Source organism: Glycine max, chromosome 13 (genome assembly GCF_000004515.6).
Source record: "Glycine max cultivar Williams 82 chromosome 13, Glycine_max_v4.0, whole genome shotgun sequence".
Lineage (NCBI taxonomy): Eukaryota > Viridiplantae > Streptophyta > Magnoliopsida > Fabales > Fabaceae > Glycine > Glycine max.
In genome coordinates, this window is record NC_038249.2 from 29846609 (window position 1) to 29903146 (window position 56538).

The 56538-nt window shown below is 29.1% G+C and overlaps 6 protein-coding genes, 1 long non-coding RNA gene and 1 pseudogene across 10 annotated transcripts; 4 read left to right on the forward strand and 4 right to left on the reverse strand.

Moving 5' to 3' along the window:
• Positions 1 to 5672: 5672 nt before the first annotated feature.
• Positions 5673 to 8732, reverse strand: LOC100526949 (uncharacterized). Of its 3 annotated transcripts, none has more exons than XM_041007774.1 (5): positions 8584 to 8732; positions 6969 to 7097; positions 6624 to 6896; positions 6264 to 6374; positions 5673 to 6168 (listed from the first exon to the last, which is right to left on the reverse strand). In XM_041007774.1, the coding sequence occupies exons 2-5, from the start codon at positions 7080 to 7082 to the stop codon at positions 6127 to 6129; spliced, it is 540 nt and encodes a 179-aa protein (XP_040863708.1). In that variant the 5' UTR covers positions 7083 to 7097; positions 8584 to 8732; the 3' UTR covers positions 5673 to 6126.
• A 6427-nt stretch (positions 8733 to 15159) lies between these two features.
• On the forward strand, positions 15160 to 16227 carry LOC100819502 (protein ASYMMETRIC LEAVES 2). The gene has a single exon (XM_003541527.5). The coding sequence runs from the start codon at positions 15365 to 15367 to the stop codon at positions 16007 to 16009; it is 645 nt and encodes a 214-aa protein (XP_003541575.1). The 5' UTR covers positions 15160 to 15364; the 3' UTR covers positions 16010 to 16227.
• A 7571-nt stretch (positions 16228 to 23798) lies between these two features.
• SEOL (uncharacterized LOC100807591) lies at positions 23799 to 28692 on the forward strand. The gene is made up of 7 exons (NM_001255625.1): positions 23799 to 23999; positions 24489 to 24578; positions 24986 to 25413; positions 26487 to 26581; positions 26722 to 26876; positions 27062 to 27541; positions 28081 to 28692. Exons 1-7 carry the CDS (start codon positions 23799 to 23801, stop codon positions 28690 to 28692), a joined length of 2061 nt encoding a protein of 686 aa, NP_001242554.1.
• Positions 28693 to 30533: 1841 nt separating this feature from the next.
• Positions 30534 to 32193, reverse strand: ANN14 (annexin A7-like). 2 transcript variants are annotated; one of them, NM_001254318.1, is made up of 5 exons: positions 31645 to 32135; positions 31476 to 31609; positions 31219 to 31437; positions 31012 to 31101; positions 30595 to 30822 (listed from the first exon to the last, which is right to left on the reverse strand). In NM_001254318.1, the coding sequence occupies exons 1-5, from the start codon at positions 32102 to 32104 to the stop codon at positions 30613 to 30615; spliced, it is 1113 nt and encodes a 370-aa protein (NP_001241247.1). In that variant the 5' UTR covers positions 32105 to 32135; the 3' UTR covers positions 30595 to 30612. The 2 variants fall into 2 exon arrangements, with proteins under 2 accessions (XP_006593457.1, NP_001241247.1); XM_006593394.4 differs by having other exon boundaries at positions 30534 to 30822; positions 31535 to 32193.
• A 1002-nt stretch (positions 32194 to 33195) lies between these two features.
• LOC106795497 (uncharacterized) lies at positions 33196 to 34143 on the forward strand. Its single transcript, XR_001384165.3, has 2 exons — positions 33196 to 33608; positions 33710 to 34143. It is a non-coding gene; the product is annotated as an uncharacterized lncRNA (long non-coding RNA).
• Positions 34144 to 39689: 5546 nt separating this feature from the next.
• Positions 39690 to 41243, reverse strand: LOC100809003 (cytosolic sulfotransferase 15). Its single transcript, XM_003542750.5, has one exon. The coding sequence runs from the start codon at positions 41129 to 41131 to the stop codon at positions 40097 to 40099; it is 1035 nt and encodes a 344-aa protein (XP_003542798.1). The 5' UTR covers positions 41132 to 41243; the 3' UTR covers positions 39690 to 40096.
• An 8465-nt stretch (positions 41244 to 49708) lies between these two features.
• LOC100809551 (cytosolic sulfotransferase 15) lies at positions 49709 to 51009 on the forward strand. The gene has a single exon (XM_003542751.4). The coding sequence runs from the start codon at positions 49720 to 49722 to the stop codon at positions 50770 to 50772; it is 1053 nt and encodes a 350-aa protein (XP_003542799.2). The 5' UTR covers positions 49709 to 49719; the 3' UTR covers positions 50773 to 51009.
• A 3502-nt stretch (positions 51010 to 54511) lies between these two features.
• On the reverse strand, positions 54512 to 56041 carry LOC100820027 (cytosolic sulfotransferase 15-like; annotated as a pseudogene).
• Between the last annotated feature and the right edge of the window lie 497 nt (positions 56042 to 56538).

A 56538-nucleotide genomic window follows, 5' to 3' on the forward strand; every position in this document is an offset into this window, starting at 1 on the left:
GATGAATTTAAAAGGAGATTGGATGTTCGGAGTGTAAGAATTTAGGACTCTTGGATTTTATGGTTTGGATGATAAAAGTATTTTTAGTCTTTACTATTAACTTCTTAGCAAAAGGTCAAGGGTAACACTCACTAGTATCTATGGTATAATATTACTATATGATGCTTAATTTTTTTTTCTAAATTTCTAAAATAAATGCTATTTATCTACTTCAAAATGAACTTTTAAGATAAAAAATAAGAATTCCAGATTTTAGAAACAACAACAAAATCTTATATCATGAGATGAAGTCGGTTACATGAATCACATAACCTTATTTGACACAATTGAAAATTGAAATTTCAGAAATTAATACATTATTAAATCTTATGACTCCCTTGATGAGTTGCTCTAATGTTTTTTTCAATTTCTCTTTTTCTTAAGCTAAAAATCGTAACATCTACTATTCTAACTGATGCCTCTTGTCATCTTTTTTGTAAATGCCCAAAGATTTTGAAAATGTTAGAAGAAAAATATTTGAGAGACGTTTTTTTTTACTCATTTTAAAGGAATGGTAAATAATTAATTTTAAATTTTAGAGGGATGATAAATAATGAAAAAGAGCAAACTATGTTTTTTGTACTTTAACTTTTTAAAAAAATTTGTTTTTGTCCCTGAACTTTTTGAAGACTAATCATAGTCCTCCAACTTGTATTCCATTTATGATTTTCGTCTTTTTGGATGTTAACTAATTAATGAGTGACACTTGATTTATTATTATTGTTGTTGTTTTATTTTATTACATTTCCTGACAACTAAAAATCATCAGAAATTATTATTTTTTTCTTTATTTTCCAAATTTGTCTCTTGTCTTTCTTCTCCCTCATGTACAATTCTTCTCCAGCACACTCCCACTGTCACTACTACCCCTTCCACCTCCACCCACCATCATTGCTACTTCCCTGAAAATGCTTTATCAATCCAACAAGTTTCTTGAGTAGGAATGTTTATGGATCCAGGTCTACCCTTGACCCAACCCGATCCAATTGTGTTGGGTTGGTTTTTTTAAGTGTTTATGTTAAATTCGACCCAACTCAATTAAGTCTTGATTATATACAAATTGGATAACAAGATCTATTTTTTAACTTAATTCAACTATACATAACTCATATCATATAATTAAATTTATTATTATATATAAATTACTTATTAAATACAAAACACATTAATTTTTAGTTCACATAATTTATTAAATTAAATCACCCATGAATTTTTTCTTTAAGTAAATATTTTTATAATTGTCTTGATTTTGTTTATGTTTGTCATGCTAATACAATATTTTATTTATATCTAAAATAAAAATATCGTATTAGAGTTGAAATACTTAACTCTATTAGTCAAATATTGTCTCTTTTAAATGCATTTAGTCATTATATACTTACAAAGTTTTAGGAAAAACAAATTATTATTCTAAAAAAATTTAGTTTTTGCTTTTGTATTTTTTTGTGGTTTTGTTCTTTTGGTCAATTGTCGAAGTGGGTGTTGGCAACAACGGGGTTTTAGATAATGAGTTTTATTTATTTATTTTGTGTGTGTGTGCAAAGGGGTTTTAGATAATGAGTTTTATTTATTTATTTTGTGCGTGTGTGGAAAAGAGCCGTCATGTTATTGTTGTAGTTTGAGGTGGTTGAGGGAGCAAACAAGGTGCAATAGAGGAATTGCAAGATCTATTTGATGGTAACAATGAAGGTTGATGGTGGTTTGAAAATTTGTAAACAGGGTGGTTTGAAGACTTGCGAGATCTGCGTAGGGTTTGAAGATTTAGTGTCCATGGCCATGGATTTGACTTTACCCATTAAAAATTGAATCTTGGCTAAATTTGAAGAATGAAGCTTACCCGTTTCCATGAAATTTGAAGAATGAAGCTTACCTTTGAGTTTGTTGATCTGATTTGTGTTTCAATCTTAATTTGAAATTGTGCATAAGATGAATTTTGATTTAGGCTAATCATTTTTGTGCTTGAATTAAAAATTGAGATATAGCAATTTGTGAAGGCTTTTAGCTGCTAGAATATGTTCAAGACTTTTCAAATAAGTTATTCATGTAACTTTTGGCAATTTTTAGCCACCAAGAAATAAAATAAAATAATAATAAACGAATATTATGACACCATTTAATGTCTAAAATAAATAGAAATGATGAAAACTGTGAATGTAATAAAAGTTGAAAGATTAAGAACAGTTTTCAAAAAGTTTCAGGATGAAAGACAAAAATTTGAAAAAGTTAAAGGATGAAAAGCATAGTTTGCTCTAGAAAAAAAATTATAAGAACCAAAATCAAAACATGCTTATTTTATAGAAACTAAAAATATAGTTAAGCCTAAGAGTATATATAAAAGAGTAATAGGTGAATGTGTCAACCATCAAACCACCATTTCATATATCAACAATGTGATGGACCTTTATAGAAGACCCTTCTTCAAAAGGACAAATGTTTTCAATAGGATTACACAAATTCTTCCATCTAACGGAAATTCTATGTTCCATTTCTAATCTGAGTAGATTTTTGTGATCATCTACTACTTTTCATTGATTTCATGCATAAAAGATAAACTGCTCTGTCAAAAAAAAGAAGATAAACTGCCCTTATAAGCAAAATGCACCTGTGTAGGGAGTAAACTACAGATAGGTAGGGTTTTGCCGTAAAAAATTAAACACGTAAAGCCAAGTTGCAAAAGATTGTAGCTTCCATGACAGAATGCTTTGCTTCATATCATTTATTCCAGAAAGGTCCAAATTTTTTAAGTGGCATTATCTACATGCAAAAATCAAAAGGTCAGGGGAAGTTGACAGAAGAAAAAAGGAGCGAAAAGGAAGCAGAGGCTTGGGTGGTGGTGAGTCATCATATCATATATACACAAACTTACGCTCCAGAACATCTTGCCATCAATAAGGTCAAAAGGAACAGGACCAAATTTTCTAAATAATTGTTTTCTAAATTTATTTTTGCTTTCCGCTGAGTTATTTATTATTGGACAAAATAATTGTTTAATATAGTTTAAACGCCGCGCTGAGTTATTTATTATTGGACAAAATAATTGTTTAATATAGTTTAAAGTGATTTTAGTCCCTGGATATTGTGTAATACGGAATTCTGTTTATTGAATTATGTCATTTACATAACTCTCAAAGGATTCACTGCTGGGTTTCTCCTTTTAATTTGCCAAAGCCTGAAATTTGTCTGGTCTTAGCCACATTGGTGCATGCTGCTGTGAATTAAGAGCAGCTAATGATTTGTAGGCATCCTGTTCAGCGTTTCACCCGTTTTGTAGACTTATATTATCATTGGTTGATGCTGTTCATGCTTTCTAGTATTTGTTACTTTTTTCATTAGTTATATTGTTTGTTATCGTCGTGAGTTCAAAGGATCAATCACAAATGGGATGAAATTTTAATTGGATTTATGAAATCTAATTTATGTAGTTACTACTTTTTTTTCTCCTTTTTATGATTCAGTGATTTATTTTTTATTTGATACCAACATAAATAACACCTTAAGCTCCCCGGTAATATCTCAAATATTTTTATAAGCTTCAATGGATCGACTATTGAGCTAATTCTTGGTCGGAGTAACACTATCTAATATTTTGAATTAGGTCTTTATCTCTATATTATTATGAAGTATTGGTATGTTTAAGGCCAATGTCACAAATAATTTGTTAGCATGAGAAAATGTTTTCTATATGAAGATGAGATAGTTATAAAATCAACGCGTTACTCCTCTAGACAATAAAGTCCAAGTAATATTTCTCTTAATGTAATTAAACATTATTTAGGGAAAAAATGAATTTATTTGGTCACACTAAATGAAATGTTTAAGTAATACAGGTTTGTAAAATTTGATGACTGTAAGTACAAATCTATGAGGTATGTAATTCTCTTTAGTGGTTTCAAATTACTATACGCTAAATACAAGGCTTAAGCTGCTAGATTTTGAAGTCTTTTTTTTTTCCTGATTGAAACAAGTTGATACTCAATAACTTGCCTGAACAATTTTTCTTTGTTGAATTTTGCAGTGTGTAGAACTTTATAGTCTATTATTATGCATTATAAATGTTATTTGATTTTAATGGTCAACTGGTCATTGGTTTATTTATTTTAGAGGATGAACGGGTTGCCTTTTTAGTCTATTATCATTGTTTTCCCTTTAAACATCTCTTTTCATATATCATGCTGTTATATCGTTTTGTTTGACATTTCTTTCAGGCTATGACTCAGTTAGTTGCTAAATCATGTGAAGATGCCCGGCAAAAGGTTTGTTGTGGCTTTGGCTTTCCTTAAATTTTTTTGTAAGGTTTCAGTTAGCAATTTAAGGAAATAATAATAGTGTAGTTGTGGAAAGAATGAAATTCTCCCTCTCTCGGTGAATATTATCCGCTTTTTTAACTTGAATTATTTTTATAGTATCCTAAAAGAATTGAAATTTATAGAGATACTGTAGAGTTTCATGTGAAAGTCAAAAGTCGATCATAAAAATAAATAAAAAATATAACATAAAGGAACAATAAAAACTATAGAAAAATATATTAGTGAACACTTTTATCATCAATTTGATATATTTTAACTTATTAATATATACCGAAGTCATTTAGAAATATAGGTGAAAATTAACATGATCAATGCAACTGCGTTAATATTAACAAAGATAAATAAAATCAATTATGATTAGTGTAAGTGATAGTGACTTGTGTCTCTTAATTAAATGATTAATGATTTGAATTCTATTTGACATTTAGGTATGAAATAAATTGTATTGCGAGAAAAATATAACTTTTATATCTACAAATATTGTTGTTATAATATTAACATAATGACTTCATTAATTCATTAATTTAAAACCTCCATGATGTTGGTGACAATGAGGTTTTGAATAATGGTTTTTTTTTTTGCAAAGAAATCATCATGTTGCTATCATAATTCAATTGTGATGAATCCCATGAATCATATGACTATGATAAGGAACTTGTGAAAGGTGATTGAGGGATCAAATGGATTGGAAAAGAGGAATTGTGAGATCTATTTTGTGGTATTGATGAAGGTTAACAATGATTTAAGAATCTACTTAAGATTTAAAGACTCCCTGTCCATGATGGATTTGACTTTAACCACTAAAAATTAAATCTTCGTTAAATTTGAAGAATGAAGCTTAACTCCAAGTTTGTTGACCTAATTTGTGTTTCCATCTTAATTTGAAATTGTGCATGTGATGAATTTGGATTTATGCTAATATTTTTTGTGCTTGAATTTAAAATTGGAATATAGCAATCTTTGACGGTTTTTAATACAAGAATATGTCTAAGACTTTTTAAATAAATTATTCATGTAATTTATGGCAATTTTTAGTGACTAGAAAACATACTAAAATAAAATAATAATCAAAGAAAATGGTCATGTCACCCATTAGCATTAAAAAATAGACAAAAATGAAGAAAACCATAAACAAAATAAAAGTTGAAGGACTAAGATCAATCTCAAAAGAGTCAGGAATGAAAACTAGAAATTTGAAGAAGATAAAGGACGAAAACATAGTTTGCTCTAAAAAAAATTACATGAACCAAAATCAAAACATGATAATCTTAGAGGAACTAAAAGCATATTTATCCCTACCAGTATATATAAGAAAAGAGCAATGGGTGAAAGTGTCCAACCATCAAACCAGCATTTCATATATCAGCAATGCAATGGGCCTTTATAGTCCAAGACCCTACTTCAAAAGGCCATAGGTTTTCAATAGGATTACATAAATTCTTCCATCAAAGCCAATTGAACAACCATACTAGATATATTAAGGATGTGCTCAAACAACAGAAAATTCTATGTTCCATTTCTAATATCTGAGTAGATTCTTATGATCATCTACTACTTGTCATTTACTTCATGCATAAAAGATAAACTGCTTCGTCAAAAAAAAAAAAAAAAAACAAAACTGCCCTTATAACAAAATGTGGCAATTTGAATCTTTGGTGAGCAAAGTGCACCAGTCTAGGGAATTAACTACAGATAGGTAGGGTTTTGCCTTTCAAAATTAAACATACAAAGCCATGCTGCAAAAGATTGTAGCTTCCATGACAGAATGCTTTGCTTCAGATCATTTATTCCAGAAAGGTCCAAATTTTTTAAGTGGCGTTATCTACATCCAAAAATTAAAAGATCAGGGGAAGTTCACAGAAGAAAAAAGGAAGCAGAGGCTTGTGTGGTGAGTCATCATATCATACACAAACTTACCCTCCAGAACATCTTGCCATCAATAAGGTCATAAGGAACAGGACCAAATTTTCTTGAATCATTGCTGTTATACTTGTTATCTCCCTCAACCCAAACGGCACCCTTTGGCACCTATAGAGGGAAGGCATACTTAGACAATGAAATCTCCAAAACACATTCAGCGATGGAAAAAATTAATTATTGTCAGAATTTTCTAGACCAAAGGCCATCGAATATCATGCCAATTCTTAATGTGAAGAAGCAAGGATGCTAGATACCAGTCATCCCAAAAATAACAATTAAAATACTGGCAAAGCAAAACCCATAATCAAAATGATCACAAAAAATGGGAATTTAATTTTCATAAGAATTTGACCATACCACAATCGTCTTAGACTTATCACCGTTATCAGGAGAGGAAATGTGTGTAAAACTATCACCCTCATATTCATTGGTCTCAGGATTGGAAATGTATGTAACGCTATCACCCTCCAATCCAACCACACGTTTGGTCATAAAGTGCCTAGGGTGTTGAGGATTGCGCAAGACTACAATATCTCCACAAGTAACTTTACCAAACCGGGGTGAGATCTTTTCCATTAAGAACACACCTGTTTTCAAATCGATAGTAGGAAGCATGCTAGGACCATAGGTCTGCAGCAGCACTAGAAGTGTTTACTTGATAAAATAGAATTTAAGACAGGTTGACATAGAAATCATGCTTACCACAGCAGGGGCGATCAAATAGGTTTGGGTAACGTGTATAAAACAGTAGATCTTAGAAAACCTCCATCCTGCTTTAATAATAGGCACAAATGCCTCCAGGTTTCTCAATATCATCACTTCCGTTTTCCTCAGCAGGTACAAATCCCAAATACTGTTATCCTAAGTGGAAAAGAAAACAAGTGCTCTGCTCACCATTAGCAAACCTAAAACATGTCAGATGTGAGTGTTAGTATGAAGAAGGACGAATAGCAAGGGTTTTGCAGCAGATGAAGTTTGGGTCAGAGATAATGGTGGTGTAGGTGGATCAAAAGGTGTCAGATAAATAAGATGATGGGAGAAAAGAAAATTGAGAAAAAGAATAAATAAAAAAAAAGTATGTATGTTTATTGTTAGCTCATTATATAACACAGAAGTAGCACTATCACATTATTTTCTACTTGACAAACCAAATTCAACTTTTTCTCAATTTTTATGACAATGTATCAATCAAACAGCATCAAGAAAGAAGTTGTATATCTCTTGGTGACGCAAAAGTTTATTCGCGGGTCAAGTATATAATATCAATGTACCTTTCCATAAAATCAACTCTCACGACTAATTTAATAACAACTACTATAGGCAAAAGTGAGATAAAAAGAAAATACAAACTGAAGTAGATTACAACAAAAGGAAGAAAAACTGCCTTCTACAAAACAACCCTGCAGCAAGTAATAACCCAATTGCCATTATAAGCATTTGATGCTAACAAATTTAGATGCCAGAGTTAAACAAATAGTAGTAAATCAAACACTGCAAAATTCATTCATCAAGTGTCTGTTTGGAAATTAGAATTCTTTAATTTTAGTCAAACAATCGAGAATTTTCAAATTCTCTCCTTTTAGTCAGAAATTAGACTTCCTTAATTTTAGTTAACTGAAATTTATGTTTAAAATTTCTTGAATTTTAAAATCTTCCAAATAAAATATTCAAACACCAAATTTTATCTTAAAGAATTTTAAATTCCTATTTAAATTATTTTCCCTGTTATAAATAGTTCATCCAAACAGTGTGCAATGGCTTTTTTTAAAAATTCTGCCTCAACAATGAACACCTCGTCCTTTTTCAAACTAAAAAAGTTATGAAACCTAGTAGAGATTAGAAGAATCATAAACAAACAGTAGATATTATCATTCTAATTATAAAATCTAGGGTTTTAAATATCAATAGCGGTCTCATTTCGGTTTTATTGTGTTCACTGATATCGCGGCAATTAAAATGCAACAGTTCATGATTGAGGTCATGAGCAATTAAATTTTTTTAACCTTTTTCTAAAACCTAACAGAGAAACAATGTAGAAAACCAATGCTTCGGCGTGGATATTTGCTTGCCATTGTCCCATTCCATGTAACCAATTTCAGTAAAAAAAAAAAAAAAACTGTTGAGAACACAAACAAGTAAGCAACCACACACCACCATTTCGAGGATTTGCAATACAAATTTCTTTCTCCGCGACAGAAACGCAAACGCGAAGAACCGAAACAAACACGTTCACGCTAATAAAAATAAATATAAAGGGGAACAAAGAGTCCTCCAAAATAGAAGGCGAAGAAAGAGAGAGAGAGAGAGAGAGAGTTACCGGTTATTGCTATTCTCTCTCTGATTTTGCCACCCAAACACCAAAGAGTTGCAGAAGAAGGCTTCTTTTTGCAATGAAATGTGCACAAATAATGATAGTGACGAAGCTCAGAGGCCCAAGAAGCCACTAGCAACATGGACTCCTACACCAAGCCCAACAGACAAATCATAACACCAGCCAAGTTCAAGGATTATATATAAAATATTAATAAATGTAGAACCTTCTCTAACGTAATAATCACCCACGTGGAGAAGAATTAATGAAGTCATTATGTTAATATTATAACAACAATATTTGTAGATATAAAAGTTATATTTTGAAATTATAATAAATAATTTGAATTAGGCTACAAAGTTCCTTTTAAATTGAAATGATATAATTAGTTATTTTTAAACAAATTTTGACACCAATATATTTTTTGACACCAATTTTTAAATTATAACAAACACGCACGAGTAACTTTTAGTTAATCATTAAGTTTTGTTTAGTGTACATAGTACACTACAGTTATATTAGACTTTAATTGGATAATTGCTAAAATATAATAATAATAATAATAATTTTTATGTATAAATAATTTAAAATTTAAACTTTATTCTTTTTTAATTTATTATATTTTTATAATCTTATTTATTATTTTTTAAAATATAATATATAAAATTAAATTCTATTTTCCCATAAATTAGAATATGTATAAATATGTAAGCTTTATTTTTATTTTATATATTATACACTATATTTTTATAAATTTATGTATTTTTATTTTATATATTATGCATTACTTAAATTCTATATATATGATTTAATAACATTGTTTTCTATTTTTTATAATATTTATGTATGTGATTTATGGACAATAATCTTTATCTATATTACAATAAATAAAATGAATATCTTAATATAGATAAAAAAATATTATCACTAAACCATAAACATTATTTAAAAAAATATATATAATATATAAAATAAAAATAAACATTATATAAATATACATATTCTAATGTATGTAAAAATATAATTTAATCTTATATATTATATTTAAAAGATAATACATAAGATTATAAAAATATAATAAATTAAAAAAGAAAAAAATTGAACTATTTTCACATAAAATTTATATTAATATTATATTTTATACCAAATATTCAAGCGAGCACTTACATGTAATGTAGTGTTGAATGAGTGTGTATCTCACTTCAAAGACCCTGGTTCTAATCCTTCATTGAACTTTTTTAAATTTTGAAATATAGGGAAACTAAGATAGTGAATTAAAAAATAAGAAAACCAATTTGATGAACATTGGGAACCTTATTGAATTTAATATAAAGCCCAAATTGGGTCGGGTTTTTATGTTATAGTCAAATTAGGTCTTTATCAATGTATAAATTCCACTTAAATCATATTGAACCTTAATGAATCATTTGTTACAATTATACTTTATATTTTAAAATACTTAATTTTACAAATTTTGATTATAACATATTTTCATAATATAAAAGGTATTTATTTATTATCATTTTTATATAATTATATAAAATAAAAAATGAGTTTGTACAAAACAGAAATTAAAACACTAATGATAAGCATGATTTATTTATCTTAATCAAATAATTTAAAAATAGGTTTTTAATTTTATTAAAATTATCATAGTATAATTATAAATGATATATATTTATAAACAAATATTGTAAATATTGGTTTGTCAATTTAAGAATATTAATAATATATTCAGTTCAATATTTAATATTAGATTCTAAATTATTTTTATAAAAATTTGAATTCGGTGGCTAATTCAGTTGCCAATCTCAAAATAGTATTGACTTATAGCCACCGAATTACTTTTGGTCGCTATCTTCATAATATAGTTACTGAACCGTTTTTGGTCGCTATCTTCAAGTCTGTCTCGGTCGCGAATTCGGTAGCTATAACACTTTTGTATGCACAGACTTGTGCGTCATGTGCACGTGTCCACAATTGAGAACATACATCAAACACGGTTTGCAATCTAAATAAAACAACTAATTTACACAGCAAACAAAGTGATTATTACCAATAAAATCAAGAATAAACATCCAAATTGCCCCCAAAGAACATCAGACATAAGCAATGTGAGTTCTTCTTAGTTAGGGCTTGCATATATAGCTAATTAATATATTGTTATGAAGAAATTAATATATGCAAATGAATATTGCAGAGATAATCTCAAATTGAAAATTCGATTGCGAAGGGACTTACTAAATAATAGTTGGTGCCCAATCGAACGCAGTCGCAGGGTTGTGGTTCAATGTGTCAACATCAGAAATATGTGATGTAGACGTGATCCTATGTATATGTTTTTACCATTATGCTATTTCTTCACTCAATTAAGTCAACACACCACACAAAAGTTTTGATTTAGGGTTTAGCCGCTAATAAAGGAGGAATTTCACTCAAGCAATTGAATCTGACGGGGGAAATGAATAATTAATTCATCAAGCTTGTTCAAATCAGAAGTTAATATCAAAGAAATTAAATTAACAGTTAAAGAATCAAGTCTAGGAAAAATAAGGAACGAATTAGCTACAAAAAATAAAATTATCGAGAGGTAGATCCTAAAGAAACGTGACTATGCGTCGAAAGCAGCTACCGTATAAATCGAATTCACAGAATCAATCGACAATGTACTAATAATAGAGAATCGAGGGTTCAAAAATACAAAGATACGATAAAAGATTAAAAGGAGTGTGAAGTTACCCTAATCGAAGGCTTTGTAGTAACGAGTGCCCACCTCTTATCTCCGCTCAGATTTCGCATTTTGGTCAAAGTCTCATTACGCCGTTCAGCAAGATCCGAAACTTTAACCTAATTAGGTTGGGCTAAGTAATGTTTTCAAGGTGTTGCTAAGTGCACCAAGCATATTGCTTGTGCACATAGAATAGAAAACAAAATTCCCAAAATGCCCTTCATATACCACAATGTTCTAACCAACTGAGCTAATAAATCAATTATATTATAAAATAAATAATGTTGTTGTATATAATAGTAAAATTTCTAATTTATATTTAATGCACATGTAAATTTAAATAATAAGTTTTGTAACAATTAAGTTGATATAACTTATATGATTAACATTAAATATACATTAGAAATTTTACTGTTATATATAGTAATATTATTTATTTTATAACATAATTGGCCTATTAGCTCAATTGGTTAGAACATCGTGTTAATAACGCAAAATTCACAAGTTTGACTCTTTCTTGGGCTATTAATTTTAAATTAATTTGTAAAACATATTTTTAAAATTAAAAAAGGTGTAATTTGTATGACTCATACGAATCACGTGATCCGTATGAAGGTTATTTTTGGGAAATCCGCTTTCTATGACGGGTGCACAAGAAATATGCGTGATGCACCTAGCAACACCCATGTTTTCGGTGGCTTTTACTTCCTTCATATTCCATTTTGCTTCTTCACCTTCTAGTTTTAAAATATCCCTAGATTAAAACCTTCCAAGTCTTGGGCTTTCCTTCGTACACCAACATAATTGCTAGTACACCCCATAATTTATTTGAAGTGACAAAAATGTATTTCATTTAAATTTTTAAAACGCTTCCTTTCTCGTTGTTTTCTCTCTTCGTACACTCCGTGCCTCCTCTTCTTTGTTCTTTGTCTAGTGTTCTCTATGTTTGTCATCGTTCGTGCCACCAGTCTCCGCTAGCGCAATCGTCGTCATGTTCTTCTTCGCCACCTTAAGTGTCTATTCCCTCTCTGTCGATTTTTTGTGCTATTCTAGTTAGTGGAGACTAGAAATTCATATAAGACTATAGATTGTCAATTTGTATAGGCCATATGAATTACCAATCGTTATTGTTTATAAGGATTATTAATTTGCATAATTATTTTTTAATTAAAATTAATTAATTAATAATTTAGTCGTTAAAAAATTATTTAATAAATAAAAAATAAATACTATAGCATGTTTTTAATATGTATTTAATTAATTAATTAATTTTTTAAAGTTAGTTTGTAATAAATATTTAATTCAATAAATTATTATATTTTTGTTATTTTTTTATGCAAATTAATTATATTTGAAAGTTGAAATAGTTATTTGTAATATTTTTATCATAAATTTATCTTTACTAGAATATGGGAAGTGTAGTCTACAAATATTTTTTTAAAAATGTATATTGATTTATGAATATATAAAAGTTTTCAAAAAAATAAATAATATATTGGTGAATATATTTTTATGAAAGTGAAATATTATTTGAAGAATGACATTAATTTTTATGTCTATTTTAATGTGCACCATAGTGGATTGGATAGAGAATATTTGTTCAATTAACGTATAAATAACATGAAACACATTTATTCCACACAACATACTTTCACAAACCAAATTTAATCTCAATATTATGGTATTTTTGGAATAGACAAACAGTCAAATCATGACTAACTTGAGATTAGTTTTTATTTTTTCAAATGAATCAATCATTCACAATCAAATTGGTGTTTACTTTCAAAGTTCTATTACAATACCAATGGGAGTTCCTAATGATTATTCTTTTGAGACATTCAATGTTGCTCTATTTTTTCTACAAAGTAGTTATTTAGAATAAAATTTATAATTTTTTAACTACATCATTCAAAGAATTAAAATAAACTAAAATTTTTGTTGTCGTTGAATGTTACAAAATGTGTATAATATAATATAATAAAATAAAATAAAGAAGTTCATTTTATCTTATCTTGAACTTTACAAAATCAAAATTGTCTAAATTGATATAGATCATTGTACTTGAAGTTGAGCTGATTGAATACTCATTTGAAAAATAATTATTAAAATATAATTGTTTGTAAATTAAAATTATTATAATAAATAAAATATAAAAAATTGATTGTAAGCAAAATGTATGTAAGACTTTGAATTAAAATAATTTATTTATTAAATAAGTTGAATTAAAAATAATTGTCAAAAGGGATTTGTCATTCCCACTATTATGAGTTATTATTAACAATGGTGTTAATTACTCGAGGTATTATAGTCTTATGAGTTTATCTCATAACTAGTTTTTAATTATGTGAATCACTTTGAAAAAGTTTATCTCATTTACAATTGGCCTCAATCTTTAGATATTTTATCTCTTTGGCGGTCAATTAGTATAATTAAATCACTAATTATAACTTAAGAATTATATCCAAATATCACTACTACAAAATACACACTTTCTACATATTGATTTAAAGGCCTTTTTATATCAGTTATTGAACTGGTGTATAGATTCAACCATGCTACAATTTTCGGAAGGCATCTTCCCCAATCCTCCCCACTTACCTACATTTTTTTTTTGTTATTTTTAAATTATTTGTTTTCTTTTCATATCTATTGACGAATTTTTTCTTCCTTTTTGGCTCTTTTAGATAATATGCTAGACTCAATTGTTTTAATATATCCTTTTTTTTTTTTACTTATTGTTTTGTAAAGGTGCAGTTACTTGGAGTTTCTTTATTGTTGTACGGTTAATTATTGGAGTTTGATAGTGAGAATCAAGAATTGAAAAATTATTATACATTGTTTTCTTTCATTATTATTATTTCTAACAATACGTTTTTCTTTGAATTTCATCAGTAAATTACCAAGTTATCTTCTGCTTTCTATCTCATCATCAATATTCGCCTCCAAAGTGACTGCAAAACTGCAAAAGCCAAAAGAAACTAAGAAGAGGAAAATGGACTCTCCAATTATCCTGGCACAATGATTTTCCTATGGTCATGTCAAAGCATGTCATGAAGATTTTATATGCTTTCAATTACTCGAGTGGAGACAATTGAAATTTTATGTATCTAGCTAAAGAAAATTAGCATATATTGCAGAATCATAAGAATTATATTAATTAAGTTCTCTTCTCCCTATATTTAGACCCCTCCATATCGTACAAAGTTGAACAATATCAAGTCTCGTTCGTTCTTACACAAGGGAGTGTCTTCTGCCTTCAAACATTCAACAATATTTTTTCCCCAGGCAGCACCTCCTCCTGCCAGCAGCACAAGGTTCAAGGATTTTGTCTGAGGATATAAAATTGGAATGGTAACTCAATCTTTGAATTTAGTGTAATATATGCAGATTTATTCCTTGTTTTTGTCACTTTTGTATTTTTCCTCAATCCCATTGCTCTTTTCATCTTTTCCCCTCTCTTGGATCTCCCAAATTAGTTATATTTATTTTAACCAAACCCAGTTGACAACCCTGGCTAACTTATAGTACTATTTTTAAGTGTAGATATTTGATTCCCTTTTCGGTTCAAGGTATACAAATTAAAAACTACCAATTTTTGAAGAAAAATGAGAATAAAAAAATCCCGGTTTTCATATTAAACTAGCTATATAAAATCCAGGGCAAAGTGTGGAGACAATTATAAAAAAGGAAGCAAATTTTATTAGGGTAGCTAGTTCGATTTTATCAACAATTAGGGTGATGATTTGATTTTAAATTGCAAAAATAGGTAATAAATTAGGGAAGGGGAGTGTATAGCGTATAATGGATTGTATAGTACCATAAAGAAAGCGTAAAATAATGGATATTTGGCCATCTAACACACACATTAATTGATCACTTCTCTTTTGATAAAATTTATTACTATTATCATCATTATTTTACAATATAGTGATAACAAACATGGTGAATGCGTCACAGAAATTAATGGTGGTGTGAGAGAGAAAAAGAAAAAAGGAGGTAGCTATAGCTAGGAGGAAGATCAGGAGCAAAAAAGAAGTACTACTGCAAGTGACTACTACTATGGCATCTTCAAATTCACCATGTGCAGCATGCAAGTTCTTGCGTCGCAAATGCCAACCTGAGTGTGCATTTGCACCATATTTTCCCCCTGACCAGCCTCAAAAGTTTGCAAATGTTCATAGAATTTTTGGGGCAAGCAATGTCACAAAGCTTCTCAACGACTTGCACCCTCACCAACGTGAAGATGCTGTCAATTCCCTTGCTTATGAAGCTGAGATGAGGCTCCGTGACCCTGTCTATGGTTGTGTAGGAGTCATATCACTCTTACAACACCAACTTCGCCAGCTTCAAATGGACCTCTATTGTGCGAAATCCGAGCTCTCGAGGTACCAAAACTTGAGCATCACCACCAATTTGAGCTCTCTAGCTTCCGAGTCCGCGACCACGGCCTATCATCACCATCACCAGAACATGTCTGGTGCTGGTGCTGGTGCCGGCCGTGACCATCATTATCACTATCATCGCCATCATCAGTTCTTTCCAAGGGACCAACACCAACAACAACAAGTGGTGAGAAGCTTTGATGCCGGCAACAACTATGATGCAAGTCTTTTGGCCATGAACATATCCGCCAACTTAGGGCAACTCAACCAGCTTCAGCATCATAGTGCAGCTGGCGGGGGCGACGACCGCAACTGCTCCTAGGGTTTCATGGGGGTGACATATTTAATGCAATAGGTAATTAATTTAGTTAAACTTTTTTTTTCTTCTCTCTTACTCTTATTTCAGCTATAATGGTTCATTTAATTTGTGGTTTGTTAATTATCATCATTACTGATATCCACATAAATGCATATTTTGTCACTCACAATGATGTATAAACATGGACTCATAACGTTGCCAGATTCTTCAATTCTATACACATATATATAAAGTAAGCAGTTACTCAAGTGCTTGCCTTAGTTAATTTGGAAATATTACTCTACAATGTGCTGTCTAGGTTTCGAAATGTTAATCTCACTATCAATTGTCATTAATCTGATGCATGAGTTTTAGCACACAATTGTTTTAATAATATATACTTACACACATAAATAGCATATTGGTGAGACATAATGCATGTGTTAAAAAAATCGTCATAAATGTATAATCAAGATGTATGATTAAAGATTAAATGAACAACGACTAATTTTATGTATGGTTGAATGATTAAAATTAGTTTTTTTTTTTTTTTTGTTAATGCTAAAGAGTTTGACAGTACAATGGAGAAAAAAATAGTACCCCCCAATCTTCATTTTTGACGGGTACTTCTCAAGACTAAGATACCGTGGAAGTTCGAGTTGCATTTTAATAATTTTTTTATTCATTGCAAAGCATCTAGGCAGAAATATGACGTCAATAAAAAATAAGAAGAGGATTCCTCCACGGAAAGATTTGATTATTAATTAGCGAACAGTTTGTTCTCGTCTTTTAATCAGTAATGATAGTACAGTTTTGGTCAAGTTTACGAAATTTATGGTCCAATAGCTTGGCATGGTGTTAGTACTGTTTCGTAAGAATATTTGTTTATTGTTCTCCGTAACCATACGTTTAATTAGAGTAAGCTACTATTTTATCTGCTACGAAAGTATATAGGGCCTGTTTGAAGAATTTTTTAGAGTTTCTCTGCTAAAAATTAGAGCTTTTTTTTTAAATAGACAAATTTTCAAAACCTTTGAAAAGTTCTTCTAGTTTTATATCCAAAAATTTTCATGTGCTATAATTATGAAAATTTTCAATTGTTTTATTTAAGTTTTTTTACAACAATTATTTCATTCAAGTCTTTAAACTTAATCACTACTTAAACATACATTTTTTGTTTTTTTTATGAGTTTTCGAAACATATATTAGTATTATTACTTAAATCACATATATACTTTTTTTATATAAAATTTAGACAAAAATGTTTGGCCAATTACATTTTCATAAACTTATTTAAAACTTTCTTAATGTTAAGAACTGATGTGATAATACTGTATGTACACTATCAAGAACTAGTACACTAGGAAGTACTGTGTATATATATTAGTCTTATAATTAATTGTATCGATTTTTTTGGTCATGCGATACTTTGCTTTGCCAATACACATTAAACAGTTGAAGTACTTAGATACGAGAAAAAAAAATTAGAGATGATTAGACTATGCTGTAAAAGAGAAGTGCATTTATAGCAGTTGCTTCTGAGTAAAACTACTCAATCAACCCTACGTTTAATTCTGAATGTCATTGGCATTTATTAGACAGTGCCAACACTATGGACCTGTTCTTCTCTATCAGAACGCCTTTGTTAATTCCATTGGGTATGAAATGAATTCAATGACTGTGACTTGACCCATTCTTTTACCTTTTTTCCTTCTGCCTTATCACACTGCTATGCTATCCCCTCTTGACTATTCCTTGTTTCTATCAATACACCTTTTTCTTGAAGTTTGGCATTGCACGCTTTTCTATATTTGTAACTACATACATATTCATCTTTCTTCCAAGTTCAAACTGTTAAATAAAAGAATATATACACATCACAAAAACTATGCCCAATAAACCACCTACTGCATTTCTTTCATATCTTTATTACTTCCTTAATTACATGCTGTTTGTCCCCTCCCATTTCTCCTTTTCCTTCTCCTTCTCTTTCTCTATATATTGTCTCATCCCGGAGAAAAGAAAAAGGAAACAAATTAATTAATAACACACTTTGATTGTCCATGAGATGTGACAAATCGACAACGTAATGAATTGCATTTTGCAAATGCATGGACACTACTCAATCTCAAGTCTAACAGTAATTGGAGTAGTTGATAGTATTTGGGTTTTATATTTCATACAAAGATTTTATTTATTTATTTAACAGTTGTATACCCAATTTCTCATTTGATGACACTTCTGGTTTACTATTGACATTTTCAGATAATTTTAAATATATAACAATATTAACTCACCATTGTAACAAATTAAAGAACATTTTGTAACAGTTCTATATTTGCTATTTGAATTTAAATTATGATAATTTTTTAAAAGGAACATAAGGCAAAACTAGCCAATTCAATTAATTTGTATAAAGGAATATGACCTAACGTAACGATCGATTCTTTCATCACGATATACGTAATAATTAACTTTGTAATCAGGGATTTGTTTTTATAAAGACATTGACATACTTTGTTCTACATTTTCCCCATTATTAATATAATTTTATATATGTATGTTTTATGTTTTTTTAGTAAATTAAGGTATAGATATCCATAATTTTTCACTTAATAATTTCTTTCTTGTAGTATATGGCAATTTCGTAACAATTATGTTAAGCAGGTTTGGTTTGCAGGATAACAAGCTAACCCGTAGACCGTTTAATGTTAGCCTAAATATTAAAATACTAAAACAATACCAAATGTTTAATGTGAGGTAGGATTTATAAGTAGTACTCCTTTTAAAATATATCTACCCCTTAATATTTTTTAGTTAATATTTTTAGTATTAATTAAATATATTAAAATGATACTTTAAAATAGTGAGATCATACTATTTACTTAATGTTTAGTATTAAATAAATTAAATATTAAGTATTTTCTATTAGTCTTTTAGTATTTTAAAATATTTTAATCTTTTAAATATTATATTAAAATGATTATAAAAAATATTTTGAAGAATGTAAATTACTTTTATTTTTATTAGTATACCTTAACATTGTATCCCCAATAATGTATAAGCTAGCAGCATATAGAATTATAAAAAAAAATTGTGAGAAAACTGTGCTCGCACCTGATAATATAATGTGATTTATTGATTTTAATAAATAAAGAAATGATAAATAATAGAATATACTATAAGTCATCAGTCATTATGGACAGTAGATTGGCCCGTTAGCCCGAGCTATCTGAGGGCTAATGTGAGGCTAAAACAATAAGGTAGTTGCTATTTGCACTCTGATTTTTACTTGTACAGTTCCTTTTGCCCCATTTTTCCCGAAATATCCTCTTAAACACACTCTCCCTCTTCCCCCTCCGTGCTACTAAAAGCAATGCACTCACCCACTGCTTGAGCATGTTGGGCTGCTCAAAATAATTAATTTTTTAAAAATAATAATAACTGGCTAGTTATAAAATTATAACCCATTTTTATAGTTATGGTCAATTCAAATAACATATTTTTATTTAAAAAATAATTATAATTATTTACATAAAAATGATTATTTCAAATAATTTGTTTTTATTCTTCATAACCAATTATCTAATTATTTATAGCTGTAACTTATTATATAACTAGTTTATTTATAACTGATTATATATAATCGTATTTTAAAACAATAACTGCTATATCAAATTATAACTAATTATATAAAAAATAGTTATGATTATAATTATAATTATGTAAATACTCACGTCAAGAATACTCCTTATAAACAAGAACCTTGGAATCAGGTGTGATGGCAGGTCTCCAATTGTTGGAATTCGTAACTATTGTTGAAAGGGCTATCACTGTGCCAAAAGAGATGCAAAGTGTTGAATGTTTATAATATTATTCGCCTCCTTATGGGTTAAATCTAGACGAAACATTCTAAAAGGAATTATTTTTTAAATTAAAAAATCAGAGTAAATTTTAAATAAATAATTAAAATTTATAAATAAATACTTAGAAAGGAATAAATCATAAGATATGTAACGACTTTTGAGTTCATAATTGTATTTTTTTTTCTTTTCTTATAAAAAAATTATGATTTTTTAATTTTTTTAAATGTGACTTTGAAGTCACAAATTATTTACGGCTTTTAAATCATAAATAATTTTATTTAAATTTATAATTTATTTTAAATTTTATTTAATATTTTTATATATTATTTTACTTAATATTCATTATTTTTTATATTTTTTATATTTAATATTTTTATATTATTTTATTTAATAAATTTGGTTTTTTTATATTTTATTTAATATTTTCTATATTAAATAAATCCATAACATTATTCACAACTTTAAATCGTAAATAATTTTATTTAAATTAATATTTTTATATTTTTGTATATTATTTTTATTTAATATTTTTCTATATTTTTTATTTAATATTTTTTATGATTTTAAAGTTATAAATAATTTTATATAAATTAATATTTTTATTTTATAATTTTAAATAATATTTTTATATTATTTTATTTAATATTTTATATTTTATTAAATATTTTAATATTAAATAAATTCTTTACATGAGAAAAAAATAAAAAAATATATTAAATAGAAAAATAAAAAAAATATTAAATAAAACTAAAAATATTAATTTAAATAAAATTATGACTTTAAAGTCTTAAATAACTTACAACTTTAAAGTCAAATTTAAAAAAATTAAGAAATTATAAAATTTTGTATGGCTACATTAGAAAAAATAGTCATAAAATGATTTACAATTTTGAATTTAGAAGTTGTGAGATATTTTACGAATTATTTTTGTTGATATTTATTTAAAATTTATCGGGATTTTATAATTTAGAAAAAAATTAAGAAATGTTTGGCCTTAAATCTAATCATATCTGGGGTTTTCTTTATCCGCTTGTCAAAGAGATACAAAGTGTTGAATTATTGTTTATAATATTATTATTCGTTTTATATAAGCTCAGTGTTGAGAAATTCACGGTTGTCATGTTCAAATCTTATTATTATCAGATATACTATACAGTATACAACGTGAAATTCTATTTTATATTTATTGAAAGAAATATTAGCTGAACTTCAAGAATTAATATGAATATATAGGATCAAATCTATGTGTACCATGCCTAAGGAAATACCGCTACAGGATTGGAGTGAATATATATTCCAAAAATCTAAGTCTATGTTTTATAGAAAATGGTCAAATATATTCAGCCGATGTCAGACTCACTTTAATTAATCAAGTGGGAGGATATGATAATTAATGTATTGAAGTTATTAAAAGGTGGGAGTATTATTCAAATTTAAAATAAAAGTAATTTTTGATAGTTTCTTTCAAACAAATTTCAAATTCATCAGAATTTTTTTTTATGTGAATCGTAGGATTAAAAAAAAACAATACACTCACTTTAATTTAATATACTTTAAAATGCCAGGTTTCCTCGTCACACATGAATGACCCTGGTACGAATAAAAATGAAAGAATCAATTAAAATAAAAAAGAAATAGCAGACAGAAGAATGAATAATATACCAAAAAATAGGAAATGGAAGAAATGCTAAGTGGGACTGGAGGGGGAAAAAGGATGCATGCCAAGCTGTGTGTTAATTAATAGTTGGTCCAATTCTTATTTTATAAAGCTACTTTATTTAAAGTTAAAATAAGAAATTTGGTGCCTAGTGCTAGTTCTCTGTTGTTTATTCTAAGACAAGGCAATAAAGCTGCCCACTCTTTAATTAGCTTTTTCATATTTTCATAAATGCTTGATTGAGTAGATCCTTCATCAGGTGGATTAAATCTTCTTCAATGATTTGGAGATGTAATTTCAGCTTCTTCTTTCAGTCAATAATATTCAGCATTTTACCCTAAAAAAATTAAAATAAAAAACAAAAAATATTTGACGAAGAGATGTCCAGATTCCTTATTCTTTTAACAATCAACATCATTTTTTCTTACAAATTTTTCAATTTTGATTGTATTACAAATTTCTCAATTTTGATTGTATTGACCATTTTCTATCTTAATCTAATTTTTGAAGATGTAACACAAATAAACAATAAACAAAATGGTAGGCTTCTAATGAGGTAAACCTACCATGAAATAAATGCATAACTTATTTTAAATAGAAACTCTAAATATTAATTTGTGGGTTTAAGATTGAGAAGAACAAAACAGCTAGAGAAATAGATGATGAAAGGAAAACAGAGATATAACACAAACTACAGAAACTAGAGTTATTGCATTAAACATAATTAAAAATACAAAGAAGTTTCGATAAAAAGCTCTCTCTAAGTCTAAAATCTATTAGAATAAATATTGACAAATATCTAATACAACTTAATATTTAATTTACCTTTTCAAAGTTTAATTGATATTTAGTTTCCTAAATTCAAAATTAGACTTATAAAAAACCAAAATTAAATTGGAAGTAACAATTGCAATTGACAAGACGAACAAAGATAAGATAAACAAAACAAAAAGAATATATAAATAATAATAATAAAAAAAGAGAATAGTTATTAATATGTCTCAAAATTAAAGTTATTAATTTATTATGTAGTTATAAATAACATTTAATTAATTCCTGAAATAAATTATAATCAAACCAATATTACAGAAACGAAAACAAATTCATTTGATTACAAATATAAATACTTATAACCTTTAAAATAACAATAGTATATTATAAAATGAAAAGATATTAAAAAATAAAATAAATAACATCTAATATTTTGTGAATGTAATTATTTCAATGAAAACTATAAAAAAAGAGTATTTATGAAAAAGGAGTAGTATATTTGTTTAAAAAGAGGAAAAAATGTTATTATTTTTGTAATGAATACTATAAAATGGGAATAAATATTTTATCAAAAATAGAATAAAATAGATAATTAATACTTAAATACTATAATTTTTATAATCAACATCTTTAAATAAAAAAATTAGTTTAATAATAAAATATTACATTAAATATCAAGGGACCTTGGCCCCCCTCCAATATGAGTAGGTCCCTCCCTGCCTATGTTGTGTCCATCCACCTTTATCGTCCAACAACTTTATTACATATCATGTAAACATTATTTAGGATTATAGATCAAATTATTTACACCATCCAATAATTTCTCTTATACAAGGAACGCCTCAATGGAAGCAAATTCTCCGTTTATGATTCTTTTTACTTGTATTGTAGTCGTGTACTTCTAAGCTATTAAGAAGAGTAGAGAAGAACCTCACATGGATCATGCATGCGTCTAATATAACTTAAAAATTCACAAATTAACCAGATTCTTGTTTATTTAATTATTTTTAAACTTGAATCTTCTTAATCTTATAGATTACAAATTATATCAAAGGGCATCACTCATGATAGCAGAAGCACTCAGAGTATATTATTTTCTTTGTTCGCAATTTTACTTTATCCTTTTGGAAACATAACACTCTTTATAGTACCGTTTGCCACCCATATTCTTTCCTTGAAGGTTTGAATCGAAGTAGGTTTATGAGTAGCAATAGTTTAGGGAATCCTAACGAATATATTGTCGGTTATATCCTTAATTATTAGATAGCTATCTATCATACATCATGAACCCATTAAGGGCATATTATGAAATCTATACGAGAGAGCAAACTTAGGGGCCACAAAAGCTACATAAATTTTATATTATGTAATTCACTCTCTTTCTTGATCCATACTGAAGCTCGTTATTTTGGCTTTGCATTTTAAACTAGTGTACTTTTCTTGGCTCTATAAATAGGCATTTTTGGGTTTCAATTATTTGCCTAAGTACTTTGGAAGATTGGTAGGGTGAATCACCAACATGTCTAAGCAAGTTTCCAGTAGCACTATGCCACAGGAGAAGCTCCTGCTGAACCCATTTGAAGTCAGTGACGATCAGATCTTGGAGAGAATATACATAACCCATTTCCATTGTGTTGAGAAGTATGACGTTGGAGTTCTTTATAGTGTTGCTTCAAATGTTATCAAACACTCAATTGAAATTGCTGACATGATTATCAAGGTAACCTTGCCAATAAACTTTACACTCTTGTATGTACTGTTGTTGTACATTGAACACATTAACATTTTATTTGAATGCAAATAAATGTCGGATAATGATGCTAGCTTGTCCAAATCACTTAGTGATACCAATCTTAACTTATCTAGTCAATTGGAATGGTCCAATGTGTTATCTATGAGTTACATGTACAATTTTGGAAGAAGAAAAAAAAATAGGCTAAAAAGTCAATGCATCTGGATCTTCTGCCATTGTTGAGTAAGAGAAAGACACATTATATCATACAAAAATTCACCATAATTGATTGTAGTGTATCCTGTATGGAAGAGAATCTATATCCTGGGTTCACTGGAAATACATTTTTTAATGATTTAGGTCACACATGTATCTATATACTCAATTAATCAATGATCATTATATGTGACTTGTACATGATTGCAAGCTCTTTTTAGTTACCAATTACCATGTATGTGTTTATAATTTTCTTTACAGGATGGCCAACAAATTGAACAAGTCAGAGAAGAAACGGATCCATTAACCTCTTTCCAACGACTCCCTGCCATGAAGCGAATTGCTTGCCAGGTAAAGTTAGAATTAAATTTAAAAAAATCTTTTAAAATTTTAAGAAGTTATTTAACTATGAGTTAACTCTGATTTCTATATTTGTGTTAAAAAAACTCACATAAATATAAGAAATTGTTTGATGGTCTGGAATCATTTGATATCTTGATATGACACGTTATTAACTCTTTGGTAAATTGAAAAATGTGATTGCTTATCCCATGAAGATTGGGTGGACCATTTTAATCGAGACCATATAAGAATTTCCCTAAACACGCAGTCCTATGATAAATAATAAATGTTTTGCATCAATATATGGTAACAATTCTCAATAATGGCACTACAGTTTAGAGAAGAAGAAATAATTATATATTTAAGACTCAAACTTGAGAACATTGGTTAAACTGTAAAAACTGAATTGGTTGCAGATGATGTGCACTGCTCGCGGCGAGCAATATGCGCATCAAACAACAATGTTGATACTTGAACAGCTGAGAGATTATTCCTGGGATGCAAAAGCAGTGATAGTACTAGCAGCATTTGCTCTGGAGTTTGGAAAGTTTTGGCAACTTGCGCATATCCCACGTGACAAACTTGGACAATCATTGGCAGAGTTGAATGGACTTCAAAGCATCATGGAAAACATACAGCACCTGGCTAACTTTAACAATTTGGTGAAGAAGATTGTGCAAGTGGTTAAATGCATCACTGATTGGAAGAAGATGATTACTGCGGAGTATAACGTAAAGGATGTGCCTTCTTTGACGGACACTTTGCACGAGATTCCTGTTCTTGCATACTGGACAATCAGCACATTGGTCACTTGTACCAGCCACATTGATTTCTTGGGTGATAAGTAAGCTTAATTGATTCATACCCTTTCTTGCATAAAATTTGAATCTCGTGGTTACCTATGAAGCATGGACACTTCACTTATTTGTCGTGTCGGACACGTTTTCAACACCAACACACTTAGACACTTTTTAGTACTTCTTATGAGGTGTCTAATTTAAAAATTATTTTTGTTAAATTAAAACACTTAAGTTATCACCTTACATAACTCATACAGTTAAAAGACATAGAATGTTTGTTTAAAAAGATGAATATACAAATAATTTAAATATTTTTCTTGTACCTTACTCATATTTTATTTCATTAGAGTCTTTATGTTTGTGTGTGTATACGGTGTTCCTGTATTTTAAATTTTAGACATTAATCATATCAAAGTATCCGTGTTGTTCTAGTGTTAATGTTAAAGTTCGTGCTGCTGCAGTCAGTAAGTAGTATAATTATGTGATGCTATAAGAGAGACAACAACAACAAAAGTCTTATTCAACTAGATAAATCATACAACGTTATTTGGCTCGATTAAATACACATTTTTAGAGTTATCATGAAATTGCTTTAATAACTTCTTTTAATTTCCTTTTGGTCACTCTCCTTTTCATAAGATTAATATCCATGTAATTTAATTTGCTTTCCTCGTTGGTGCTTTCAATAGTCTTCTTTGTATGTGCCCAAACCTTCTTAACTAATTTTCTCAATCAATGTCATATCAATATCTTCTTGTATGCAACCATCAATGATATAAGAGAGAAAGACACACAAAATAATGATGTTAACTACTTCATATTATTTTTGTGTCTCTCTTGTAATATGTCATTATCATGTCACTTATTAACATGAGAGGATCCAAGTATGCTATCTATATAATAAAATTTGTATAATCTATAACTATTATAAAGAGAATAATCCCATTCGGTGTCATCTTTTTTTTAAAATTTTTTATCCTTAAGTATTATAAAGTACTATAACATTTTATTTTAACTTTCAAAACAAGTTACAACCCAACTACAGGTAACTTCAAAGTCCAGGTACAGAGTGTCATTTTTGCACTAGTAATTCATAGTTGCAATTGCTTGGATTCAGGGGTTACAGATACGATTTATCCAAATTTGACTATAAGCTTGACTTCATTCTCAAAAATTTCAAGGACCACCAGGACAAGTGCAGCACACAGATAGGTTAGTTGCATGTTTTATGCTTTGCAGATCTATTGTATGAATATTAGAAGTGTGCTTCCCGTAAATTCTCTGAACTAGTGAAGGTGCAGAATTGAACTAAAATGGTGATAGGAGGTTAAGGTTCTCTGTGTTAATTGCAGGGCAAATAGAAGATTACTCGAGGCGCAAGGATATTATCACTTCCATTCAAACTGATACACAAATTGATATTGTAAAATTTTTGGAAGCTCTTATTATCCCCAGTTATTCCCAGGATTCCAGACCAATAGTGTATAATGGTCTTACTGGACCACAGGTATCAACTATAGTAATAGTACTATCTTAATAAGTGTCCTATCTCTACTACAACTATTTCCTTATGCTAAGAATTAATCCAATGCACATTGACCATAAAACAAAGGGTTTAATCTTTTAAATGTCCTAGTCTTAAGAAAAATAACATATTCATTGTTCATTATTATCTCCTTAACTCTGTTGCAGGTTGCATTAGGAGAGTTTAAGAATAAGCATGTCTTATTGTTCATTTCTGGCCTTGACCACATTGACAATGAGATTCAGCTTTTAAAATCGATCAATGCGAAATTGAAGGAAGAACCAAACGAGCTGGAGGGTTATAGGAAAGAGGATTTCAAGATTTTGTGGATCCCCATAGTGAGTGTTTGGGATGAAGAGCAAAAGAAAAAGTTAGATGTTACTAAGGTTGAGTGGTATGTGGTGAAGGAATTCAATTTCCAAACAGGTATTGATCTGATAAAAGAGGTATTCAATTACAAAGGTAACCCCATTATCATGCTCATAAGCCCTGAGGGTAAAGTGGAAAACTCTGATGCAAAGCAGATTATTTCCAAATGGGGGATTGATGGCTTCCCTTTCAGAACCTCAGATCACACTCGACTCACTCAGCAATGGAACTGGTTTTGGAATGAAATGATCACCCTCAGTCCTATAATAAGAGAATTGGTAAGTACCAAGCACTACGAAGTACAAACTAATGATTGTCCTGTTTGTTATTTACATAATTCTTGGGTGATTGTTTTTTCATTGTTGGATTTCTCCAAAGAGAGTGCCACAGTAGTACTTGAACCAGTGAAAAACATCAAAATAAGTAGTAATTTGTGTTAATCTGTTACAAAATGAAATCATGTTATCATGCTTATTATCTTTATGTTTAATTAAAAGTTAAATTTCTATGCACTATTGTGGTAAAAAAATTAGCATCAACAAATAAAAAATCATGTTAGATATACTTTTAAAATAATTATTATAAAAATCAACAAATTTATCTTATAATTTTTAATTGGATTATAATATAAAAATCTTTTATGCTGTCAGAACATTTAAATTAATTTTTTTAATTAAATACAACTTGCACGCATATATTGATGAAATTATCTTTAAAAGGTGTTGCAACCCAAAGCTTTCTTGGCATTATCTTTATTTTATAAATTGACATAGAACTTAAAAGAAATTGATCTATAGTTTTCATGTCCACAAATCAGATCAAAAGGGACTCTTACATCTTCATCTATGGAGGCACCAACACTAAGTGGATCCAAGATTTCACCACAGCTGTGGAGAAATTGAAAAAGAATGAAACTCTTACCCTAGAGGAAGAAACCACAATTGAGTCCTATCCATTGGGAAGGGACAGCCCAAAGATTGTTCCGCGCTTCTGGATCACCATAGACAACTTGCTTGCTAGCAGGAAACTAACAAAAAAGGGTAGTGAACAAGTGCAAGATTCTACAACAAGAGAGATTCAGAAATTGATGTTCCTCAAACAAGATCCACTTGGATGGGCCATTCTTACAAAAGGGTCTCATGTGAAGCTTCTAGGTCATGGTGATGCCATGCTTAGAACTGTCACAGACTTTGAGAGTTGGAAAGGGACAATGCACAATGAAGTGAGCTTTGATGTAGCTTTCAAGAACTACTATGATAAATGCAAGGTAAAGAGTGTTCCTCCCAAATGTGAACATAGGGAATTTGCCAATTACCCCACTGACATTCTAGCTCACATACCATGTCCAAATAAGTGTGGACATGAAATGGAAGTTTCTTCTGTTAAATACATGTGTTGTCATGGTCGTGAAGCCAGTGACATTGCCTAAGACAAATGCATGAAATAACTGCTACATGCTCAGTGGTTTCTTCATTTCATGAATGAGACTTCTTCTTCAAGTTTGGTTTAAATTTTTGTGTGTAGATGGGGCAATATATTTTTAGTATATATTGATTCTTATGCAGTTTGCCTTAGATGAGTATTATATTGAGTGAATTGTTTTGAAAGAATAACTAGTTCTGTGCTCTGCTTGATTGGCGCAGAATCATATTCAATCCCTTCCTGCTCCCCAAGCTTTTGGTTCTGTTAAATATACAGTCAACTATTTGGCTCATGCACTCATCATTGTAACGAAATTTAAGTATTGTTGAAACAAAAAGTTCAAATTGACCAATAAAGTCATGTTTAATAGAAGTTTAGGCTGTGATTTTATTATTATTATTTTAAATAGATAAATTATATATTTTAACTTTTAAGGCCTTAGGCAAAATTTATATTTATATTTAAAAATCAACAAAATAATAATTACATGCATTATTAATTATTAATAATATTTTAAAAATAATGCATGTATTTAAGAAAAAAAAATTAAATAATTAATATTTTTAGCAAATTATCAATTTCTTTGTCCATACTTCTTGAAATATCTTTACTTTTAAAAGTAAACTAAAATTTTGTATAAAATCTTTTCAAGATTAATATAATATTTTTTTAATCCATCTTCATCCAAAACAATTGTTTATTTAATAGAATTTGAAGTCTTTCTAAAACCAACTCGATTAATCAAATTTGATCATAAACCAAGCATCGCAAACAAGCAAACACAACACGAAACCAATGAAGATGCAAGCATAGGCAAGAATAACACAGTTCATTAGTTCCACACAGCAAATCAGCCATCACTAATCAACCCTAGGAAGAAACCAAAGGGAGAGAGAGAATTCGAGGTTGTGAGAGACGAACCAGAGGGTTCAAGGATGCGAGTCCAAGAATTTCATTATTTTAGTGGTTTAAAATTCTAAATTTTAGATTTCTACTTAATAATAATAACACATCCAAACAGAAGTTTATTAACGCTTTATTTTTTTGGGGTGTTAAAGAAAATTTTGAAAGTAGTTTATAATTTTAATTTTTTAAATTATTTTTTTCTAAATAATAAAGAAGTTACTGTCATGGAAAAGGAAAAAGATTCTAGAAGATATGTTTACATTCAAGAATAAGAAGTTCGTTCCAGGCTTGATTTTATTCATCTTTTAAGGAGCATTGATAAGAAGTATAAAAGAAGCATGCCACAAAGATCGAAAGGTACGAGAAAGAGATATTTATAGTAAAAGTAAAATACTGATATATTTGAACTAAAACAAGCGTTTGTTTAATCTTTTTTTCTAAAGAAAAGTGATTTTATAGTAAAATAATTTTTTTTTGCTTTTTTTAAGTGAGTATCTTTTTTCCTTATAAAAACACTTTTTTTAATTGCTTCTTTTTAAAGTTTAAACAAAATGAACATTAATATCAAATTAATGTTTATTAAAATTTTAAAGATTAAAAAATATTTCTTTTAACTGTCTTTTAAAATTCTCAATTATTATGATTTGAGAGCTTGGAGGGACGCAAGACAATGATCTCATTGGACTTGTCATGCCAAAAACTCTACTCAATTCACAATACACACTCAGTTTATAAAAAGATGTGACTTTGATTCTCACGTAATAATCTTTTGGAAATAGTGATAAGATTTAAATATTATTAAACAAAATTAATATGATCTAAAAAATCTAAGTTATAAGAATACCATCAGAGAGCTTAACACATTAATTATGATGATACTAAATCAAATAAAATAGTATTAAGCTAAACAAGCTTCTTTCAATTCATGTTACCCACAAAAGAAACTCAAAAAGTTGATATGAATTATACTATTCTCAACAAATTTTGTTGCAATACAAGTTAAGATCAGATGCAACAGGGTCTACTTAGATCTTGTAGCCAAGGCAACAAGAAAGTCTCTGTAGTAGTCACCAGATGGAAAGCCTTCACATATAGCATCAGCAAGTTCCTTCCCATACTTTTCTTTGAAAACCCTTCTAATTTCATCTATGTCTATCTCAGCCCTGCTTACCAATGTTCGTGCCAAAACTCTTCTGTCCCTTGTTTCCCCTTTGATGCTTGAGTACAGTATCTTCCATTATTAATCAAATTGTAACTTTTAAAACAATGATTTCATTCCAAATCACCTAAAAAATAAAATCTCTTCCTAAACTATATTTACTGTTTTAAGATTTGTAACAAGAAGTTAGGAACAAACAACTGCACCCTACCCTATGCCAGTTGGTTCTGTGAAGGAAAAAAAAGAAGCTAAAATGATTACCTTTGCATAATAGTGTGCTGGATTACAAATGCATTTCACAACCACCTTTAAAGCTTTACCAAATTGACCGTATTTCCCCCTCTTGATAGACTGAAACACAGTCCATAGAATGACACACAATAAAATTCAAAATCCTTCAAATAATGACAACGCAAAAAAGGGTAAGATGGGGAAAAGACTAGTAGCATATTCTTTTTATTGATATACCTTTGTGTAGTCATGTCCATAAATGTGTTTATAACTAAAAAATGTTAGCTTCAGTTGGGGAATGCTCCTCTTGCTTAAAATTTCTAACACAACAGCTTCAATTACAGTTCCTAAGCTTCCCTCCCCAGTCTCATAGAGCCTCCTAGCATCACACTTGGATATATGATGGTTGACATCTGCTTGATGAGCTTTGTGTGATGCAGCCAATGCCACAATAATCTGCAAAATATAAAATCCTCTTCTTTAAATAAATTTACCAAAATAATTGACAATTCCCATAAACCAATTGAGTGATTCCTAATAATATATCTCTCACCTTTTGAAAGGGGTGTGGAGGGTCCAAATTGATAATATCTTGGTCCAAGTGTCTTTTGAACATTTTCTGGTAGGCCTGTGAGATGAGAAGAACATGACTTGATTTTCTACCCACAAAAATCTCCACAAGAGCCTTGAAATTGGTCTCATCTTGTTGGAGAGCTTCTCTAGCCACAACAGCATCCCTGTCATGTGTGTCAAGCATCCACAAGGAAATAGCAGAACAGTTCATAGAAGAAGAAGAAGAAGAAGAAGAAGAAGAAGAAGAAGAAGAAGAAGAAGAAGAAGGAGAATAAAACGCATCTTCATATCTTTGAAGATGACTTATCAAGTCTTCTCCATTCACTGCCTTAAAGGTCTCCCTGAGTTGTTGTCTTTCATGGTGGGTTACACAAGCCAGAGATGTGATCAATTGACTCAAACTCCCCAAAGAATCATGAGTTCTCTTGCAATCAAGTTCGAAATTGAGGTTTGTCATGGTAAGAATGTTGTTAGCCATATGAAGGAAACAAATGGAATTAATGGTTTTGTTTTGGTTCAGGTTCAAGTAAATATATAGTCCACCAACCATATGTATTTAAGCAACAATTACTTGGAGGGTAAGGCAGGGATATTCCTACTTTTTAGTTTTTGTGCATTCCATGGAAAGACAAAAGGCAAAGGATGAACTCATCATCACTCACTAATTGCTACATATAGGGTTGGCTTCAAAGCTCAAAAAGTCTTTAGAACAACTGAAGTTTCTATGCATTGAGTTGATGGTGATGTGTAACGCAGGTTGTACTTGTATGTGCATGCCACGTGAAAGTTTGTTTTGTAGCTAAATTTTTCATTGGTGTCCACCATAGCACATTAGCACCTTTCCAATCAATTTTTTTTAATCAACATTAACTAACTTGAGAGTTGCCATTTGCCAATGAATAACAATTTATTATTCAATCAGAACAACCGCTCTTTAAAACTTAAGTAATGCAACTTTTTATGGGGTTATTTATTGTGTGTCTATGGACACATAAAATTATTAATACTTACATCGTCTTAGACTTTTGTGTTTTCTTTATATAGTAAATGCATTTTTTCTAGTATAAATATTGTTTTTCAACTTCTCATGTATTTACATATTCATAAAAGAAAATCTCTATTAGTAAAAGCCCTTTTTAATTTAGAAGTAGAAAAATATTCTAAATGAAATAATCATATTTAAGTCAAAAGTAACTATATTATGATGAAATTAATTATCATAAGATTTTTTTTCTTATATAAATGTTCATGATCAACTTAAAGGATAAAACAACTAAAATTTATGTTTTAGACACATCACCAAATAAATATTTGCTATCAGTATTTATAAAATAAATATAGACCTCATATATTAAAAAAAAAGTTACATATGTTAGCAAAAAGATTCAACATATTTAAAGTAAAAAAATAAATTTATTTTAAATTTCACTCATGGTTGGGGAGGTTTTGTATAAGACTCAAAATCACAGAAGGGAAATAAAGTATATTTCACCTCAACCAATTACCGGTTAATATTAATCCATTCTTTCTAATGTTAATACTTGTTCTGAAAAAATTATCTATTTGGAAAGACAATTAAATTGACTTAAAAAAACTAGAAAAGTGACATGTTTGGTAAAGGAAAAGAAGTAAAAATATTGATCTGATTTATTAACAACCATACAACAACATAAATAGAAATTAATGGTTGATGACTCATTTACACACAAAGCCACAAAGGTGCTGTTCTTAAAGGAAATGATGGATCATGTTGGTTCAAAATGAAACCGCAGTGCCTACCCACTAATTCCACAGGAAGTACCTAATCTTTGGGCTAGCTTATGGTTCTGGGTTTTTCTGTTGTTTACCTTGGTATAGGTGCATGGAAGGCTGATAATACAGACATGTACCATAAGGTTATTATTTTAGATACAGGGTGCGTAACCCAAGATCTTGAATGTCGATGATGGCGTCCTCATCCTCTTCCTTGTCACCGTCTCAGGCATGGCAACCGTGATGGTTTCCTTCACGCATTAAGCTCGACGATGAAAAATTCCTCTACGAACGTGCTAAATGTTGAGGCCACATTCAATATCTGAATGAGTTTCTTATTTTTGTTTCAGATTTGAGCATGGCGATGTGTTCCAAATCTGAGCTTGTTTTTTTTCTTTTTCAGATCTGAGTTTTTCTTCTTCTTCAGATCTAAGGTTATGTTTTGTGGCTATTAAGAAATGTGCGTTTGAGAGAAATAACCAGATCCAAGGTAAAGAAAACAACAAGAACCACCATCAGATCTAAAAACGAGGTGGTCTAGTTTCGATACGGGGATGCCGGGAGCGAGTGGTTCTTCTACATTGACAGCGGCGACAGTCTTTCAGGCTGTGACGAAGGGTTTTGCGATGATGCTGACAAGGTGATGTTGGAGTGGGAGGGGTGATTGCAAACCGAAAGAAAAAGCTAGTGAGAGAGAAAAAAAATAAGGAAAATAATATATTTTTTTAATGTTATCTGATGTAAGTAATTTTATCGTAATATTAATTGTTGATTTTAATCTCAATATATCTAACAGAAAAAAAAAATAAAAAAAATTCTTTCACTGATTTCTCAAAACTTCTTTCATTCCTCTCAAATGAGCATTCTGACAGTGCCTTTACTAGCAAGAGCATTTTTTTTTGTTACATCTAGCAAGAACATTTTTACACTGTAGCAACTAATGGAATCTTGATTCATCATAATGCCACCCATTACATTCATTAGTCACTAGTTCATGATATTGAACACCCAATGAAATTAATCATTATAATCATGTCATCTATGATCTAAATTATATAACAAGAAATTAATTCAATGGTGTCGTACTGATACATAGCCCTTTTCGAGTAAGGGGGAACTTCGTAGAAATTAGGAGGAAAGGAAATAGAAACTAAATTCTGAATTCGTTCTTCTCTACTCCTCAAAGCAATACAATAGGTTTATATAAGCCACATGTTACTCACACCTAGCTGCTACATACACACCTAAAAGCAAGCCAAAAGGCCAACCCAGATTCCTAACAATTTCTAAGAAACCCATTCTAGAACCTATTTCCTATTTTTAATAAAAGAAACTAATAACATTTCTTTTGGGCTGTAACCTTATTCCACCCTTCTACAACAACCTTGTCCTCAAGGTTGTGATCATGGCAATTAAAGAAACGTGCACAGTATTTACTGCTGTTTCAAGACAACCACTGTTTGATTTGCGGTAGAAGAATTCCCTTCTGTATGAACAAAAAGATTTGAACACCTTCACTGAGACCTTTCCAACAGAACCAATTTCCAATGATCCTTTCAATTAATGTATGATCAAGGCCACGAACAACTGTGCACTTTTCAAGACAACCACTGTTTGATTTACGGTAGAACAATTCCCTTCTGTATGAACAAAAAGATTTGAACACCTTCACTGAGACCTTTCCAACAGAACCAATTTCCAATGATCCTTTCCATTAATGTATGATCAAGGCCATGAACAACATCTAAGTGCATGTCAAGTTCTACCAAAAATAGAGAAAATGCATCAACATCAGTTCCCGACATATCAACCTGCAGGAAACGCAAAAGACTTGCATCCTTTAAATTTAAGGAATTTGCCAATATGGAATGTAGAAAGTGGATCTATGTTCAGCTTCAAAAAGAGTGCCATAGATTGCCTTAATAACTGGAGATTCTTTGGTGACAGAACCAAAGTCAGAGTTGAGCACACCAAGCAGAATAATATCAGAGCTAAACTAGAAAACTCTGCCTCAAGATCCAATTCAATTGAGTTAGGCCCATCAGAACCTTTTCCTTCAAGAAGCTTATTAAACTTCAATATCATTCTATCTGAACAAGCTGTGAATATTTTGACCATAGCTTCCAATTATGAGTTATGGAAAGCCGGAGCAATGACTCTTCTCCTTTGCTTCCAAGTATCAAGGTCTACTGGTATAAGTGCTTTGCCCATTATTGATTCTAGGATATCAGCAAGTACTCCCTTGTCATAAGAAAATGCATTTTCTCACAGAATATGTCTGGCAACTATGGGATCTGATACAACAACAAATGCTTTTGGTCCAAAGGCAAGTTTATACACCGCACCAGGCTCCTAGAACCAATCATATAGTGAGAGAAGAGAGGTTGACCAAACAGATCTGAGACTGCCCATTCCGCTATGGGCATAAACCCGAAACTTCCACCACTTAACAAGTCCGTAAGGAGGATTTGCATTGCCCACCAGATTTCTTCTTGATGAATCCTATCAGTATTAATTCATTGGCATTTGTATCCACCTAAAGGAAGGCAAATTGCTGCTTTTAAACAAGACTCTGAATCATGTGCTCCAGGTTTCACAAGCTGCATCACCAGATCAAACTCAGCCACATTAGAAGTATACATTTTCTTTTTGTCCTCATTCTGTTACAAACTCTTGAAGAGTATTTGGGTCACCCCCTGTGAGTAAAAATACAGGAAATTTGTAGAACTTCCACATAATACCAGAACATAATGGATTCCATGCATAGCTAGTATTATTATAAAGACCGAATTGAGAAACTTTTGGTACAGAGAAGATCCCTTTAACATATTCTGCCAACGAGTGCTTGGTTCAACCAGCACATCACCAACTTTGCAAGCAAATCGAGAGTCATCTGATATTCTAGTACAAAGAGTTGAAAACTCATCGAGTGACACCAATATATCTGATGGCTCAGCTATTTTGTCCATGATTAGAACGACTGATGGTTCCAGAGAAAGGCATCGTCCTGTTTCAATGATGCAACTTCCAGAAATGCTGACCCACAGTTCACCACTATATGCACTAACATCAGACACAGACCATGTGTAATAAGTTTGACCAGGGAAGCCTTCATTCTCAATCGTTCCATCACCATCCTAGTCAAATTGGTCTATATAAGCAATTGCAATATAAACAGTGGCCCACTCAACTTGTGCAAATTGCTTGTCACTAATGGCAATTACATCCCTATATAGCTGGACAGAATTTTGTGGATTCAAGTCTTTCCGCTTATCTATGTTATAAGGATTACAGCCATTTACATCCAACCATGGATGCTTGAGCCAAATATCATGAGAAACAACATCAAGAACCTTTCTCGGTGCCCATTGGCAATGTGCCATAATAGCATCATGTGGAATAATATCCCAAAATTTTGCAAGTCTTCAGAAATGAACCAACATTAGAAGAAGGACCGTACATCTTAGAAGCAATTTCCATAATTTCCAAAATACTCTTGACACTTGAAACCGTTGAGACCTCTGGGAAGTGAGGGATTTCTTCGTCGAACTCAAACAGAAACCTCTCATCACTTTGTGGCGGCGACGTGGACGGGTTTGTGGCAGACGACGACGTTTTCGCGAATAGTGTGGAAAACGGGTTTTCTTATGCTTGCTCTAAAACTCATATAAAGAGATGAAGGTGTCTAATGAGGTCTTTGACATGAAGCTACTTCAGGGAAGAAATTAGTTTAAAAGATCTATTTGAATTTTCATTTTATTTATTTTATTTTAATTTTATCTTTTATTTTTTAAGAAATTCATTTGAGTTCTTTATATTTAAAAAAATATCAAAATAATTCTTTTATCTGTCCAAACTTACTACCATTAGATCCCGACATCATGTAAAGGGGCAGGAATTATTATTTTTTTTTACTTCTTTTATAATTGTTTGAATAAGTAATAATTTTTAAAAAATTACTAGACATAAAATTGAAATTACTTTTTATATTAAATGATAATAATCTTAATTTTTATCATAATAACAATAAACACTCAACTAATTTTATTGTAATTATTACTTTGAATATTACAATAAAACAACACTAGTAACTAATTTTATATTAATTAATCTTAATTTTATTATAATAACAACATACAAAGTTAATTTTATATTATTTTGTATCGGTGTAATTTTGAAAACTATTCTATCATTTTTTTAAGTTGATAATTAAAGCTAACAATTGAATTGAAAGCTCCTCTCACATGCTGGATCATATATGTAAAATTTCATATTATTCTAAAATCATTTGTTATCTCTTTCATATAAATTAAAATTAATGTAATATAAATATTTTAAAATATAATAAAATATAAATTATTTAATTATTTTCTTATAATTATTCAATTTTAATAAAATTTGACTCAAACTATCTCAATAATAAGTAGATATAATATATATAAAAAAACTTACAAAAATATATCTAGTCATTATTACCATCAATTAGTAATTATTTAATGTTTAACTTCTCAATTTTAAAATTGATGAAATATTTTATTTTCCAGAACACACCCGATCAAATTATTATAATATATATATATATATATATATATATATATATATATATATATTATTTGATTAAGAAAAATTAATTCATATTATAAAATATAAAATAATAATTAATAACAATAAAACATCAAAATAACATCATAATAATTAATAACAATAAGACATCAAAATAACATGACAGAGGTGATTAATTTTTTTTTTTTACATGCATAGTTCCGTATGTGTCTGTAAAATTGAGTTGGATTGCCGAATTTTCTCAAAATGAGAGTATGGCGGAATAATCTCGAATCACATACATAAATAATTTAATAGTAAAATCAGTCTAACTAAACTAGTGAATTTCAATTGGACAGATTTAACTGGTCAAATTAGATTTCATGATCCTGCTGGGACTTCTTTCTTCTTGCAAGAAAAGGTATATCTGTTGGGTGCCGCAAAAGGGAGACAAAAAATAACAGGAAAACAAAATAACAGAATTTGTCCTTACATGATATATAAAACAAATGTAAAATATTATATTGTAATGAACAAACTAATCCCTATAACAAATTGGTTTGCCAAATATCCTTTTGGGTCAGGCCTCAACAGAGACATTTTTGCCGTTGCTTCAGGACTTGCTATTAGCGACACATCATACCCATGCTATAATATCTGCAGATATTATCGTACGAAGCATGGGTGTGTGATTGATTCATTATTGTTTGTGAGTGATGAGTGAATGCTTATTAGAACAATTTAGTATGTCAATTCATTAGAACTTTCACGGCCTTGCATGTATATAATAGTGTGCATAGATATTATATAAGTATAGATATATTCAGTGAAATACATATTTAATAAAAGAATAAAATATAAAAATTAAACAATTCACATAATCAATAATAATGAAAATTCATTAATTTAATTAGTTCTCACGTTGATGTATTTTATTATCATTTACGAATTATTACTTTGAAAGATTTATCAATATTTAAGGACTATTTAATTTGGTATGATTTTTAATACTTAGAGTTTAATCTAGTAATTATTTGAGAAGGGGATAATACTTTAGATATGAAATTAATTATTTATTCTCTTGTTTTCCTTCTTTTGGTACTTTGCTAGCTTGTCATATTAAACTTTTTTATAAGATTTGTCTGATTTTGTTATAAAGGATCGAGTAGCTTAATTAATAGAAACTTATTGCATGATAAGTTATTTTATGATTCTTTTTTACAAAAAATGAAAAAAAATGCTAGAAAATTTACATGAAACTATAGAATAGAAAATCTATGAATTTTTTTTATTCTAATCTTATTTTTGGTCGATCCGATCCCCTCCTAAATTTTTCGTTCAAGCTTCTCCACTGAGATTAGAGATATATATATATATATATATATATATATATATATATATATATATATATATATATATATATATATATATAGTTACAGAAGAGAAAAAGCGACTTTGGTTAACTTGCATGAAAATTTGGCCACAGGATGGGCATGCAGAGTGACGTGTGTTGAATTGTTGAACAAAATTGGGGTGGTTGAAAAGAATACGGGTCTTATTTTAGTTATTTATTTAGGGTTGGTTCGCATTGGACTCGTGGGATGAGGTTATGAGCGATTTGAGCGGCAAGGTGGACACATTGGTGAATACGTGTTGTTGTGCATGGCATTTGGGGTCCAGTCCTTTTAGTTTTAGATATATACGTACGGATGCGGCGATCTTGAACAGTTTTTTTTTTTTTACTAAATGAATTTGGGCCAGAGGGCAATTGCCAGGTAGCCGGACCTTGAAATCACCTATGACTACAATGCAGCTACAATTAGAATCACATTGACGGCATATGTCTATAATTTACCATATATTAACAAACACGACAAAATCACATACAACGTTACCGCGACCGATACTTTTAATCTTACACCAAACCTTAATCTTCATACACCCCGACACCAAGGATATCCAAAATACAAGAACCAAAGTTTATCTGTCATAATATAATATAATACCACAAAACAAGCAAATGAGTCACTTAATTAATTAAACACAAAACACGCATGATAGAAATAACTTTACTGAGACCTTCAATGCACTAGTAGGAAAAATCATCCAAACGGGAAAAGGGAAAATCACAACGAACATGCACTTGTAGGCCACATCATGACCTGCATATATGCACGATTCTTATTTAGACACTTGATGTAGATGATGATCACTAGCTAGTGATCGATCAACAAAAATAAGGAGACACTTAAAATGACAAGCCTGACCCACTTAACTTTTCTTCCATAATTTGCGATAACTTTTCACCCATTTCAGGGGAAAGGTAGTTCACCCAATCTCCCATTTCAGCCTTTCGGAACAAGTACTTTCTCTCAAAGTTCCTAGCAAATGTTCCAGATTTATTTGCCTCCAATTCCTTCATCTTCTCGAAGCTGCATAGCTTGATTATGCTCTCAATAGTCCCATCACCTTCTTCCTCCGAAGTGAAAGGCCATCCTAAGAACTCCGCTATTCTTTTCACATGAAAATTGACATCTTTTTTAAGATCCTCGTACTTCAAGAACAAAACCTTACTAGGCCTAGCTATACTCTCCTTCCAATAACCCAACATTTGGTCCCAAGTTGGACCAAACCCTATTATTCCTTTGCAATACTTTTCAAAAGCTTCCCCTAGTTCAAATTCAGGTAAATGTTCTGGCTTAATTTTGTTGAGGAAAATCCAAGTAGACACAAAAGTGTCAAGTGGGTTCCTACATATATAAATTATTCTACTATTGGACTCCTTGATTGACTTGGCCAATGCATGGAATGGAATATGTGTACCAAAAAGTCTTGGCTCAGTCATGTTGGATAGGTTTGGAACATGGCTAGGGGCATTACCATAAACGGTGTATTCTATGAAAGGCACAAGTTCATGAGGATTAGAAGTAAGCAAAGGATGTGATGACATTGATGTAGTGATACTATGAGTATGGCGATTGACAATGGCAAAGGTGAGAGCTTTCAGCCAAGTGGTACCTGATTTTGGAATTGTGGCCACAATAACATCACTGTCTTTAGCTTGGAAGTGCTTCTGAAAAGTGATTATTGCTTGGATTTCCAATGGCTGGCACCAAAATCCTTGAAATAGATATATATAACGTGTTCTCCAACCTCTCTCCCTAGGAAGAGAGAGTATCAACTCCTTACATTCTTGACTTAGCTTGTCTTCTTCTATTGTTATTTCCTCCCCTTTCTCGGATTCATTTTCTTCTCTGAAGCATGTGACATTTGTTGGAGCCATTAGAGTGCTAATGGTCGATCTCTAGTACTGATTGGCATGAGAATTTTGATCACAAAGATATGTTATTTATAGCACTATATTTGTGTTACAAGTAGAAGTAAAGAATGCGATATTTTTTTATGAGAATATGATAATTATTTGGTACACATAATATAACACATGCAGGAATCATGCTACCGACAGATCAAACACCGGATGAAAGCGATGGACGACTCAAAGCTTTCTTTCTGTTTCGAGCGCACAAATTATTTCATTGTGAAAAATTAAAAGAAATCATCATCATCGACTAAGGAAGAACTAAACCTTTTTTAAGAGGCGAATATAAAAATTAAAATTAAATTATAATTTAAAATTAATATATTCAATTTGATTAATAACTAAAAGATATATATTAGCTACAAATCATGAAAAACACAATTATATAAATTAAGTAAAAAAATACAAGACTATAATGTAATAGAGGAAATAAATTCAATTTTAAAATTCAAGTAAGCAACTCCAATCCTAATATCTTGTTTAAGTAAATTTTAATTTTTAATATGAGTAATAAGAACAATACATTTCCTGTTTTAAAAAATCACAAATGAAATAATTTTTCTTTAATTTTTATTATGAAATATTTAGAAAAAATGGAGAGATCTTACAAAAATATGAAAAATGATGGTTGTATAGATTTTGAGAGATGTATTTATCTTTAGTGATAAAATAGTTGGAAAGATTATAAGAAAAATAAAAGAGTTAGAAAGAGGAGAGAAAGAAAGTATGAAATGTAATAAAATTATAGTCGTTAGTAAAGAACAAAGAGATGGAAAGAAAAAGAAAATTGGAGAGCTACAAGTAATAAAAGAGTATAAAACATTATATATATATATATATATATATATATATATATATATATATATATATATATACTTCTTGTATAGTTTTATACATATTTGTGTGTATAATTTTATAATTTTAAAAAAACATAATCCCTGCATTGTCCGTACATATATATAATAGAGGGGACACACATTTGGTTTCCACTTTTGTTTTTTTAAGGAATTTATCCTTTAACTGTTATTCAGCACGTACCCATCACTATATTTTAATTATTTTTTTTTAGTCAATCACATCTCTAACATATTTATCTTTTTTTTTTACCACGTATATTAATCTTTTAACTATATAAATAATAACTAATAATCTCTCACGTACATCTTTCTCTTTTGTCAAATGCAGACACAGTTTTTTTTTTTTTCCATTAGCTTAGTAATAATATAACATTCATTTAGATATATAAAATGATCAATAATTACTCTGATATGTATAATATGGCATGTTTAGAGGCATATCACGTTATACGTAAAATGATAATTGAAATTATTATTAAAAAATATAGTATATAAATATCCACCATTCTTAGTAAGACTGAAACATATTAAATTAATAAAGAATCTCTCCCGACGATATGCAAAGATATGCCTTACCAACTATGAACTACGGATCTCTAACATATAACCATTTTTTATTAACAATTTTCTTATGTTTTACTTTTTTTTTTCTTGTTAGGCTGCTTCTTGCCTTTATTTATTTTGAACAACCTACCTTGGATAATACCTTAGCGATCCTGTATAATATTTATTTGGATTCAACGTGAAATATCGAGGGAAAAAACAAGAAAAAAGAAACAAATTAATAAAAAGAAGAAGAAAATTAAGAAAAAAATTAAAACAAGAGAAATAAAAAAAATAATGTTTTTAAATAGCTGGAAAAATGTCTCTATCTGCTGATCAGAATGAGAAAAAAGTAGAAAAATTAGAGAATTTATATGAAAAATATTTTTTTTCAGCACCCAGGTAATAATCAGTTCAAAGTACCATACACGTAATTAAATAGTTAAGAGCACGTGACAGGGAACTATATATGCGTGGCCAGCATGGGGAAGTACCGACACTTCCTCACGATCGGACTCAGATCCACATCTTTAATGAGTGAGACACGTAGATTGTACTTTTCTATATATAAAAAAACAAAGAAAAAAGAGTAACAAAAGTTTAATTTATTTAAAAGTAATAACAAAGGAAGAAAATATACTTTTAAATTTTTCTTAAAAGAAATCTTATTTCAATTAAAGACAAAAAGATAAAATGACCTTGAAAATTTTCTGAATAAAGTTTTTGGCATGAACTAATGTGTATTTTGTACTAGTACGTTCATTTTGTTCTATGTTCTATGTTTCTTTCTAAATTATTGATGATAGTATTCCAAGATTTTGTAATCATAAATAACTAATTCTTTTAGTGTTCTAAAAAAGCATTACGGAAACCTATTATTTGCCCAACATCTTTGAAACCTTTCTTTTAAATCTAAGGCGTAGAGAAAAAAATTCATGCTCGAAATGATCACTTATGAGAATTATAAATCTTAGAAATTATAAATCTTAGAAATTATAACTTTTTAAGAATAACTAAATTTATTTAATTGGCCATTAACATTTTCATATAAATTTTAGAAGACCCAAAATCTGTGTATTCAAGCAAGATCAGTTAACCTCCAGGGTATACTTCAAGATATTATGTTTTTCTCATGGTTTTGGATTAAAAAAAAAACTGATGATGTTGGAAGTTGGCATGCGTTTACTTATATTGTATAATACATAATTAATATAATCAATATTATTATTATAATTTTATTAAATTATTTTTACTTTGAATTATACTTTTGGGATTTACTTTTTTCTCAATTCGGTGATGGAGTAATAATTTTTTTAAAATATTAATATTTGAAGACTTTCAGGTGACAAAGATATTGTTCACGAAGTTATCATTGTAATTTTTAACTTTTAATTGAGTACTGAACAAATGTATTGATGAATTGAGGTAAAATTACCTTATCAATAAACTTAACTAGAAAAGTCATGCAGATAATAATCAAAACAATATGCATGATCACAAGTACATGATAGGAGAAAATCACAAGTGTATAACTATCGTCAAATAATAAAATATGGAATCCATAGGAGTTGTGTTTTATGATTATCAATTTATAATGATTCAAAAAGATAGAATATTGAGATATTTTATTTGATCAGAAAGAAAAAATATTGAGAATCAAATAAAAAGGAAAAGTAAATTAAAACAAAAGAAATAATATCAAGAATTAGATTAAAAAAAAGGATTTCACAACAAGACTCTTATTCAATTAATCAAATAATTCAAGGTTTTTTTTTTCTAATTTTCTTTTAATAGTAAATTAATCAAAGGTAATATTTGTTCTTTCTCAAGAAATAAAGATGTGTATAATTGAATTACATTTATTGTCTTATAATGTCTATAATCCTTTATGCTTTTTACTAATATGTTTTATCCACCTAGCATATTGTCATATATTAAAGCCTAAGCTCACTTATGATTTCAATGCACTATAAGTTCACATTCATCCTTAGGCATCTAGGATCATACAAATGGTAATCAAGCACCAAACATGTATATAATTGATAAAAGAAGAATTAAAAAAAAAACTAAAAAGAACCTCAAAATAATCAGATTATCATAAGCAAAAGTCAAGGACTATGCCCCAACTCTAAAAAAATTAAAAAAGCACTTAAGCATTGAGAATTTTATCATAAGCAATAGTCAAAGACTATGCCCCATTACTCACCTAATCAATCAACAATGCATTAAAATGAAACTAAAGATGTCTTTCTACCATTATCCCATTGATTTTTTTTCTTGTTATTTAATTTTTTTACCCTATATTAATTTAAACCAAATCTATACATTATATTTAAGTTTTAAATATTTCTTTGTACTTACAAATATATCACTACTTTTAGCTCTTTTTTTTTCTTGTAAATTCTTCTTTTAAGTCTTTATAATTCTTTCCATTTTTAGTCCATTTTTCTGAAATGATAACATGACATTATTGTTGGCATGTCCCTGATGACGTCGCACATGCTAATGTTAGCAAATTAATGTTTTTGAAGTGGATGTTGATGATAATAAAAAATTAAACTTTTGAAAATGTGAGGGATCATTCATGGGAAATAAAAGATAGAAAGATGAAAAATGATAAAGAACGAAAATCATATTTAAATCTATATAAAAAAGTTAATTACATTTGTTCCCCAAGTATTATAATTGTTCAATTTTAAACCTTTAAGTTCTAATTATACAAATTGGATCCTCCTATTATCATAATGTGTATTTTTGCTCTTTGTCGGTCTTCTATTAAATATTTCAGACTAGTTACTAAAATGAAACATGATAGAATGTGCTGTTTAAAAAAAAAGATTTTAATTGGAGGAAATATGAAAGAAAAAATGAATTTATATGCCTAGTTAGTATAAAATATTTTTACATATTTATTGAATACGAATTTACTTTACCATTGCATGATTAACGAATAGAATAATGTAATAAAATAATTAGTTTTTATTATATGAAAAATACTCACTTATATATTCATCAATATGAATTTAGTATGCAGTCGCATTATATTAATAAATAGAATGATGTAATAAAAATAATCAAATTTTATTAGTTGTATTTTTTGTGTGACTTTTTTTACTAGTTGTATTTGTAAAAATGTTTTTCACATTGTATATAAATTAAATATAAAAAATAATTCACATTCCACTAAAAATATTAAAATATATATTATTTTCAAATGCATGTATTGTTACTAAAATATTATTGACGATATTTGTACTTGTTATTATTGTTGGATGTATGGGCAACTACATTAAACAAAATCGTCTTTTAATATGTTGATAGAGAAATTTTAGATTTAAAAAAATTAATTAAAAAATTTTGATAAATAATTTCATTATTGAGAAAAAATGAAATTTGACACATTACATTAAATTAAATTTTAAATATAAAAACTTGACCCTGACGTTTTAGGATTTTTATAATATCCTATTTAGATCATACTCATTACCATTTCTAATAAGATTACACTTAAATGATTTAAGTCCATTTTATTCAAACCAACATAATGTTAGTTAAAATTGATATAATTCCCAACAACAATTGACACAAATGAAAAATTGATATAATTGATTTTAACTAATTTAAATGAAAAAATTATTAAAAAATATTTATGACATTTTTGAATTTCTAATATTAAAATTATTATTATTTTTTCACAAAAAAATTTAATTAATTTGCTAAAATCAAGTCTAACGGCTGATGACAAGTTGACAAACTTTTCTTCCTCCAAAATAAGATTTTGTGTTTGTATAAGATAAAAGTTATTCTTTAAAATTAACTTTAAGGAAATATATAGTGGACTATTTTAAACAATATTCTCCAAAAATGTAATTTTTTAAAAGAACATAAAAGTATTATTCAAGAAAAAAATAGTTTATATACCAATAAATGTAGCAATGATAATGCATCACCACGTCGATATCAAAGAATCCTTTGTCCTTTTTAACACTCCTCTCCCATTTTTTTTTTCTTTTTCTTTCTTTTGATGACAAACTTTCAATTAGTAAAAGGTCGCATGTAGTTGGCTTCTCGCGTAAACCAATTTGCTTGGCTATATAGCCAAAAAAAACTTTTCTTCACTGAAAAGTTGAATTTATCAAAAGATACTTTTTTTAATCGTGGGTCACGACACTATTAATGTCTCATCAATTTATTAAATCAAAGAATAATCCTACATGAGATTCATGATTGTTACAAACTCAAGAAAATTTTTGTAACTATAACAAATTGAACAATTTTTTCCATTAAATAAATCATATTTTTATGATAATTCTTAACCTAACTAATTAATTTATATTTAATAGAATATATTATCAGAATATATGATAAGATATTCTATAATTATTCTTAGCCTAATCTTATACTTATAATTCTTTTACTCACCCTTAGAGCTAACTTTTGAAATTTAGTTAGGTTTAATTTTACCTTTTAAGATATTAGCTTATATATATATAGAATTATAAGTATAAAATTAGACTAAGAATAATGATAAAATATTTTATTCTGATAACATATTCTATCAAATATAAATCGATTATCTAAGCTAAGAATATTGATAGAATATCTTAGCATATATTCTGATAATATATTTTATCAAATATAAATTGATTAGATAGGTTAAAAATTATCATATATATATATATATATATATATATATATATATCCTATCAGTAATATAATAAAATTTTATATTATTGCATTAACCCTATAATTAAATTTGATTTATCATAACAGAATAATCCTTCCTAAATAGAAAAAATGTAATTGAATTGAAGCAGTTTTAATGTAAGAGGACCGTTTAATATTCAACCTTATTATAACCTAGATTGTATACCTGGGAAAAATCAAAACAAAGTTAATATGTCTAATCTTGTTGGTTACTTTTAGAATAATTTTCTCAGATTATTTGTCACTTTAGAATAGAATATGAAGAGGAAAAAAAAAATCAATAATACCTGGACCCTCGAGAAATAATTCCACTAGTAGATATATAGCTATAATTGTCTTCTTTTTTTTTTTTTACCGAAACTATATATTATTGTACAATATAGTTAATAAGAGTATTTTAATCAAATAAAATTATTTTATCATGAAAGTTAGTACAATAGATATGTATATATTACCTTAAACGACAAATAAAATGAGACGAGGGAAGCTATAAATGACCTAATTAGATTTAAATCTTTAAGAAATTTATGTAATTTTCTATATTTTAAAGTATATTATATATATTTAGAAATTAAGAAAATTAATTTCCACAATAATAACCAATATGTATAAGGGAGTATATGGATTAATTGAGGTGAGGTTGTTCTCACTTACTTAGTGATATTAGGAATTTGAGTCTTGATTATGTAATTATATTAATAAATATTTAGAAAGATAATTTTATTATTTATAATAATTTTATCTAATTCAAAAAAAATTTCCCTAATATTAAAAGAGTTTTGTGTTAATGCAGTGTTATTATAAATAGTTTTATAACTATTTACAAATAATTCTAATGAGAATTATAAGATTGATTGAGTGATAATAGAATAAATAAAAGAAAGGTAGCTCCTTCAATTCCTAAAAAAATTAGCAATTAACAACTAAAATTTATAGAAAAAAAATCCTAATCATTATTTTAAAATAATTATTATAAAAAAATATCTCATATTAATCTAAGATGTCACTGTAAAAAATTACACTACTGATGCATTCTTATTAAAGTCAACTGAAAAATCCTACGAAAGAAATGCAAACTTTTTTTTTTGTGGCTGTTGCTTGTGTTCATCGTGTCATTGTCAATATAACTCTATTTTGGCAACTCTCACATGTTTATAAAACATTATTTTTTATATAAATTGCCTCTTGGTATAGTTTTTTTTTTGTTAAAATTAAACCCTTATGGTATAGTTAAAAATTAATAAATATTTCTATTATAATCATAGTTAGAGAATATAGTAATAATATAACATTAAATATTAAGAATTTCAATAAAAAATATTTTCATTTATAAACAATTTCTTGAATTAACTATATTTTTATTTCTTAATTTTTTTTCCACTTTTAGTCTAAAAATTGACCAATTGTAATCTTTGATACTTTCATCAATCAATGCTTTTGGTCCCTGCCGTTAATCGTTAAGTGATGATTTGAAATTAATTTTATTGTTTTAAATTATATTTTCAGACCGTTGAAATTTATAACTGCTAAAACCCACCAAACAAAATATTAAACAATTTCTGGGGGCTAAAAGCCGCCAGAAATGTTTTCTCATCCTCTCCCGAATTCGCAAAGGCTCTGCAAATCCCAGCAACGCTATCACCAAACATGAAATCAGAACAAAAATCCCACCATCAACATCACAAACTAACAGTACGATATTTAAATAAAAAGAAAATTAGGATCAAGGAGCCCAATCATTTCAAATCCCAGCATCAAGAACTTGCGTAGAATGCACACACGCTAAAGGGTTCGAATGGGAGGATTGGGTTTACGGATAAGGTTGGCACTGGTGAAGAAGCACTTCGCCGAAACATACCTTAGCGTCATTTCTTGCTTCTGTTGGGCTTCTGCGTATTTCTTGAAGAGAAGGAAGGAGTCACAATTGTTTCTATACCTGAGCCAGATATTCACACCTTTCAGCAGCAAATCTTTAAATTCATTTTTCGTTTTTAATCTTTAGAATTTTTTCAATCGGTGGTTGTTGTTGTTGTGCTTAAAGTTTTGACTTGTGGTGAATTTTAATAATTGGATATGTGTGAATCTCGTTGATAAGAAATGGAGTAAGGGAAACATACTAAATTTCAAATACTTTGCACAAGGATTTTGTGACGGTTTTTTACTACTAGAAATTAATTTTCATAAAATATAATTAAAAAATAATAAAATTAAGACCATATCATCACTTAGCAACTTTTGACGTTAAGAACTAAAAACATTGACAAATGAAAAATATTAGGAATTAATATTAATTAATTTTTTTGTTTAAAAACTAAAACTAAAAATAAAAATTTTCTATAGAACCAATAAAGCATTAATATATTAGTAAGATTCTTTCCTACTTGATACTACCATTAATCAGCACGCCAACCACTATTATATAACAAGCTACATTTACCACTTCTAATGCCTCCAACAAATCTCGCAGATTTCACGAACAAAAAAATGGATCATGAGCAAGAAGCAAGTGAAGAAAACAAATTAAGCCAAGATTGTAAGGAGTTAATTCTATCTCTTCCTAGAGAGAAGGGTTGGATAACACCGTATCTCTATTTATTCCAAGGCTTTTGGTACTCATCAACTGAAATCCAAGCCATAAACACTTTTCAAAACCAATTCCAAGCTAAGGACAATGATGTTGTTATTGCTAGTGTTCCAAAATCGGGCACCACTTGGTTGAAAGCCCTTACCTTTGCTATTCTCCATCGCCAGTATTTTCCTTCCTTAGAGAACCACCCATTACTTATTTTCAATCCCCATGAACTTGTGCCTCCATTTGAATTTGTCATTTATGATGAAATTAATGGCCAAACTCATGACCTATCCAAAATGCCCGAGCCAAGAATTTTTGGGACTCATGTTCCATTCACTTCATTGGCCAAATCAATTAAAGAGACTGACTGTAAGATCATTTATATTTGTAGGAATCTATTTGACACCTTTGTTTCTACTTGGGTTTTTGTCAACAAAATTATGCCAAAGTTTTTGCCTACATTACCTCTAGAGGAAGCTTTTGAAAGATACTGTGAAGGGATAATTGGCTTTGGTCCATCTTGGAACCATATACTAGATTATTGGAAAGAGAGCATTGCTAGGCCGAAGAAAGTTTTGTTCTTGAAGTATGAGGACCTTAAAGAAAATGTTCATTTTAATGTGAAGAAAATAGCTGAGTTCTTGGGTTGTCCTTTCACTAAAGAGGAAGAAAATAGTGAAGTGATTGAAAATATAATCAAATTATGTAGCTTTGAGAAGATGAAGGAATTAAAGGTAAATAAATCTGGAACAATGGGAAAAGGCAGGATTGTTGAGAATAAGTACTTCTTTCGAAAGGCAGAAATAGGAGATTGGGTAAATTATTTCTCCCCTTCAATGGTTGAAAAACTATCCAAAATCATAGAAGAAAAGTTAAGTAGATCGGGTCTATCATTTAGAGTGTACGACTTCAATAGTAGTAGCTAGTCAATGATCATCTTGAGATGGTTATTATATATAATAAGTAGCTAATAAATAACCATATGCTAGTGAATAAATCAAAATGTGGCACAAAAATGTTTTTGTGGCTTTTATTTCTTAGAATAAGGAGGTGTAAGTCTTAGACAATATGGCTACCTCGGTAATTATTATTTGGAATCAACAGGATCGCAAGTTGTATTTAAGTTGTATGATTATCTATATTTATTTTAATTCTTTTGCTAATATGTTTCATAATTTGGAAGTACTACAGATTAAGTGAAAATCATAGTCCGTGGTGTTTAAAAAAATAATGGTAATGTTTTGCTTTAGTATGTACGTATATTGATATTGATTACAACTTTAAAAGATCTCAGTTAGCAATATCACAACAAACCACAAATCATTTCTGGCAACACTCTGGTGGACATTGGTGGGGGCACAAGTCCAAAAAGATGGTAAAGATCAGATTTGGGTGTGGGTGGGATAAATCGATGAACATAAAAGAACATTAAAATGGACATAGTCTGCATTGAGAAGTTGTGGATAGAGTTGAATCAAACATATCTGTTGCATGTCATGTCATTGCAAAACAACAAATTTATTTCATTTAAGTTAATTTCTATTTAATTGATTTAAAGTTGATATAATTTGATTGGATGCATGTAATTCAAATTAACTTGTTTTAAACTTCTCATATTATAATTAGGTAAGCCGATCATCAAAGGTTCAAAACTTAATTTATAGGATAAAATATATTTTTGTCCTCTTATTTTATTTTCTGTAGTTCTCTTATTTTTTAATTTAAATATTTTATTTTTATTTTTAAAACATTTATAATTTTAGTCCTTTTATTTCTTAATTGAAAAACTTTATTTCCATTTTTGAAAAATTTATGATTTTAGTATTTTTTTTTCAATTTCATACTAAAATTTTAATTTTTTTAATAAATTAAGCTTGTTAGTAAATTAAATGATTTTTAATAAAAACATTTGTCATGTAGATGATTAATAGACATTAAAATCTGCAGAATACAAAAATAAAATTTTAAAATTGGTCGTAAAAATTAAAATTGCTGATTTTTTTAAAATAAGAGAGATAAAATATTTTAATTAAAAAATAAAAAATCAAAATCACAATTACAATTTTTTTAAAAAATGAGAATGAAATGTTTCAATTAAAAAAAATAATATAAAAAAATAGAAGAACAAAAAATGTATTTTAATCTAATTTATATCAATTATTTGGGATTAGTTAGAAGGTGATTTAATTTCTACAATTTATAAATCTTCTATATAGTAGGGAGGCTTTAGCAGACCGGAAAGGTACATATTAGGTGTGTCAGTTGTCGAGAACAAAAGTAGAGAAGGCAAGTTAGACCCTCCGAAAAAGTTGAGCACATGTTGACAACCAACTCCATTTTTTTTAGAAGACAATTACCAATTCAAATTTAGTTACTAATTCATGGACAATTCACCACAATTAAATTATATGTAGATTTGAATTAAGAGCCACGAAATTTTTCTTTATTTGCTAGAGATTCGTAGTTGGTAAATCATATCTTTGCTCATAATCGTAAGAGAGATTTTTCCTTCTTTTTATATGTTTGCCGGTCCCAATAATGTTTTGAGAATTTTATATAGTTTTAATTTTTATAATTTTTTAAAATTTTACTACTATTTAAATTTTTTAAAAAATACTTATTTTATAAGTTAAAGTTTTATTGAATTAAGAGCTCTAGTGGATAAAGCATAAGAAATGCTAAGCGAAACACCAAAATTAAAAAACAAAATAAGGTAAATTATGCATGATAGCAAAAGATTGAAACATTCACACCATAGACCTTTAACAAAGTGGCTTTACATCCAGCAATATCATTTGATATGACCAAAACAAAAGATCTACAAAGTTGTCAAGTTCAAACTCATCAGGACACCAAAGTCATGCATGGCTTGAATTTTTTTAAAATATGAATTTGGACTTAACCTAAAAACTAACTTTAAATGAAATTTTGAGCAGAAAAATCTTTAATTTGCACGTGATGCATTTTCATGTCTATGGACAATTCTTAGATATAAATCCCCTAGGATTACAATAACCAATTCCGAGACCACCATCCAAGCAAGCAGAGTATATATATATATATATATATATATATATATATATATATATATATATATATATATATATATATATATATATATATTTTTTTTTTTTTTTTTTTTTTTTTTGTGTGTGTGAACTACAATATATCATATTAGTACAGATGGTATAGCATAATAGCAAGACTAAAGAGCTTACCTAGTACCAAGTACAAGATTTATGTATCAATATGAATAAGCACCCATTCCCACCTCCTTTTGATACAAAAACCAAGTACATGAAAGTACTTGGACTTTGTTAACGGCCTCCCTTTTATTGCTAAATATACCCCTACTTTTAATTTTTATATTTTTATAAATACTCTTTACATAAACATGTTATCATTAATCTCAAAACACGACAAATGTGTTTCTGTTTTTTATTTGGGTGTGCGTTTCCAATATGAAACATAAACATATTTTTATCTTGTGCTAGTTTTTAAGCAAATGTTAATCGGTAAGATATTGATTAAGGAATTAAAAGGAGAAGATTTTTTATTGAGATGTTTAAAATTATGTTGTCCATAACTTTTTTTACACTCTTCTATAATTTTCACAATAAATATTTTTTCTTTTAATTCATTAATTAACTAATATCTTAAGAACACTAATTAGTAAGATCCTAGTTTTTAATACAAAAGAAAAACTATTTTCATTGTGTTATCAGTTCTCAAACATCCCAAATAAAAAGGAAATTGATCCCCGTACTCAATTAGCATTGCCATATAAAAATAAAAATAAAAAAAAAAGACAATGGGATATTGATCTGCCAATAAACACCACTCCATTTACTCAAGAAGCTTAAATTGAACAACTCAAAAGTCTTAATTCCAAGACATGTGGCTTGACTTCTACATTGCTAGCTAAGAAAACTTTCGAAACAAGGATCACATATTAATTCATCGTCAGCTTCTTCAGGCTTCAATACTAGTTTGACTAGTGACTAGGCCGGAAAACTTTGTTAACAAAATAAAATTAAAAAAATCCTTTTTAGGCTTAATGATGAGTTCAAAAGGGTAAAACAAATGCACAAAAACATCATAAATAGAAATAGTGAAAAAACACAACATATCAAGTTTTTTGGGCAAACTTGAGAAACCCTCTCCAAATGAACTCCTCTTACTTAGGATGATGGCTATCTTTATAGGCTGTGTGGTTTTTCTTATCTCTGAAACTTCAATTTATAGACCTGACATAATAATCATAAAAGAGAAAAAAAATCTAAATTCAGATAATATATTTTACGATATATATGATGAATTTCTATTAGGCAGAAGTATGTCAGCTCCACCTGTAAATTAATCTTATATACAATTATATATCAAAGTGAAGCAGGTGTGTGCAATATTGATCTGTGTGTAGGGTTTTTGAGTAGCCATTGTACTAAACTTGAAAAATAAAATCTTACAAGAAGAGGTAAAATCATTTAAATCAACAGATCAAGACCCAAAGGAAAAAGCCTTTAATTACTTGAAAGTTTAACACACATTTTCCATACAACTGATTTTGCATGGCGACAACAAAGGTAAGTCACAATAACATTTGTACCACAAATACAGCTACATGTGCTTGGTTTCTCTTGTGTAGCCACTTATTACTTGGAAGTTTTAAGAATACATTTTAAGTGATAAATCCGATCCACTTAATTTCTCTTCAATGATTTTGGATAATTTTTCTATCATAGATGGAGAAAGTAATTTACCCAATCCCCTATTTCAGCCTTCCGAAAAAAGAACTTGTTGTCAATGATTTTGTCTAATTTTCCAGATATGTTCACATCCAAATCCTTCATTTTCTCAAAGCTACACAGCTTGATTGTGCTTTCAGTCACTCCATTATTTTCTTCCTCTTGAGTGAAAGGATAATCCAAAAACTTTGCAATGTTTTTCACATGAAAATCGACATGTTCCTTAAGATTCTCATACTTTAAGAATAGAACTTTGTTTGGTCTAGCTAAGCTCTCCTTCCAATTACCTAAAATATGACTCCACCTAGGACCAAAGCAAACTATCCCATTGCAATACATTTCGAAAGCTTCCTCCAGTTTTAGTGCAGGTGAAGACACTTGCTTAATTTTATTAAAGTAAATCCATACCGAAATAAAAGTGTCAAATGGATTTCGACAAATATAAATTAACTATCTTGCCATTAGACTCTATTATTGACTTGGGTAATGAAGTGAATGGAATTTGAGTACTAAAAAGTCTTGGCTCAGTCATGTTGGATAGGTGTAGAACTGGGTCATGAATATCATCACAAAAGATCTTAAACTCAAGGGAAGGCACAAGTTTATGGGGATTGGAAGTAAGTAATGGATGGTTCTCAATATTGGATAAGTGTTTGCGGTTGAAAATGGCAAAGGTAAGGACTATCAACCATGTAGTGCCTGTTTTTGGAAAGTTAGACAAAAACATCATTGTCTTGTGCTTGGAAGTATTTTTGAAAAGTTTTTACACCTTCAATAGCAATACCTGGGCACCAAAATTCTTGAAATAGATAGACATAAGAGGAGTATGCCAAACCTCTCTCCCTGCGAAGGGGTTCATTTGCATGTCCACCCGTTGAGACATTAATGGAGCTAGAGTATATACGAATAACAGTTTACCACTAGCAATTGGATGAGAATTTAGCTCACCTTGTGATAGCTTTTATAGCATCAACCTGTGGTTCAAGTTGAAGAAAATCATTTAATATTTGTAGGGCACGTTCAAGTTTTTGGTTTTTTTTATAACAAATGCCAACAAGTGGTTTAAGATTTTTACAAATGCCTACAGTGCCAATTAACAACGTTTTTTATTGGAATATATTGTGCACACATTTTTTTGGTGAATCCTCACACATCATCCATGTTGCAGTCAATAAAGATTTATTATTTTTACTTTTATTTTATTCTTTTCATTTGGATTGTTTTGGCTCGTGGTTCGGAAATAAATAGTATTACATGGTCAAATACTATAGTGAATATGATTTATAATTTGAATTCAAACCAATTGTTTACAAATTGGAGCGGTAATTTGATACGATCAAGACACTAGTATAAGATTAAATTAGTCACCTTGATCAACGTACACCCTTCATATTCATCATTACATCTATGCATGCTGCATGCAGTTCTACCTTGACACCTTCATATTCATCATTACAGCTATGCATGCAGTTCTAGCTAGTTTGAAAAATCATCCATCCAACCCCGCAAATTAACAAAGAAAAGGAGGATCTATAAATTAATATATGCTGAAGCCAATTAAAATCGAGAGAAAAAAAAAAGAATAAGCGAGAAATGGTGAGAATATATGGGGAGAGAAGGGAAAATTTCTTCGAACAAAAATTAAAGGGTTGTCAGAGAAAGAGAAAAGAACACATGATGAACACAAGAAAAATATTCCAACTCCAAGGGCGAGAAATAGAAACTGCTACCTTGTGTACGTAGTTGGAAACGTCTTGTAGCGTGGCTTGTGTTTTGTTCTTCTGTATTAATTACACCCATTTAATTTATTTATTGTTCCTAAGAATCGAAAGCACATACTTATTAAAAATTATAATAATTCATACATTTGTTTAATCAATTAAATTAAATCTCCGATTTACTTCCTTTGGATATGTGTAACTAGCAAATTCCTTAATTAATTTGTTG

Coding starts and splice junctions, on each gene's coding strand:
- LOC100819502 (XM_003541527.5), top strand. CDS start 15,365: ATGGCATCTTCAAATTCACCATGTGCAGCATGCAAGTTCTTGCGTCGC.
- SEOL (NM_001255625.1), top strand. CDS start 23,799: ATGTCTAAGCAAGTTTCCAGTAGCACTATGCCACAGGAGAAGCTCCTG. Junction 25,414..26,486: donor ATTGATTTCTTGGGTGATAA/GTAAGCTTAATT, acceptor GCTTGGATTCAG/GGGTTACAGATACGATTTAT. Junction 27,542..28,080: donor GTCCTATAATAAGAGAATTG/GTAAGTACCAAG, acceptor TCCACAAATCAG/ATCAAAAGGGACTCTTACAT.
- LOC100809551 (XM_003542751.4), top strand. CDS start 49,720: ATGCCTCCAACAAATCTCGCAGATTTCACGAACAAAAAAATGGATCAT.
- ANN14 (NM_001254318.1), bottom strand. CDS start 32,104: ATGGTTGGTGGACTATATATTTACTTGAACCTGAACCAAAACAAAACC. Junction 31,438..31,475: donor GGGAATTGTCAATTATTTTG/GTAAATTTATTT, acceptor TATATTTTGCAG/ATTATTGTGGCATTGGCTGC. Junction 30,823..31,011: donor CAGCACACTATTATGCAAAG/GTAATCATTTTA, acceptor TAATAATGGAAG/ATACTGTACTCAAGCATCAA.
- LOC100809003 (XM_003542750.5), bottom strand. CDS start 41,131: ATGGCTCCAACAAATGTCACATGCTTCAGAGAAGAAAATGAATCCGAG.
- LOC100526949 (XM_041007774.1), bottom strand. CDS start 7,082: ATGATATTGAGAAACCTGGAGGCATTTGTGCCTATTATTAAAGCAGGA. Junction 6,897..6,968: donor ATTTGATCGCCCCTGCTGTG/GTAAGCATGATT, acceptor GTGCTGCTGCAG/ACCTATGGTCCTAGCATGCT. Junction 6,375..6,623: donor ATAAGTCTAAGACGATTGTG/GTATGGTCAAAT, acceptor TTCCCTCTATAG/GTGCCAAAGGGTGCCGTTTG.